The sequence below is a fragment of the Rhinoderma darwinii genome, chromosome 1 (assembly GCF_050947455.1).
Source record: "Rhinoderma darwinii isolate aRhiDar2 chromosome 1, aRhiDar2.hap1, whole genome shotgun sequence".
Taxonomy (NCBI): Eukaryota; Metazoa; Chordata; class Amphibia; order Anura; family Rhinodermatidae; genus Rhinoderma; species Rhinoderma darwinii.
Window position 1 is genome coordinate 524,679,320 of NC_134687.1, and position 72,089 is coordinate 524,751,408.

Here is a 72,089-nt window from a genome sequence, read left to right on the forward strand (position 1 = left end):
TGGTGTGGGAGCTCAGGTAGAGAATTTTTGGGTATTAGTGCAAAATGTCGTAGGAGTGTTAGTTTACGCATAAACCTATTAAGGTCCATAAAAATTTCGAAGCCATCGGCAGAGGTAGTAGGGCAAAAAGAAAGGCCCTTGGACAGTAAACTTGTTTCATCAGTATTAAGATTATATTTGGATAGATTGAACAATTTTATTGTTTCTGTCTGTGCTTTTTTGGAAGCAGGGAGGGGCTTGTGTCTGCCCCCTCTACATCCTCTTGTTCTTCCTCCAGTTTTCTTTTTATTGTAATCTTTTGTATCCTTGGAAAAAAGGCAGTGATGGTTTGGGATTTTGGACTTTTTAAAAAAGGCAGAAGAATATCTTGTGATCGGGATATCGGAGTGATCGGGGGTCGGGTGAACTGCGATGGGAGTCCTAAAAAAGACACAGTTCCCAGGGTATTATCAAAAATAGGTTCTAAACCATCCGTGGTCATGTTCAGTGGGTGTGTCCTCGTATGTCGATTGTCCAAAGGGACCGGATTTTCGTGTACAGAAATGTTCAGCAAGCATGATGGGAGGGGTGATGCTACATCAACATCAATAGAATCATTAAATACAGGGGATTCAAAAAATAAATCAGAGGTAAGACTAGGCGGAGTGTCAGGGATGAGGTTAAATAATTTAAGATGAGCATCCAAATTGGCGGACTTGAATGCATGTTGAGGTATTTGTCCCAATAGGTTATTATTTTTGGAAATATTTTTGGTATTTGTGGTAGTAAGATTCATAGGAGCTATGCAATTAGTGGGATTGGGATATTGGGACAATGCATGGCCGGTAGGAATCTGGGCTGGTACAGACTTATGAATGAGGGCCATGGGAATGGTGTGATTACATGTGCCATTATTTTTATTCAGATTGACTACAGGGGTGGGTGTATTCAAATTAATGCTAAGGTTAGTTGTAGATGTCTCGTCTCTAATTAGGCCATGTTTTGATTTAAAACGTTTGCGGGAATATGATAATTTAATACGAGGAGTATCAGGTTTATTTCTAAAATTATTATTATAACGGTCCATGAGCGGACGTATGGTGGGAGGGGGTTTAGATGTCCAGTCCCCCAACTTGTTGTCAACATAATCATCTCTATCACGTTTGAGTTTTTTCATTTTTCTGCTAATGGTTTCTTTTTCAAATATATGCAGACGTTCAATAGTAGATAATTCCAGTTTTTTGTAATCTGGAAAATCAGAAAAACAATATAACTGCTCACTCAGGTCCTCTATAGTTCTAGACAGACCAGCACAAATGTCAGATCTTTTTTTGTGCAGACATTTGATAAGCCCTGCATTGCTCAGTTCCAGAGCTTTAACCCATTCAATAAAGAAATCTTCATCATTTAGATACAGGGTATTGAAATAGACCCTGAGGCCCCAGGGGCTATTTTTTCTGACAGATACATGTCCAAAAAACGACAGTCAATGCTTAGGAAGGATTCCTCTTTCAATAGATCCTCCAATTGTAGAAACAAGTTAGTCATTTTCTTCATTTCCTCAATATTGGTGGGGTTATTTACAGGCACAGTCCCATCCCCATGGGAGTCCATGGATGTCAATTGTGTGAAAAGACAATCACGAGTGGTAGCTCTTTCTCTGATGAAATCCATCACAGAAAAAAGGTATTCGTTGTTAATCGGAGTAGTGGTTGAAGGCAAAACCGGAGTAGTAGTTGAAGGTAGAATAGAGGCTGCCAGTGTCAGAGGGTCTCCAGCACGGTTATCCTTGAATTCATATGGGGCAAGAGTGCACGGAGTACCTCATAAAACGGGATCCAAGCCACCCAGGTGGGGTATGAGCAATGGCCCGAAAATTAGTACTAGGAAAAAAAGCAAAAAGGGAGACACGGCGCCAAGTGGCGTGATCAATAGTATAAGGAGCAAAAAAAAAACGGTACATAAATGCTCACCTGTTCAGTGGCAAATTACCGGCATGTAATTTGTATCAATAGCTGCTGCCAATCCCGGACGCAATCCCCGTGGAGATGCCAAAGTAATATTGAAGTAAGAGAAAAAACGGGATAAACGGCGCTGCTTGTAAAGGTACGGTTTATTAGAAGGATGCTACGCGTTTCGGCGCCGGACCGGCGTCTTCATCAGGCATGTCGCAGGGTTAAAAACCACATGTATATATACCAAATACCATAGGGTAAATTACAAACTGATTGGACCAGTTCAGACCAGCCTCCTGGCCAAAAACCACAAATCAGAGTGAACTACCAGCTAGTTTACGATAACAGAAATAAAAAATATATATAATTATAATAACAAACATTGCTGAAGTACATACGTGATGGTAGTTTAAGAAAAGGGCAGCGGCCGTTGTATGTTGCCAGGAAACACATACACAATACAATCCGGAAGAGGTAAAGCGGTCTCAATGGAACGCATGGTGGAACGTTGTCAGGGAAACCACTGACAACAAAAATCCCGGAAGTGAAGCACAGTGATACGCATAATGAACCGCAGATACGGGCGATATGCTGGGATTATAAAAACAGGATTTACCTGATTAATACAGTAATGAATTACAATAGAAGATTTAGAAGGACATAATAAAGGACCTAACCCGGGGACATATAGACAATTAGGACGGCAATACCAGATACAATAGCCGAAGAAATTCAATATTGATTTAGACATGCACGAACTATAAATAATAATTAATAATATTATTATAGAGCGTAAAGAAATATATGTATATATAAAAAAATATATAGTATGAACAAGCCTCAGCTAATAAAATTCACATAAAATGTTAGGGTAAAATTACATAGCACAATGATAATAATACTTACAACAAAACTGCATAAATGAAGATAGAAGGGTTATTGTAAAATAGTAACATAACGCTTATGAGAAGCAAAATCTAAAAGCAAGGTTAAATTAATCGTCAAGACTTCTATATCATTAATCCAATACGGGAGTATGGTTAAAAAGCAAGGTCAACAGTTATATAAACATAAACATAAGATCATTAATCCAATGCGGACTCTGTAATATCGTTAAGACCATTGGGGTATAACGTTCCCAATTTATATATCCAGAAATTTTCCCTTTGCTTTAATCTGGTAAATCTATCGGGTATATCGATAGGTATTCTCTCTATAGGAGTTACAGTAATAGCGCCAAAGTTACAGTTATGTACAGTGGCACAATGGCGAGATACACTATGTTTAACGAAACCCTTAGAAATAGGATCAATAAGCATAGATTTAATGTCAGGACTGGTTTAGTTAAACATAGTGTATCTCGCCATTGTGCCACTGTACATAACTGTAACTTTGGCGCTATTACTGTAACTCCTATAGAGAGAATACCTATCGATATACCCGATAGATTTTCCAGATTAAAGCAAAGGGAAAATTTCTGGATATATAAATTGGGAACGTTATACCCCAATGGTCTTAACGATATTACAGAGTCCGCATTGGATTAATGATCTTATGTTTATGTTTATATAACTGTTGACCTTGCTTTTTAACCATACTCCCGTATTGGATTAATGATATAGAAGTCTTGACGATTAATTTAACCTTGCTTTTAGATTTTGCTTCTCATAAGCGTTATGTTACTATTTTACAATAACCCTTCTATCTTCATTTATGCAGTTTTGTTGTAAGTATTATTATCATTGTGCTATGTAATTTTACCCTAACATTTTATGTGAATTTTATTAGCTGAGGCTTGTTCATACTATATATTTTTTTATATATATATATATTTCTTTACGCTCTATAATAATATTATTAATTATTATTTATAGTTCGTGCATGTCTAAATCAATATTGAATTTCTTCGGCTATTGTATCTGGTATTGCCGTCCTAATTGTCTATATGTCCCCGGGTTAGGTCCTTTATTATGTCCTTCTAAATCTTCTATTGTAATTCATTACTGTATTAATCAGGTAAATCCTGTTTTTATAATCCCAGCATATCGCCCGTATCTGCGGTTCATTATGCGTATCACTGTGCTTCACTTCCGGGATTTTTGTTGTCAGTGGTTTCCCTGACAACGTTCCACCATGCGTTCCATTGAGACCGCTTTACCTCTTCCGGATTGTATTGTGTATGTGTTTCCTGGCAACATACAACGGCCGCTGCCCTTTTCTTAAACTACCATCACGTATGTACTTCAGCAATGTTTGTTATTATAATTATATATATTTTTTATTTCTGTTATCGTAAACTAGCTGGTAGTTCACTCTGATTTGTGGTTTTTGGCCAGGAGGCTGGTCTGAACTGGTCCAATCAGTTTGTAATTTACCCTATGGTATTTGGTATATATACATGTGGTTTTTAACCCTGCGACATGCCTGATGAAGACGCCGGTCCGGCGCCGAAACGCGTAGCATCCTTCTAATAAACCGTACCTTTACAAGCAGCGCCGTTTATCCCGTTTTTTCTCTTACTTCAATATTACTTTGGCATCTCCACTGGGATTTCGTCCGGGATTGGCAGCAGCTATTGATACAAATTACATGCCGGTAATTTGCCACTGAACAGGTGAGCATTTATGTACCGTTTTTTTTGCTCCTTATACTATTGATCACGCCACTTGGCGCCGTGTCTCCCTTTTTGCTTTTTTTCCTAGTACTACTGGGTTGTGGCCAGGTGGTGAGAACCAAAGTTTACTTTTGAGAGGCGGTATTATTTGCTCCAGAAACGTTTCTTATTACACTGCTATTGCGGCAGTTAAAGACTGTGTTTTTGGCATTGTTACCACTAAGTGTTGTTCCTCATCTGACAGTATAAACCATTAAGAGTTGTACCTCATCTGACATTAAAGAATTGTGTTCGTTCCACTGTAATCTGTGTTACAATATTCCTGACGGGGACCGTACAGCAACCCCTGCACCCCACATTGGTCTTCTTACGGTAACACTGATATCACCTTCTAAACGATATATGTACAGTGATGTCAGGGGCTCCCCCTGGATTAGATTCCCCAGCCAGAGAGTTGTTGATGCTCTAGCCGGGGATTCCGCTCCTGGAGAAGCGCCTGATGTCACTATCCATGTATAGACAGTGACATCGTGGGTTCCTCCTGGAACGGAATCTCCGGCCAGAGCGTTGGACATTCCACCCTAAGGGTGCTATACACCAGGAAGGGGGGGGGTGTAGCGCTATCTACAGTGAGATGTGTGTGGCACTCTCTACAAGGGTGGGGGGCGTGTGGCACTATCTAGAAGGGTGGGCTGTGTGGCAGTATCTACAAGTGGGGTGTGGCACTATCTACAGAGGGGCTATGTGGCACTATCTACAAGGGGGGTGTGTGGCACTCTACAGGGAAAGCTGTGTAGCAGTATCTACATGGGGGGTTGTGTGGCACTATCTACAAGAGGAGGCTGTTCATTATGTCACTATATAGTCTTAATATCAGTTATATAATCTGTTTTAGTCAGGAACACTGACCTATTTTAATTTATTGTTATGTTAACTACCTTATAAAACTATATTGCTTGTAAAGTTTTACATAAAAAAAAATCCAACTCATTAATTGGTAGAGAAAGCAAAAATAGCGAGGGGGAAAGAAGTTGGGGTGGGGTTGCCAAACTGAATCTTTGCCCTGGGTGCAGAAGAACCTAGCTACGTCTCTGGCTGAATATTGCCAGTTGCAGCAACAATCGAATCTCTATGTGGTTAATAAAAACATAACAGCAATACATGGTTTCTATTGAAAGGTAGAAGTAAAAAAAGTCATGGGGTATGAATTGTATGAAAGTTTTTTCATTTGACTCAAGTTGTGCAAGTCGCTGTCTAACTCTAAAAATAATAACACAATGGGAAAGCCAAGAAATAATGCAGAATTTGTAAACAGGAGCAGAAAATACAATTAATCTTTTGATTCAGCTCTCCAGCATTTTTATAGATTGTACTTTCAATAACGTGGGAGCACTAGACATTGATCTGATTACAGCCAGCACCTTTATTCAGCTGAAGGGGGAAATAATTTCATTTTTCCTTTCTAATGGCAATAATAACACTATTTAAAATGTAAATACATTATAGATTCAACACAATATACATATTAGGGTCTATGGAATATAGTATTTGATTGAATCTTAGTCAAGTATGGCATAGACTTTATGTTTTGATTTTATTGTAAAGGATAGTGTGCTGCAGGCTTTTTAGTACATTAGGAATCTACAGGAATCATCAATATTCCTGTTGATTTTTTAAATGTTCTTCTAAATTGTGTGATAAATCAAAGAAAATTGGAAGGGCCACCTCGGAATTCATTTCTGAATAAAACTTGCCAACAAGTCTCTGTACTAATAAAACATTTGAAAGCTTGCTTTCCTATAGACTCCATCCAGCTCTTCATTGTTGCCGCAGCTCACCAGAAATCAATTATAAAGATCCTCTTTCTGCTGTTTAAAATGTTCCAAATTTGAACAGTTGTTTTAAGTACTTAAAATATGTCCCCTGGGTATATTGTTAATTAAAATAGGTGGATGTGAACTACTAGCCAGTAAAACAATTGCCCGCTGCTGTATCTTTTATTAGAATTGCAAGGCCGCTTTTACAGGAACATTTGCATCATCATTAAGGTAATAGTCTAGAGAAATGCCTATAAAAATTGGTAAATAAAAGTCATAAAAAGTAGGTGGGTGTTAGATATAGGGACATTGGGACATAAAAGTCAAGGCACTATGACTCTATATAGACACATAGTGCACTTTTCAGCTATTATATCAATAAAGTAAATACAAAGATAATAGTATTAAAGATTTATTTACAGAAGCATCTGTATGACTCGACTACACTTGCACATAGCTTCAAAATATGTACTATGTTCAAAAGATTTCTTGCCTGGCCAGTAAAACAGGGAAGATTCTGTAATAAATATTCCAGGAAAGGAGAAGCAAGAATGGACTGGAGGCTTCTCTATATATGAGAGACAGTGACAACACAATTTTCAGAATTTAGCCTCTGTAAACACCAGAATAGATTTAAAACAAAGAAATCAAAATGTAATTGAAGTTTTTGACTTTCAGCTTTAATTCAAGAGGTTTCACAAAAATGTTGCATTAACCGTTTAGGAATTAGGGTATGTGCACATGAGAACGGTCTTTTACGTCTGAAAAGACAGACTGTCTTCAGGAGAAAACAGCTGCGTCGTTTCAGACGTAAAAGCTCCTCCTCGTATTATGCGAGGCGTCTTTTACGCCCGTAATCTTGAGCTGCTCTTCATTGACTTCAATGAAGAACGGCTCAAATTACGTTGCAAAGAAGTGTCCTGCACTTCTTTGCCAAGGCAGTCAATTTACGCGTCGTCGTTTGACAGGTCGTCGGCACAGTACGTCGGCAAACCCATTCAAATGAATGGGCAGATGTTTGCCGACGTATTGTAGCCCTATTTTCAGACGTAAAACGATGCATAATACACCTCGTTTACGTCTGAAAATAGGTCGTGTGAACCCAGCCTTACAGTTATTACATAGTCCCTCCATTTTCACAGGCTCAAAAGTAATTGGATAAACTTACATAATTTCTAAATATCAGGATCATCTTTAATACCGGAATGTAAATTCTTTGCAGTCAATGACTGATGTCTGAAAACCATGGACATCACAATTTCTGAGTATCCTTCCTGGAGATGCCTTGTCTTCATTTACTGCAGCCGTCTTCAATTCCTGCTCGTTTGTAGGTTTTTATGCCTTCATTAAGTGAAAGCATGCTCAAACAGGTTGAGGTCCGGAGAATGACTTGGCTTTTGAAGACTATTCAATTTCTTTGCATTAACACCTTTAGAGCGCAGCTATTTTGGGCCTTGAGGACGCAGCATTTATTTATTTATTTATTTATTTGGCCGCGCGCATTATTTCCTATGAGCCTGGGCCATGGACGGACCGTGAAAACCACGATCATGTGCATGGGCCCATAGGAATGAGTGGGGCCGCAATTCTCCCGTGGATTTTTGGGGGAATTGCGGCCGCAAAAGCACGTTCGTGTGCATGGAGCCTTATTCTTTCACTATTACGACATACAATTGTGAACACATGTAAAAGAATAAGTTTTGTATATATTGTATATATTTTAATTCTATTCCACAACAAATGTGGATTAGTAAGGATTGGTCACATACATGACCTGCTTCTAAGTGCTTCAGTAACTTTTTTTTCACTTCAGTACTATTATATATGTTCATAATATTCTAAATTATTATTATTATTATATTTGAAAACAAGAATATCACTTTACTAAACACTAGTCAACCAGGAGTGCAGCAACCCATTGTTCATAATAAGCATGGATATTTGCACCAGTGTTCAAACAACATTACATACCACAGCAAACCCTATAAAACTAGATATCTTGAAGCTCAGCAGTCACAAGTCTATCCAATACTGCCCTAAGCTATAACTGCAAAGAACAAGTGACAGTCCAGTTTTAAAGAGTTTGTCCAGTCATAAGAAATTGATGGACTATCCTCAGGATAGGCCATCAATTTCTTATGACTGTACAACCCCTTTAATGTAGATTGAATACTGGTGCAAATGTGCATATACATTATGGAAAAGAGGTCAGCATTTACATATTAAGTTTCCCATTTTAAATTTGGACTCTCCTCTGACAAAGCCTCAAATGTGAAATATTATAAAATAAACTTTTTTTTTAGCAATCCACAAGTCTTAGCGTTCATTAATATCTACAAGACACTTGTACCAATATAACACATAAATATATGGTATTGCCACGATTGTAATGACCCATATAATAAATTTAACATGTTTTAAACCCCCCTCGCAATGAGCAGCAAAAAACAAGCAACCAAAAACGTAAATGCTTTTTTTTCTGAAAAATAATTCAGAAAAGTTAATTTAGAATTTATATATACCCCAAAATGGTTCTAATATTTATTTTTTTTAGGCTGGATTCACACGAGCGTGTGCTTTTTGCGCACGCAAAAAATGTGGCGTTTTGCCTGCGCAAAAGGCACTTAACAGTGGTGCTTTTCTGTTTTCATTCATCCTTTTCACAGCTGTTGCGCGAATCACGCTGGTCGCACGGAAGTGCTTCCGTGTGGCATGCATGGTTTTCACGCACCCATTGACTTCAATGGGTGCGTGATGCGCGAAAAACGCTCAAAGAACAGACATGTCGTGACTTTTACGCAGCGGACTAATGCTGCGTAAAAATCACGCACATGTCTGCACAACCCCATAGACTAATATAGGTCCGTGCGACGCGCGTGAAAATCACGCGCGTTGCACGGACGTATATCCCGTTCGTCTGAAGAAGCCCTTAAAGTTATGGCTTTTGGGATGTGGCCATGAAATGTGCTATTATTGCACAAAAGTAGTAAAACATTAAAAAAAAGTTACATTTTTGGTATCAAAGTTAACGTACCGACCCATTAAATAATAGTAACAAGTTATTTATGTCACATGGTGAACAGCATAAATTTAAAACGCAAAAAACGTATATATATATTGGAAGTCATGGTTTACTTACATGTCATACATTGTACGCGATTAGGTCTGTTTTTCTAGAAGCAGAGCCACTCTTGTCCATTAGCTGTATCTAGGATTGTAGCTCAGCCTCATTCAAATAAATAGGGCCCGAGCTTAAATATCAGAGACAGCTCATAAAAAAGAATGGCACTATTTTTCTAAAACACTGGCCAGATTGGACAGTTTGTTTCTTATAAGCTCGAGTGGGGGTTTTGTCTAATATTTGTGTTAATTCATCTGCCAATGGCATTTACACTGCAAAGATTCTCCATGGCCGAGAGATCCGATGATATCAATGTTACTGCTTTAATTAGAAGTCACTCAATCGTGCATCTGGAAATACTCCATGTCTTCCAATGGTTTGTTTATTGTTTTGGCGCATCTTGGGCTATTTGTGTGCAACAAACGTAAATCTACACCCAAATTTGCAGCGATAATTTTAACTGTGGTGGTGCTGGAGGGGATTTACACACCTGCTGCATGGGTTATTTACAGATTACAGCTCATTGCTGGAATAACGTCGGTGCCTTTAACAGCAACAAAGCTGGACAAAAATAAATACCGAATACACACCACTCACACATAGAAATTATGACGTGTACACACCACTCACACAGAGGACACATTGTGCACACACACACACACACACCCACACATGACCCACACACACCACTCATACATAGAACACATAGTACATACAGACCACTCACACATAAAACACATGGTGCATAAAAACCACTCACATACAGGACAAATGGTGCACACACGGCAGTCATATAAAGGACAAATGGCGCATACACGCCACTCACACATAGTAAACATGCCACACGCACATCAATCACACGTAGAACACATGCAGCACACACATCAATCACACATAGGACACATGCAGCATACACCGTATTCACACATTGGACACATACCACATACAAGAACCACACACATGACACATTCTGCACTCATCAATCACACATTAGACACATACTGCATACACCCCATCACACATAGGACATATACCACACATGTCACTCACACATAAGATGCATATCGCATACACAACAATCACACAGAGGACACATGACATACACACAGAGTAACAATGACATGTCTGCTTAAACCATAAGTATAACACACAAGATCTTTGGAACGTAACTTATTAAATCTCACCACATTTTAGGGGGCTCTCCAGGCCTAACAAAAAACAAAATCTGGGTACAACAACAAAACAGCATTTCTTGCCTGTTATAGTGTATGTCCACTTCTCCAATTCTAATTTATAGGACCCGTACACAATACACTTCGGGCTTTTCAAGGTTGCTATGCCAACTATACCACCCAGCATGCAGTAGGGGTCTGACCCAATGTCAGGTCAGGAGGGAAATCATAAGTGGAAGTACACTTTAATCCCAGCACCGACGCTCATGTGGTCCCGTCCAGTCTCTAATTACATAGCAGCAGCGATGACATACCATACTGGCACATGATCACTGCAGTCAATCACTGACTGAAGTGAACACATGCTTCACTTTTAGCACTCCTGCTAAAGCTAATGATTGGCTGCAGTAATTATGTGGTGGTACGGCATGTCATTACTGCTGCCAAGGAGGATCATGGGAGCATTGGCGCTGGAGTGGCGGAGGGATTTATCAAGCGAGTATTATCGGTTTTATATTTATACAGTTATTCTGTTGCCAGATTGAATTGTTTACACCTTAACAAACCCTTTAACCCTTTACCGACATTTGACGTAACTGTACATCATAGTCAGTAGGAGGAGAGTATGGAGCCGGCTTATGGGCTGAGCCCGCTCCATGCGCCGTGGGTGTCCGATTTACAGTTAGGTCCAGAATCATTTGGACAGTGACACAAGTTTTGGCAATTTAGCTGTTTAACAAAACATATTTAATTTATGTTATAGAATCAATATGGGCTTAAAGTGCAGACTCTCAGCTTTAATTTGAGGGTATTCACATCCTAATTTGAAGAAGGGTTTAGGAATTACTGCTCTTTAATATGTAGCTGCCTCTTTTTCAAGGGACCAAAGGTAATTGGACAATTGTCTCAAAAGCTATTTAATGGGCTGCATGGGCTATTCCCTCGTTAATTCATCATCAATTAAGCAGGTAAAAGGTCTGGAGTTAATTCCAGGTGTGGCATTTGCATTTGGAAGCTGTTTCTGTGAACCCACAACATGAGGTCAAAGGAGCTCTCAATGCAAGTGAAACGTACCATCGTTAGGCTGAAAAAAATGAAGAAATCCATCATAGAGATAGCACGAATGTTAGGAGTGGCCAAATCAACAGTTTGGTCCATTCTTGAAAAATAAAGAACGCACTTGTAATCTCATGAACTCCAAAAGGCCTGGACATCCACGCTAGACAACAGTGGTGGATGATCGCAAAATCCTTTCCATGGTGAAGAAAAACCCCTTCACCACATTTACCCAAGTGAAGAACAATCTCCTGGAAGTAGGTGTATCAGTATCTAAGTCTACCATAAAGAGAAGACTTCATAAAAGCAAATACATAGGGTTCACCATAAGGTGCAAACAATTAATCAGCCTCAAAAATAGAAAGGCCAGATTATACTTTGCCAAACAACATGTAAAGAAGCCAGTCCAGTTCTGAACAGTAAACAGTAGAGGAGAAAAAACAACACAAAGCACACATAGTGCATCAAATGATAAAGTAAAAAAACCATAGATAGGTGATCAGTTCTGCTGACCTGGTTGGTTGTGCTAGGAGCACAACATCCTTGAAAGCGTGTTTTAAAATATTGCTGCAGCCTGGGTTCCGATCCGGATCCAATGGGTCCAGTGGTAAATGGTAATTTGAAAAGTTTGAGGAAAAAACTGATTTTCCCTGGCGCTGCTAACTGGTAAAACCCTTCTTGAGTAATGAGGATTTAAAACAAGCAAATGCAATATCAGATATTGTTTTAATTACTACGCGTTTCAAGGCCGGACCGGCCTCTTCATCAGGTAAAATACAAATGCAAATGTATTTGATATTACATTTGCTTGTTTTAAATCCTCATTACTCAAGAAGGGTTTTATCAGTTAGCAGCGCCAGGGAAAATCAATTTTTTCCTCAAACTTCTCAAATTACCAGTTCTGGAACAGCATTCTTTGGACAGATGAAGCTAAGAGCAACCTGTACCAGAATGATGGGAGAAAGAAATTATGGAGAAGTCTTGGAACGACTCATGATCCAAAGTACACCACATCCTCTGTAAAACATGGTGGAGGCAGTGTGATGGCATGGGCATGCATGGCTGCCAAAGACACTGGGTCACTAGTGCTTATTGATAATGTGACTGAAGACAGAAGCAGCCGGATGAATTCTGAAGTGTTCAGGGATATACTTTCTGCTCAGGTTCAACCAAATGCAGCAAGGTTGATTGGACATCGCTTCACAGTACAAATGGACAATTACCAAAAACATACTCCGAAAGCAACCCAGGAGTTTTTTAACGCAAAGAAGTGGAATATTCTGCAATGGCCAAGTCAATCACCAGATCTCAACCCGATCGAGCATGCATTTCACTTGCTTAAGACAGAACTTAAGGCAGAAAGACCCACAAACAAGCAACAACTGAAGACAGCTGCAGTAAAGCCATGGCAAAGCATCACAAAGGAGGAAACCCAGCGTTTGGTGATGTCCATGAGTTCCAGACTTCAGACAGTCATTGCCTGCAAAGGATTTTCTACAAAGTATTAGAAAAAAAATTATTTATGGTAATGTTAATTTGTACAATTATTTTTGAGCCCCTGAAATGAGGAGGCTGTGTAGAAAAATGATTGCAATTCCTAAACGTTTCACAGGATATTTTTGTTCAACCCCTTGAATTAAACCTGAAAGTCTACACTTCAATTGCATCTCAGTTGGGGCCTGAAAGTCTTCCATACTAGGTATACCGGGAGGCCAGTGTTAGGCCTCTGGTTGCCTTTGTAGCCACGGGCATCCCGGCAATTTCATTGATGGGGTGCCGATGAGCTGCAAACACCTTAAATGCAGCGATCGCTTTTGACCGCTACATTTAAGGGGTTAATGGCGGGGATCGGAGAAAACTTCGGTCCTCGCCATTACCCCAGGGTGTCAGCTATAACATGCAACCGACACCTGAGGATGGTGGCACCAACTCAGCTGCTGAGCCGGTGTCCACCATTTGTCGTATGGATACGGCAAAATGCGGGAAGCACTAGCTTTCCATGACGTATCCATAAGACAAATGTTGCGAAGGGGTTAAAGAGATTCTCCAGTGAAATATCATTTAAACCTAGAAAAAGGTTAGGTATCTCTAGTTCCATATTTTTAAGTGGAGGACTTCAAAAATGGTTACCTCTACCTTGTTTTCCGGTCTTGCTAAGTTTATAAAGCAGCTTCTCCAATACGCCAAAACCAAATTGACAGAAATATACAGGAACTATACGTGTGTATATATATATATTAAATGATATTTGCCAATGGCTTTTAAATATGTTCCCAACCCTTCCTGACTGTGTCAGGACCCATGGAGATTCTGTCAAACAGCCGGCAGAGGGTGGTGTGAAGCAACTTTGTCCCCAAGGGATTTGACGTGGGGCTAAACTGGGGAGCGGAGTCTAAGAAAACCCCCTGATATTCACCCTTTAACTTCTTCTCGACATTTGACGTATATTTACATCATAGCCGGGTAGGGGGAAGTATGGAACGGGCTGAGCCCGCTCCATACAATGCGGGTGTCGGCTGTATGTTACAGCCGACACTTCACAGTAACGAGCCCCTAGTTTAACCCATTAAATGCCACGGTCAATAGCGACCGCAGCATTTAAATTGTTAGAAAGAGTGGGGCAACCCCCTCTAACAGCTCACTGCCCCCACGAGATGCAATTGCAGGGTGGTGATGGTTGCTATGGCAGCCTGGGTGCCTAATGAAGACCCCCAGGTTTGTCATTTTTGTGCTCCTATTAATTATAGGAGTATATAGTGTTCCTGCATTAGTATTGCAATATATTGTGCAAGCGATCTAACGATTATTGGTTCAAGTTCCCTAGGGGAACTAATAAAAAAAAGCACAAATCAGTTAAGGTTTTTCTCTATGTACAAAAAAAACCATAATAAAAGTTAAAAAAAAAAAACATTTTCCCACTTTCCCCCTAAAGCATTGTATAAAAATAAAATAAACATAATTGGTATCGCCGCATTCGTAACATTCTGAACTATTACAATATATTATTATATAACCTGCATATAACCTTTTTTATATTAAAACGCCAGAATCTGGGTTTTTTTGGCACCTCATCTCCCACAAAAAATAGAATAAAAAGTGATCAAAACCTTGCATGTACCCTAAAATGGTAGCATTAAAAACTACAGCTTATTCTGCAAAAAATAAGCCCACATGCCGCTTAATCGATGGAAAAATAAAAAAGTTATGGCTCTCAGAATTTGGCAACACAAAATACATTTTATTTTTCACAGTTTTTTCCTTGTAAAAGTAGTAAAATATAGAAAAAAGCTATATAAATTTGGTATCGCCATAATCGTATTGTCCCACAGAATAAAATTAACGTGTTGTTTTAATTGCATTGTGAATTCCGTAAACACGAAGCACAAAAAACAATGGAGGAATCGCTGTTTTTTTTTATTTTCTACCCCACAAATATTTTTTTTCCTGTTTCCTAGTACATTATATGGTCCAATAAACGGTGCTACGAAAAAATACAACCCGCAAAAATCAAGCCCTCATAGGACTATATCGACAGAAAAATTAAAAAGTTATGGGTCTTGGAAGATGGGGAGGAAAACAATTTATTGAAAATCTGAAAAATGTCTGCAGCGGAAGGTGTTAATCCCTATACAGGGATCTGGTTTTCGCTGCAGGGGAACTACCTGTGTAGTCTCCCTTGGTGATGGCCAACGTAACAGGTGTAGTGCTAGCAAGTGTGGTCTGGTATAGCAAAAGTTCAGGTAAGTGGCAGGCAATAACGTTAAAGGTACAGGCTGATATCAATACATGGAAATCCAATAAACGAGATAGCTGTGGAACAATAGCATGAACCAAATTGCTCTGACAAGGAAGGAAGAGGAGGAACCTTTATAGTCCAGGAAAGCTGAGAATTGGACCCAGAAGCAAGCGGTAGCAGGGTGGGAGGCCGCTAGAATAGCAGCGGTGTCGACGAGGACGCCGGGAGCAGATAAGTATAAAGCGGTGATCAGGGCCATTACACTGACTCTGTAGTACTTCATATATCTGATTATATTAGGCAATAAATTCACCATTATTTTTTGTGGAATTCCAGATTAGTTGATGTTTTTCAGTTTGGATTAACACATTTTAATTGTAAAATGATTGATGATGTCATTAGGGATCTTTAGGGATCTTTTGGTTGGAGCAAGTAGTACAGTTAGGTCCAGAATTATTTGGACAGTGACACAATCTTCATGATTTGGGCTCTGCTGCTACCACATTGGATTTGAAATGAAAGAACTGAGATGCATGGGATTCAACAAAAATATCCTGTGAAACGTTTAGGAATTGCAACCAGTTTTCTACACAGCCTCCTCATTTCAGGGGCTCAAAAGTAATTGTACAAATTAACATTACCATAAATAAAATGTGTTTTTTTTAATACTTTGTAGAGAATCCTTTGCAGGCAATGCCTGCCTGAAGTCTGGAACCCATGGACATCACCAAACGCTGGGTTTCCTCCTTTGTGATGCTTTGCCAGGCCTTTACTGCAGCTGTCTTCAGTTGTTGCTTGTTTGTCGGTCTTTCAGCCTGAAGTTTTGTCTTAACTGCTTCCCGACCGCCCACAGTAAATTCACGTCGGCGCTTGCTGGGCTCTGTGCAGCGCCGACGTGAATTCACGGTGGGTGTTAAAAGTGCGATCCGGGTGTCTCAGAGTAGCGCTGACACCCGGATCGCGCTGTTAACCCCTGCCTCTGGTCCCGGAGACATGACCGGGACCTAATTGGTTCAGGTCCCAGTTATGTGATCACAGGGAAAGTTTGTATTGTACCAGCGACCTAATGATCGCTCGTTCCAGTCCCCTAAAGGGACTTTTGGGAGGTTTTCACTGTTTTGGTACCTCAGGGGCTTTGCAAATGCGACATGACACCCGAAAACCATTCCAGCTAAATTTGAGCTCCAAAAGCCAAATATTGTTCCTTCCCTTCTGAGTCTTGCCGTGGGTCCAAACAGCAGTTTATTACCACATATGGCATATTGCTGTAATCAGGACAAACTGCTTTATAAATTTTGGGGTGATTTTTTTTCCTTTACTCATTGTAAAAATTAAACATTTCTATGTTTTTTCAGAAAAAAGTAGATTTTCATTTTCACGGCCTAATTCCACTAAATTCAGCAAAAAAACTGTGGGGTCAAAATGCTAACTATACCCCTAGAAAAATTCCTTGAGGGGTGTAGTCTACAAAATGGGGTCACTTTTGGGGGGTTTCCACCGTTTTGCTACCTTCAATGGCGCTCCTTCCCTTCTGAGCTCTGCCGTGGGTCCAAACAGCAGTTTAGTACCACATATGGGGTATTGCTGTAATCGGGAGAAGTAGCTTTACAAGTTTTGGGGTGCTTTTTATTCTTTATTCCTTGCAAATATCTTTTTTTTAAATATTTTTTCAGAAAAAAAGTAGATTTTCACTTTCACAGGCAAACTCCAATAAATATAGCAGAAGACCTATGGGGTCAAGATGCTAACTATAGCCCTAGATAAATTCCTTGAGGGGTGCTGTTTCCAAAACCATGTCACTTTTGAGGGATTTCCACTGTTTTGGCACTACAAGACCTCTTCAAACCCGACATGGTGCCTAAAATATATTCTAAAAAAAGGAGGCCACAAAATGCACTAGGTGCTGCTTTGCTTCTGAGGCCGGTATTTCAGTCCATTATCACACTAGGGCCACATGTGGGATATTTCTAAAAACTGCAGAATCTGGGCAATAAATAATGTGTTGCGTTTCTCTGGTAAAACCTTCTGTGTTACAGAAAAAAATGTACTACAAATGAATTGCAGCAAAAAAAAAAAATTTGTCAATTTCCCCTCTACATTGCTTTAATTCCTGTGAAACTCCTAAAGGGTTAAGAAATTTTCTGAATGCTTTTTTGAATACTTTGAGGAGTGCAGTTTTTAATATGGGGTGATTTATGGGGTCTATCTAGTACATAAGGCCCTCAAAGCCGCTTTTGACCTAAACTGGTCCCTGTAAAAATAGCCTTTTGAAATTTTCTTGAAAATGTGAGAAATTGCTGGTAAAGTACTAAGCCTTGTAACGTCCTAGAAAAATAAAATAATGTTCAAAAAATGATGCAAATATAAAGTAGACATATGGTATATGTGAAATAGTAACTATTTTGTGTGGTATTACTATCTGTTTTACAAGCAGATACATTTAAAATTAGAAAAATCTTAATTTTTGCACATTTTCTCTAAATTTTGGTGTTTTTCACAAATAAGCAATGAATTTATTGACCAAATTTTTCCACTATTATAAAGTACAATATGTCACGAGAAAACAATCTCAGAATTGCTTGGATAGGCAAAAGCATTCCGGAGTTATTACCACATAAATTAACACATGTCAGATTTGAAAAAATGGGTCTGGTCCTCAAGGCCAAAATGAGCTCGGTCTTGAAAGGGTTAAGCAAGTGAAATACATGCTCGATCGGGTTGAGATCTGGAGATTGACTTGACTTGGTCAATGTACATCTGTACCGTGAAGCAACGTCCAATCACCCTTGCTGCATTTGGTTGAATATGAGCAGAAAGTATATCCCTGAACACTTCAGAATTCATCCGGCTGCTTCTGTCTTCAGTCAGGTTATCAATAAACATTAGTGACACCTTGCCCTCTGGCAGCCATGCATGCCCATGCCATCACACTGCCTCCACCATGTTTTACAGAGGATGTGGTGTACTTTGGATCATGAGTCGTTCCAAGACTTCTCCATAATTTCTTCCTCCCATCATTCTGGTACAGGCTGATCTTAGTTTCTTCTGTCCATAGAATGTTGTTCCAGAACTGGGCTGGCTTCTTTAGATGTTGTTTGGCAAAGTCCAATCTGGCCTTTCTATTTTTGAGGCTGATTAATGGTTTGCACCTTGTGATGAACCCCCTGTATTTGCTCTCATGAAGTATTCTCTTTAGATACTGATACACCTACTTCCAGGAGAGTGCTCTTCACTTAGGTAGATGTTGTGAAGGGGTTTTTCTTCACCATAGAACGAATAGCCCATGCAGCCCATTAAATAGCTTTTGAGATAATTGTCCAATTACCTTTGCTCCATTGAAAAAGAGGCAGCTACATATTAAAGAGCTGTAATTCATAAACCCTTCCTCAAATTAGGAGGTGAATAGCCTCAAATTAAAGCTGAGAGTCTGCACTTTAAGCCCATATTGAATATATACTTTATATTCAATATGTTTTGGTAAACAGCTAAAATGCCAAAACTTGTGTCACTGTCCAAATCATTCTGGACCTAACTGTGTATAGAAGAAGGCAGCTCACTGTTAGGTTCATGCCATCACACCCTATCATCTAAGTAGAGGACTGGTCAGCTCTTATTGCAATTTCTCAATCTCATCTCATTCCTTGTATGACAGTTCAGAACCTTTTCTCAATATTATCGATACTCCTGGGTCCCATAACAACTGCATGGTCTGCCTCTATGGTATGTACTCCCTTGCTCCCTGTAAACACAGATATACACTGTATTGTTGTGTGTCCATGTACTTAGTGTGTTCCTCCATGTTGTGTCCTCTTTCCACTACTTCCAAACAAATTAAAAAGCCATTAGATGACCGTTTGAAGACCCAAAAAAACTCTGATACAAAGAAGCAGAATACATTTATTTTATTGTTTTTCTATACAACAGAAAAACGCTTCAATAACCTTTTTGAAGACTCTAAAAAACAAACTTCTTTAATGATAGGGTTTATGAAGGAGGAATACGCACCAAGGTCAGAGAATAGCTGAAGCATAAACTGCCAACAAAATGAGATAAGTTCCATATTAAACAAAATGCCTCAGAAATGTTTTGACTCAGTAGCTGACTGTTATTATACTATAAAAACTAAGACAGTCAGAAAATATATTTTATATTTCTGAAAAAGAAGTGTTATGTGACACATTTTTGTCTTCTTTTGTATCTATTGAACAGCAGGTACCAGAGTAGAATTCCTAAACAACTTTTTTCACAACTTTTGTATTACCATTATTGCTATAAATATTATTAGGATTATTACACATGTACATATACTATAATGTACTGTAAACTTAGCTACTTGAAATAAATGAAGTACGTACATCTTTGATAAAATGTAGAGTAGCATCATTTATTAAATTCTATCCAGCATCAAAGATATGGTCGTTGGCATGCTATCTTCCTTATGGCGCTGAAACGTGCAAAATGTGCTTGCATTATAATGACTGGAATCTCTAAATAGTAATACAGACACTAGTGCTGAAATAGAATTGTAACAACTAAACATTTTACTAATGGAGATATCCTGCTTTTGCTGTTAAAAGGGTTTTCCTAGAATATACATTGATGAACTATCATAGAATAGGCCATCAACGTGTCATCAATGTGATTCTGACAGTCGATCCCCCACTGATCAGAAGAACGGGCCTTTTTTTTATACTGATCAGCGGGGTTACGGGATGTCGTATTGCCACTGATATCACATTGATAGCATATCCTATGAAAAAAACCTTGAGTGCACTAAAATATGAGATTTTATCTGCTGAGCACATGATGATTCTCTAGATGAAGTTTAGTACAGTTATTTCTGATACCGTCCAATCAGTGATGACAATGTCTGAGTTTGTACAGACATGGTAACATCCAATTGTTAATTTATTCATACATGTCCAGGAGGAATACCGGAGGAACGGCACAAAGCAGAGTTCTAAGAAAAGATCAAGAGTTGTTAGTTTATGAGGAATGCAAGGATTTAATAAAATAGACATGTCTGAAGTGTTGACTGGTCTTTCTTAAATCTGTATTGGAGAGAAAGAAAACTTTTGGGTCTGATGTATGCAAATTTGTTGCTTGTATACCTAGCACTAGATAAGGGAATTTGTTAATGTCGTAAGCTGTAATTGTCAAGTGAAGGGAGAAGATATTCCAATATTATATAAACTAGTTCTCCTGTATACAGTATATGTACTTATAAGGAATGTCCAGTGACATTCCTTGTAAGTATATATACTGTGTCAATTACTATGGATTCATGTTGGACCCCAAAGGAACAGTAGGGAGGTGTCCAGCATACTGATATTATTGGGAGGACAGAAATGGGTAGCCATCTCTCCTCAGTACATTCTGTTCTATTAAACTGCAAACACCAAATTAAAGCAGATCTGTCATCGGTCAACTCTACTATTAGCCCAAACGGCACAAAATATATTTTGTAGCGTTTGGCTAATAGAGCCTAAAAAAGAATACAGAAAACATAGTTATGAGTCCACTGTATTCATGAGGGGAGCGCTCCCGGTTTTTTTCACCCTCCCCTCTCACTGCCATGTATCTACATGCATAAATGGCAGCCGTCAATTGCTGGTGAGAGGAAGGGAAGAGTGCTACCCTCATGAATTTAGCAGACTTCTAACTATCCACAACAGTCCACTGTGTTCTTTATTAGGCTCTATTAGCCAAACAGCAAATATTTTTTTGTACCATTTTGACTAATAGTAGAGCTGACCTCTCCCCATAGCATGTTCTCCTGTTTAAGGGCGACATACTGTAGCATGACAGATCCGCATTAAAGACACTGCTAAGTTCTTATTGAATTTGACACTTAAGACTACAGCTTCTAAAAGCTAACAAAGTCTATCATTTATCTCTAGCACCAGATATTATTGAATGTATTAAATTCCAGGCATCGGTAGCAAAAGTGAAGGATACATATGTCATACAAAAAGGAGTATGATGAATATTATGTAGACTCTCTACAAATGTGGTCTGATTTGATAGCCATTTATATTACATGTACTTTTAATAGATGAATGTTTTTATTTTTTGGAAAAAAAGATTTATTCATAAAGTTTTTCTAGAATTAATTTAACTTGTCATGAAATGTATAAAATAGAAATGACTTTATATCTGACAAACGTCATTGCATTTTAGACAGGAGGGCTTTTCTGATAGAAGTTAAATCTGGTTACACTGGATGTCCCAGCTGCCTTATGCTTGAGTTAAGATAATATAATGTTGTTTCAATTTGAGGCTGTGCAATGCTACAGGGAAATAGAAAGCTTCTAGCGACATATTACATTGCTGCTGTAGAATACACTTTTGTCATCACTCATCACCCTTCAAATTTTGAATGTATTTATATGTCATGAACGTGTAAAATGACTTTATAACTCTTATGCAAAGGACCCAAATTTAGGTACATCATAACAATTTCGAATTTTCCTAAAATTGCTAGGATATCTTGCTTATTATTAAATTTAGTAACTGGGAGATCCGTTTATTAATTGGGACAGCTTCATTTGGCAGCTACACCTCTGTTATTGGCATTATAGAAAAATATATATTGTACTTGTATTTTTGTGCTAGTTGCTCAAAAACTATACTAACTCCCCTGTCATCAAAACCTTCCAATCCTTTGTTTCATACATTCATAGGGGGGTTTAACTATTATATGGGGGCTAATTACTCTATAGGGGCTACTAACTACTATATAGGGGCAACTAACCACTATATGGGGGCCTAATTACTATATTTGGGCTGCTAACTACTATATGGGGGCTCTTAACCACTCTTTGGGACCTAACTACTTTAAAAGGGTTATCCCATGAGAGACATCTATGACATATCCACGGAATATGTCAGAAATATCAGATAGATGCGGGTCCCACCTCTGGGACCCGCACCTATCTCCAGAACGGGGCCCCCTAAACCCTGTTTAGCCGCTCTGTGTTGCGGCTGAATAGGGTGAATTCCGACCATGAAAAAGGTTATATGGTCATGAGTTGCGTAAACAGCATAGCTTGCTGAGCTACACTGTTTCCGTAAGTCCCATAGAACTGATTGGTAGTTACGGAAACAGCGTAGCTCGCATGCTACACTGCTTCCGTAACTGCCATTCACTACTATGGGAGTTACGGAAACAGCGTAGCTCAACAAGCTATGCTGTTTACGTAACTCACGACCATATAACCTTTTTCATGGTCGAATTCACCTGGAGATAGGTGTGGGTCCCAGCGGTGGGACCCGCTTCTATCTGACATTTATGTCATATCCTCTGGATTTGTCACAAATGTCTCTCATGGGAGAACCCCTTTAAGAGGGTACAAAAGAGGGAAAGAACTACTGTGTATGGGAACTATTACTTTTGAGCCACTATGGATAGAGAGTTTATGTAGAGGTGGGGAATAGGTGGGGAGTTTGCTGGAAAATCGAGGAGCCAAAGATGTCAGAGTGTTAAATTCTGTAGAGATGAGTCATGGCTGGAAGAAAACATCATCGACGTCTGGGCAGGATGAAAAACGGAAAGTAAATGACTACAACCAGAGAAGATGTCAATTGTGAGTCACTAGATTGACTTTACAGTATTCAGTTATATGGTCTGCAGAGTGTCTGCCTAGTACTGGTATCTACCACTATATGGTCACTGTATGGTACTGATATTGGTCTTAGTATAGTGGCTAAATTCAGTAACAGTATGGTGGTATTATGCAGTCACTATGTGGTAGGAATACGTGGACATGGTGTGTAGGTCTTATTCCGTAAGAGTATGGTGGTATTATTCAGTCACTATGTGGTGGTAATATGTAGTAATCGTGTAGCTCTATTATTCAGTAACAGTATGGTGGTATTATTCAGTCACTATGTTGTAGTAATAATACGTGGTCATGGTGTGTAGGTATTATTCCGTAACAGTATGGTGGTATTATTCGGTCACTATGTGTTGGCAATATATGGTCAAGTTATGTTAGTATTATTCAGTAACAGTATGTTGGTTTTATTCAGTCACTATGTGTTGGTAATATGTGGAAGAAAAGAAGAAATGATCCAGCGCTGAGTCGTACTTTGGATTTAAAAAGGAAGCAGTATTCCCACCTTTATTGGGGTATTGAAATAAAATTGAAGGGAGACGCAGTCCCAAGACGTGTGTGGATAGTAGGCGGTTTGCCCTGGCCTACGCGTTTCAAGCACGAGCTGTGCTCTTACTCATGGCAAAAAGAATGTCAATATGGTAATATGTGGTTATGGTGTGGTGGTATTATTCAGTAACAGTATGGTGGTATTATTCAGTCACTATGTGGTGGTAATATGTGGTAAATGTGTGGAGGTATTATTCGGTAATTGTATGCTGGTATAATTTGGTCACTGTGTTTGTAATATGTGGTCATGGTGTGGCGATATTATTTGTCTCTTGTTTAGTGGCATCATTGGTAATATTGACCTTGGTATACTGGGTTTTGTTCAGTAACAGTATTGTGAGAGAAATTAACTAACTCCAGCATTTTGTCTTATATTCTATACTTCCATTTTAAATTCAATATAAAATTGATGCTTAGAGAATGTATTAATGTGTTTTTGCTGTGTGTAAGAGAATCTTTGCTGGATTACAAAATAATTGACTCGACAAGAATTTAAAAAAACTTTTACAATGGCTAAGGGGGAAAGCAAAGGATTCAAGAACACACCCTCTACACCAGGGGTCTCAAACACCCGGTCCTTGAGGCTGTCAGCTGCAGCCCGCGGGGCACCGTAACTCCCTCAGGAGAGGAGAAAGCAGGCCAAAGGGGGAGTGCGCCGGCAAATGACAAGGCCCCTGACATCACTGTCCATATATGGACAGTGATGTCAGCGGCTTCCCCCAAGTCGGAGTCCCACTTATACTAGCTCCAGGACTCCTGCTCTGAGAAAGCCCCAGACATCACTGTCCACATATGGACAGTGATGTCAGGAGCAGAGATGGAGTCCCAGGCAGAACGCTAGTAGCGTTCTGCCCGGGACTATGGCTCTGGGGTTGCCCATGAGACCACTGTTAAAACCAAGCACACCATTGTTTTTCTTGTGAAATTCTCGATAACTTTGATATGTCACATGACCCTCTTCCCATTGAAAAAACTAAAGTTGGATACAAAATGGCCGACTTCAAAATGGCCGCCACGGTCAACACCCAGCTTGAAAAGTTTCCCCCCTCCCATATACTAATGTGCCACAAACAGGAAGTTAATATCACCAACCATTCCCATTTTATTTAGGTGTATCCATATAAATGGCCCACCCTGTAGTATTATTATAGTAATGTAGTATTGTTATAGTAATGTATTATTATAGTCATGTAGTATTGTTATAGTAGTTCAAATAACTAATTGATTAACAATAATTTTGTATTGTATCAAATTTGAAAGTAATTTGGCCCGTCAACTTCACATTTTTTCTATGTGCAGCCCATTTACCCGGCTGAGTTTGAGTACCCTGCTCTACACCCTTTTATTACAGAAGACAGAAAATGATAAGGAGGGTTGACTACGTAACATAAAATTAATCCTAGATAATGAATTGCTAGAAAATATTGCAATGCCAAGAAAATATTCTGAATATAATGTATGTTGTTTTGTGCAAACTCAAGAGAAAATATTGTAGCTGATCTAGTAAATGTCCAGCCTAAGATTACTATATAAACTCCCTCATATTGTATGGAGGGGAACATTTGCCATCATATGCCAAGTGACACCCATACGTCACTTCTTTGTAAACCCTTTTCTTAAGAAAATAAATATACATGAATCTGGAGCAACTGTTTGACGTTGAATTATCCACAACAGTATGGTGACATTTGTTCCTTGTATAGTGAATAGTGGTATAATGTGGTAGCTTTCAGACTGTATCATTTTGAGGTATATTATCATACATAGGAAACTGTCTTATACCTTTTGAATATACCATGGGGGCCCATGCATCCATGTTACAAGCGGGGTTGGGGAGGGGAAACCCAGGTGCAGAATTTGCCATGGGGCCAATAGGACTCTAGCTACGCCCCTGCTTCCCACGTGCATCAATGAGCCTTGGGCACTGATTACCCTGTTGCTGGTTCATCGGTTATCCTTCCATGAACTCATTATTGGTAGGTACTAACCACTGCATAGCAGGAGCACCCCACAAAAACTGTTGTTTTGGAGAAGCTCTGACCCAGTGGTCTTGCCATCACAATTTGGAACTTGTCAAAGTCGATGAAATCATTACGCTTGCCCATTTTTCCTGATTCAAACACATCAACTTCAATAACTCACTGATCACTTGCTGCTTAATATATCCCACCCCTGGACATGTTCTATTGTAATGAGATAATCAATGTTATTCACTTCAGCTGTCAGTGGTTTTAATGTCATGGCTGAATGGCATAAATTGTGACATTCACTTTTGAACCACATCACTCGGTGATGTCAGTGTTTTGGGGGTATTTATGCCAGCAGACATGATGTATTTGACAGCCTTTTTCTGTAAAATTATTCTTTTAGGATTAAGCATTTTCAGTTACCATAATTCTTTAATTGCTCGAACTATAGTGAAGGTGCATGTGGACCAAGTGTCATTTCCACTTTTAGATAATGTGAAAATTAAAACTTTTTAAAACGGAGCAGAGCAGTTAGGCTCCAGACAACAGGCTGTGGTAAAAATGTTAAATCGGCAGACATTAGGAATGCAAATTCTAAACAGATCTTTTGTCTTAACAACATCTCGGCAGTTAACAGACAGCAAGTAATGTTAATTATTCTAAGTGGCTAATATGGAGTGCACAGCTGGTAGTCATTGATATTTTTTTACTACTACCTGAAGATCATAGTGTGGTTTCCAGTTAGTAATTGATTGCACTTTTACTATTTTTTCTCCTCTCTCATTCTTATGCATTCTTTAAACTAAGGACTTTATTATTTGTGCATATTCAGTAATGTGATTAGACTAATTGAGAATTATGAAAACCAATATTATATTGAACTTACTTAGTTTCCTATTATTTAAGTATTGACATGTCTAGTGCTACTGGTTCTGCATCCTGGAATATGTCACCTATTTGATCAAAAGTTCAATCTGCTCTTAGAATACTCATGTTAAAATAAATGTCAGCCTAATGAATATTGCAGTCAGAGATTTGGTTTTGAGCTGAAGATCTGAAAATTCTTAGTTAGACTGGTCACGAGGTAGGTGAACTAGCTGAAAATCCCATATGAGGTTGAATTTGCATGGGTTACTAATGGTGTGATGTTACATGCGGTTTTATTGTGACCATGGCAGAAACCACAAGTAATTGGCTTTCAGCTGCGCCATTACTGACCATGGGACTGCACCATAAAGGTCTCTAGCTACAAGAGCATATTTACGTGTGAATGTCAGCGGAGAGTCGCACCAGAAACTCACAGTCGCAAGTAAATACATGTTTTTTTGCTCTTGTTTTAGCATAACTGCGCTTTCTTCAGGTAATGCATAAACATGTCAGGTCCTTCAGATTGAGACATGCTTCATGTTGCTGTTTTCCACTCCAACTAATAGATGAGCATCCTGAGATCGCTGGTTGAAGTCCCCTAGGGGGACTAATAGAAAAACTAAAAATGAGTTAAATAAAGGTTTTTTTATGTAGAAAAAAAAATGAAAAATGAAAAGTTAAAAAAGCGCATAGAGCATATAAAAAAACTAAAAAAAATAAACGTAATTGGTATCACCGCATGCGTAAAAGTCTCAACTATTACAATATATCATTATTTTAACCCACACGGTGAACGCCGTAAAAAAAAAATTGTGAACGCCAGAATCTCTATTTTTTGGTCACCTAATCTCCCACAAAAAATAAAATAAAAAGTGATCAAAACATCGCATGTACAGTTATGGCTTTTGGAAGGTGGGGAGGAAAAAACGAAAATGAAAATCTGAAAAAGGGCTGCGGAGGGAAGGGGTTAAACGTAACATTACAAAAAAGGAAAGAGAATAAAGAGTGTATCTGTTTGTGAAATGAATACTGAATTTGATCATGTTTAGCCAAAGTTTTATTGGTGAAGATTCAATTACCCATTCATGCAGTAACTTTTGAATTATAATTCATATATAAATGAGGACACTTATTCTATTTCAAGCATTCTGCTCTTAGTTTTATATCTGTTTACTTTCTATTCACATATAAAAGCCGTTTTATTTGCATATAATGAGGTTATAGAACTGCATGTGCACCTGAGACTATATCGTGAAGTATCTTTTGGAACATCTTTCGCATACCTTTAAAATCTTCTTTGCCAATTAGATGGAGTGATCAAAATGGTTGCGAAGTGCAGTTGAATCACCCATACATTCTTACGTAGAATAAAAGTGCCTTTAAATTGACTTTCAGGACTCAATAGAAAATGAAACCCTACTAATGTATAAAATCATGAAATCAAGGGAAATCTAATGAATGTGCATGAGGAAGCTCTAAAGTAAAAGCTCATTTTTCCAACTTATTTTCTTTGCAAAAATATATCTGAGTTGTTTTCTTTAAAAACGCACTTGCTTTTAATGTCAGAACAATTCAACATCTGTCCTATTAATTCCACATCTGTCTTATTTATAAAGGTAAGAAATTGTCATTGTGGAGCTATTTGTGTTGTCTCCAATACCATCTTGGAGGCAAGTTTCTTAACTGTTGTAGGCAAGTACTTTTTAAAACAATTTATGTGCCATTAACTCTTTCCTGCCACAGCCACTTTTCAGATTTTCACCTTTGTTTTTTCCTCCCCACGTTCCAAAAGCCATAACTTTTTTAATTTTCCATCAATATTGCCGTAAAAGGGCTTGTTTTTTGCAGGAAGAGTTGTAGATTTTCAAAGTATTATTTATTGTACCATATAATGTAGTGGGAAACTAGAAAAAAAAATGTGTGGAATAGCAAAAAATAAACAGCGATTCCTCAATCTTTTGGGGGTGTTGTTTCTACGGCGTTCAATGTGCGGTAAAAATGACATGTTAACTGTATTCTGCGGGTCAATACGTTTACAGCAATACAAAATTTGTATGTTTTTTTTAAATGTTTTACTACTTTTACAAGGAAAAAACTGATTGTTAAATATAAAATTTGAGCTTTGTCGCCATATTCTGAGAGCCTTAACTTTTTTATTTTTCTGTCAATTGAATGGTATTTTTTTTGTGGGGTGAGGTGTAGTTTCTATTGGTACTATTCTGGGGTACATGAGACTTTTCGATCACTTTTTATTCGATTATTTGTGGAAGATGAAGTGAACGAAAAACAGCGATTCTGACGCTAATTTCTTGTTTTAATTTTGACTTAAATAAACAGTTTTGTATTTTTTCACATTATATCGTGTGCTGGACCTCTTACTTTTTTTCCTTAGAGCAAAATGTTGCTGGAACGTTTAAAGGGCAAATATGATCTCAAATGTTCAGTTAAAAGTAAAAAAAATAATCCTGTTGAAGCACACACAAACACACCTACACAATAATATTACGTGTGCAATGGATTTTCCCATAACTTATTTCAATTACATCAATCAGACATATCATAAAGGTCTGACTGGTAGAGGTCCAGTAGCTGGGAGCCCAACCAGCACAGCTCTGGAGATATCAAAGAAGAGGTGGCCATTCATATGCAGTCACTCTTCACTGAAAATAATTTGGTTAATGAAAAAAATCATTGGTTTTCAAAAATGCCAATTATTTTGCTGGAGAAGAACTGTTACTGCATGGGCACCTCCTTTTACTGATACTGGGTAACAGGACCAGCTCAGACATAAAGGGATTGTTTAATTACAAACAACCCCATTAAGAATGAGTCCTGAATCCCAAGAACCCTGTCAAACAGCTGATTTTGGGGAGGGAAGATCCCATTTGCCGAGCATTTTTCATGTTCATTTAATACATGGGTGGACCAAGTCTGCCAGTGCAATAGATGATGCTTGTTTGCAGCTCTTCGCTCTTGCTCATACTGTAGAGAGTATCCTGAGTGGGGTAATTTTAACAGGCATTGTTCTGGTGGGACAATACCTTTAATACTATAGTATACCTTTAATGGCATGACCACTTGGCAGATAGGTGGAATTACTTATAGTGTAATCTGAATTTATTGTAAATTATTGTAAGATAATGAGCAGCACCCTTTCCTTTTTGCTCCCTGTGTTGAGGTAAAATGAATGGTTAATTCTGAATGCTAATATCTTCTTAGCAATATAAAATAGTCAGGCTTGCCCAACAATGAAAGAAGAAGGCCAAAGAGAATAATTAAATATTTAGTTTAATTACATTTCCATGTCAGCTTCAACCAATATAACAACGCTGGTTCCAATAGAAGGAGCAAATTTCACAGTTCTCAATTATAACCAGATGTAATGCAGCGGATTGTACACAAGTAGAAAGATCAGCCATGGTCAGATGTAATGAAGGTTTGATACACAAGCAGAGTGATCAGTCGTGGTCGGGCATAATGCAAGTTTCAGTTCACAAGTAAGGAGATCAGCCGTGGTATAATGAATGGTTCGATATACAAAGAGGGTTATTGTAGAGAAGCACAGGAAAACTGTATCACTGACAAGCTAAAATAATTAGGCACAGGAAATACTAGGCTGTGAGTTAATATAGGGCAGCAATTACTGTGGTTGGCTACATGGCAAGTGAAATCCATTAGGTTCCAGACCAAGAAGTGATTCCCTACACACCTCATAAACTTACTGACACTGGCACTGTCAGAATGTTGTATTCAGCGGTATGTTATGTCCTGAGGCTGGCAGATGGCAGGACATTCATCTAGGGCAGAGCAGAGCGCAGCTCTAAGGAGGGGCACTGTATAGTGTCTGGTATAGGGGCACTGTGGCTGTTACTGTATGGAGTTACAGAAGCTGTTGTGGGGACTTTGTGGCTGTAAAAAGAAACAGTGACTTTTATGGCTGTTTATACATTTTTTAAAACTGAATCTCATTTTTGAGACCAGCCACATGGTGTTGAGGAGTTGAACTTACCCCAAGCTCACTGACCGATATCTGGGAATTTACAAAAAGCAGCAAGCCCAGGTGTCACACTAAAAACGTAAGCTTCTTTTTTTTCCATTTTTAAAGCAAAATCAGGTGCTTATAGCAAACAGTGATTTATAAGTATTGCATGAAGCCTGATTTTAGTCTTTTTTTCTCTTTTGAAAAAAAATAAGAGGTAGGGGTTCCCCAATGCCAAAAAGGTTGTCAAACACTGCTTTAACTAATCACTAGGTGAGAAACACATGACTGGGTCAATGTAGAACAAACAACGACTCTTTCTAGCATAGTGGTTAAGGCTGCAAAGTATGACTGGGGAGTTCAAGTTCGTACGTTGAAGTTCTAATAGAATTAATAAGTAAATAAAATGTACTAAATGCTCATTATAGGAGGGGTTGTTTTAAAGTGGACAGCTCCTTTAAATAATAAGCTTGTAACACTAGCATATGTCTTTGTAATAGTACTACACTTGACAAAATCTCCAACTAACTCAACCCTCAAGTTCAAGTTTTAAATTCCGGTGTTCCTAAAAAACATTGTCATTTCCCAACTGGTACATATTCAGGTCACTGTATATACACTACCGTTCAAAAGTTTAGGGTCACTTAGAAATTTCCATATTTTTGAAAGAAAAGCACAGTTTTTTTCAATGAAGATGACATTAAATTAATCAGAAATACACTCTATACATTGTTAATGTGGTAAATGACTATTCTAGCTGCAAACGTCTGGTTTTTAATGCAATATCTACATAGGTGTATAGAGGCCCATTTCCAGCAACCATCACTCCAGTGTTCTAATGGTACATTGTGTTTGCTAACTGTGTTAGAAGGCTAATGGATGATTAGTAAACACTTGAAACCCCTTGTGCAATAATGTTAGCACCGCTGTAAACAGTTTTGCTGTTTAAAGGAGCTATAAAACTGACCTTCCTTTGAGCTAGTTGAGAATCTGGAGCATTACATTTGTGGGTTTGATTAAACTCTCAAAATGGCTAGAAAAAGAGAGCTTTCATGTGAAACTCGACAGTCTATTCTTGTTCTTAGAAATGAAGGCTATTCCATGCGAGAAATTGCCAAGAAACTGAAGATTTCCTACAACGGTGTGTACTACTCCCTTCAGAGGACAGCACAAACAGGCTCTAACCAGAGTTGAAAGAGAAGTGGGAGGCCCCGCTGCACAACTGAGCAACAAGACAAGTACATTAGAGTCTCTAGTTTGAGAAATAGAAGCCTCACAGGTCCTCAACTGGCAGCTTCATTAAAAAGTACCCGCAAAACGCCAGTGTCAACGTCTACAGTGAAGAGGGGACTCCGGGATGCTGGCCTTCAGGGCAGAGTGGCAAAGAAACAGCCATATCTGAGACTGGCTAATAAAAGGAAAAGATTAATATGGGCAAAAGCACACAGACATTGGCCAGAGGAAGATTGGAAAAAAGTGTTATGGACAGACGAATCGAAGTTTAAGGTGTTTGGATCACACAGAAGAGCATTTGTGAGACGCAGAACAACTGAAAAGATGCTGGAAGAGTGCCTGACACCATCTGTCAAGCATGGTGCAGGTAATGTGATGGTCTGGGGTTGCTTTGGTGCTGGTAAAGTGGGAGATTTGTACAAGGTAAAAGGGATTTTGAGTAAGGAAGGCTATCGCTCCATTTTGCAATGCCATGCCATACCCTGTGGACAGCGCTTCATTGGAGCCAATTTCATCGTACAACAGGACAATGACCCAAAGCACATCTCCAAATTATGCAAGAACTATTTAGGGAAGAAGCAGGCAGCTGGTATTCTATCTGTAATGGAGTGGCCAGCGCAGTCACCAGATCTCAACCCCATAGAGCTGTTGTGGGAGCAGCTTGACCGTATGGTACGCAAGAAGTGCCCATCAAGCCAATCCAACTTGTGGGAGGGGCTTCTGGAAGCATGGGGTGAAATTAATCCCGATTACCTCAGCAAATTAACAGCTAGAATGCCAAAGGTCTGCAATGCTGTAATTGCTGCAAATGGAGCATTCTTTGACGAAAGCAAAGTTTCAAGGAGAAAATTATTATTTCAAATAAAAATCATTATTTCTAACCTTGTCAATGTCTTGACTATATTTTCTAGTCATTTTGCAACTCATTTGATAAATATAAGTGTGAGTTTTCATGGAAAACACAAAATTGTTTGGGTGACCCTAAACTTTTGAACGGTAGTGTACTTTCAGTGTTATAAATTATAAAGGCCTTGCATTAGTAGTGAGATGTATATTTTCACAAATCCCCTTAAAGGGGTTGTACAGTTAGCATCATTGCCATGTTTGACATAATGGGGTGGTACCCCCAGAATAGAGGTGCTGCAAAAAGTGGGGACCATGTAATACCACATTTCTACTGCCATGGCCACAGCAGTCAAAATGTGTTTTTGCTTGCAGCTTCCACCAGCAATCAGCTACCAGGCTCACTACAATAAACTTATTGCACGCGGGTCCTCATTTAGAGGAGAGGTTCTCCATATGGGCAATAGGGTGGTATGATAAGTAAAAAAATACTCTTAAAGTTGGTAAAGCTTGATAAGCAAGTCTTGTAGCCATAGCTGAAACCACAACAGTGTATGTCAAGTGAGTTACTATTGAAAAGATCTTTCACAGATTTCACAAATTTTCTGAAAGTCTTGGCAGAAGAACCCTATTGAACTGGCAAAGCACTCAAGGTCAAATAAATACCTTAACAGGCCTGAAAAATTATTTCCCCAAAAGTTTATGAGAAGGCAAAGGTCACAAAGATAATGGCTAATAGATGATATGGAGAAAATTAATTTGACAGTGTAATTTGCGGGTAGGTTGGGTGAAACAATGACTTTCCAGTATATTCGGTTCAGATGGCACTTATAAGAACAGATGGAAGCAATACTGGAAACATTACCACATTTAAACTAATAGATCTCCAAAAGGTAAAAAATATCTATCATTTTAGAATGATGACAAGTGCCCAAGTAAACTAATGCCAGCTGCAAGACATTTCATAGAGCAACATGAGTTTCCTACAAATACAGTATGACTTTTATTTAAATCCTTTTCTGCTTCCTTCATATGTTCTGTTACATTTATAATTAAATACAATCCATCCTTCAAAGAAAAAAATCTCTTTAATTAACATGGTTTTTATTATTTATTTAGAAAGACAAAACATACAGTTCATATCAGCACAGTGGTCATGAAAAAAATATACAAGAAGCTATCATTTGCATTCTTTTGCCTGAAGTTTAATGTTCTTTTCAGAGTTAAGACGTCTGGAGTAGGAGAATGTCAAGGACGCTTGTAAGCCGGGAAGAAACGTTTCATTTCTAATGGAAGGTTCTGACTCTGATACACCACACCTTGTTATTGACACCTTGTTAAGACGTTAAAATATTATTTGTTTTCGTAAAAACCACATTGTGGATTAAAGGACTAAATTGATCTTGATTTTAATTAACTTTATACATCCTGCAACAAAGTTTTAATGTTATATGCAGAGACCACACTATTTCTCTTCATTTTACATGCATCTATGAACCTAATATAGTGTATGTTGATTTACAAACTGTTTTTTATTTCTATTAAGGCACTTTAGGGTCTTGTATAAATATGAGAATATTAATGCTATAATTTAATCTTTAAAATGGTGCATATACTTGTACCATATGCTTACAAAGTATATAAAAGTGTCAGAAATGTATGAGGGCGAGGGCAGTAGCAGACAAATGTGAAGGAAATAAGTATTTGATCCCTTGCTGATTTTGTAAGTTTGCCCACTGTCAAAGACATGAACAGTCTAGAATTTTTAGGCTAGGTTAATTTTACCAGTGAGAGATAGATTATATTTAAAAAAAAAAACAGAAAATCACATAGTCAAAATTATATATATTTATTTGCATTGTGCACAGAGAAATAAGTATTTGATCCCTTTGGCAAACAAGACTTAATACTTAGTGGCAAAACCCTTGTTGGCAAGCACAGCAGTCAGACGGTTTTTGTAGTTGATGATGAGGTTTGCACACATGTTAGATGGCATTTTGGCCCACTCCTCTTTGCAGATCATCTGTAAATCATTAAGATTTTGAGGCTGTCGCTTGGCAACTCGGATCTTCAGCTCCCTCCATAAGTTTTCGATGGGATTAAGGTCTGGAGACTGGCTAGGCCACTCCATGACCTTAATGTGCTTCTTTTTGTGCCACTCCTTTGTTGCCTTGGCTGTATGTTTTGGGTCATTGTCGTGCTGGAAGACCCAGCCACGAGCCATTTTTAATGTCCTGGTGGAGGGAAGGAGGTTGTCACTCAGGATTTGACGGTACATGGCTCCATCCATTCTCCCATTGATGCGGTGAATTAGTCCTGTGCCCTCAGCAGAGAAACACCGCCAAAACATAATGTTTCCACCTCCATGCTTGACAGTGGGGACGGTGTTCTTTGGGTCATAGGCAGCATTTCTCTTCCTCCAAACACGGCGAGTTGAGTTAATGCCAAAGAGCTAAATTTTAGTCTCATCTGACCACAGCACCTTCTCCCAATCACTCTCAGAATCATCCAGATGTTCATTTGCAAACTTCAGACAGGCCTGTACATGTGCCTTCTTGAGCAGGGAGACCTTGCGGGCACTGCAGGATTTTAATCCATTACGGCGTAATGTGTTACCAATGTTTTTCTTGGTGACTGTGGTCCCAGCTGCCTTGAGATCATTAACAAGTTCCCCCCGTGTAGTTTTCGGCTGAGCTCTCCCCTTCCTCAGGATCAAGGATACCCCACAAGGTGAGATTTTGCATGGAGCCCCAGTTCGATGTCGATTGATAGTCATTTTGTATGTCTTCCATTTTCTTACTATTGCACCAACAGTTGTCTCCTTCTCACCCAGCGTCTTACTTATGGTTTTGTAGCCCATTCCAGCCTTGTGCAGGTCTATGATCTTGTCCCTGACATCCTTAGAAAGCTCTTTGGTCTTGCCCATGTTGTAGAGGTTAGAGTCAGACTGATTAATTGAGTCTGTGGACAGGAGTCTTTTATACAGGTGACCATTTAAGACAGCTGTCTTTAATGCAGGCACCAAGTTGATTTGGAGCGTGTAACTGGTCTGGAGGAGGCTGAACTCTTAATGGTTGGTAGGGGATCAAATACTTATTTCTCTGTGCACAATGCAAATAAATATATATAATTTTTACTATGTAATTTTCAGGTTTTTTTTAAATATAATCTATCTCTCACTGGTAAAATTAACCTAGCCTAAAAATTCTAGACTGTTCATGTCTTTGACAGTGGGCAAACTTACAAAATCAGCAAGGGATCAAATACTTATTTCCTTCACTGTATATAACCCATTTAAAGAAACCCTCTGGGTAAAACATATACACCATGTAAGAGAGGATACTTGTGTCATGCACCACCCTCTCAGGCTTAGCACTGGGAATAACACAGTGCATCAGTTCCTCAAATTGAAACTAACTTTTCAAACAACTTACGCTAATATTATAGTATACCTGACATAGATCAATTTTGTAACTTACTTACACTGATATGCTGTCCATCACCTGTTGTCAAGCAAAATTGAGTCCTAGTTACAGAGCAGAATTGATAGACTGCAGGAGTGTGTCTCTTCACTACCCGCCTATACAAGTCTATGGAGAGGGGAGGGCAGTGGCGTAACTAGGAAAGACTGGGCCCCATAGCACACTCTTGACTGGGCCCCACACCCAGGTGCCACACGCAGCCCCCCTTATAGATAGTTCCCCCTGTAGACAGTGCTATGCCGTGCCACCTGTAGACAGTGTCACACCCCACTTGTGGATAACACCCCCCACCTCCCCCTTGTAGATAGTGCCATACAGCCCCCCTGTAGATATCACCATAAAGCCCCACACCTGTATATAGCACCATACAGCTCCCCTTAGTAGATAGTGCCGCACAGCCCCCCTTAGTAGATAGTGCCACACACAGACCCCTGTAGAATGCGACACACACAGCCCCCTGTAGATAGAGTCCCAGCACTCTGTAAATAGTGCCATAAAGATCCCCTAGTATATAGTGCCACACAGACCCCCTCAGTAGTGCCACACAGCCCCTTGTTTATAGTGCCACACAGCTCCCCCATGTGTATAGTGCCACACAGCTCCCCCTTGTGTATGGTGCCACACAGCCCCCCTTGTATATAGTGCCACACAGCCCCCAAAGCAGTACAAGGCAATGGCGCATCCGAAAAAGTTGTATCAGCCAGGGGGATGTCAATCAAACATGGAAAGGTGGGTTTGGTGGCAGGACTATGTGACTCTTCAGTATAGCGGCACCGCCTCATGACCCTTTAATGAGTAATTAGCATATAGTGTGCGCCGTTTTAAAAGATGATTTTATTAATTATGCTGCATCTGAAAAAAACATACATTTGGAAATATTGTCAGGTCATGTATTACTGGCAGTTCAAGGGGTTAAAACTACCAGACAGCTTCTCATTAAATATACAATGAATTAAAAACAATTCCATCTGCCCTGCAATTTTGTTATTATAAATATATCCTATTTAATATAATTACAGCTCCAGAACCAAGCTCTGACATATACGGCTCCAGAACCAAGCTCATACATATATACAGCACCAAAACCAAGCTTAGTACATAAATACAACACCAGAAACAAGCTCAGTACATAAATACAGCATCAGAACCAAGCTCATACATATATACGGCACAAAAGCCAAGCTCAATACATATATACAGTACCACAACAAAGCTCAGTACATAAATACAGTACTAGAACCAAGCTCATATATACATATATGGCACGAGAGACAAGCTCAATACATATATACAGCACCAGAACAAACCTCAGTACATAAATACAGCACCAGAACTAACTTTAGTACATAAGTACAGCACTAGAGCCAAGCTCAGTACATATAAACAATACCAGAACAAAGATCAGTACCTAAATACAGCACCAGAACAAAGCTCAATACATAAATACAGCCCCAGAACCAAGCTCAGTACATATATTCAGTACCAAAACCAAGCTCATACATATATACAGCACCAGAACAAAGCTCAGTACATATGTACAACACCAGAACAAATACAGCTCAATTTAGTGCAACCCCTGCCGTATAGGTTTGTACGTTGTAAAACTACAGCTCCCAGCATGACCTGAACAATGGTAAAAATATGCTGGGAGATGCTGTTTCACCCAAAAAAATCATACCACCCATCATCTCGCTGCAGATCATACAATGACTACACAGATTAGTGACCAGTGACTAGATTACAATGACTAGATTACACTGATTACAGTGACTAGTACTGATTAGAGGCAGAATAAACATTTACATTAAGTGACTCACTGGTGACGTCTCAGATTCTAGTTCTTTTTCTATTTTCTTCTCCCTCCGGTCCAGACCGCTATGATGGATTTCTCCTGGCCACGACCCATTTCTGCTGTTTTCCGCACAGATGTCTTTAGCATCTCACTTTTAAAACATTTCTGCACCTATAAACAAAGATAAAATTCTCAACATCTCTAAATATAATAGCGCCATACACTGTGTCCCTGATTATAATAGTACCATGCACTGTGTCCCACACACACACACACACACACACACACACCGTGCTCCCATAGCCCCCCTCTATATAGTGACCCCCATAGAGCCTCTGTAAATAGTGCAACTACATAGAAGCCCCTGTAGATAGTGCCCCACATACAGCCCTTAGTAGATAGTGCCCACATATGGACTCCAGAGCTGCAAGGCAAGTGTGCTAACCACTGAGCTACTGTGCATCCCTACATATAGCTTCCCCTATAGATAGTGCTCCACATATAGCCCAACTCTGTAGATAGTACCTCACATATAGCCCCCCTGTAGGTAGTGCCCCCAATAACCCACCCCTGTATATAGTGTCCCACATATAGCCCACCCTTGTAGACAGTACCCTACATATAGCTCCCTGTGTATATAGTGCTCCACATCCCCACATACAGACCCGCCCATAGCTCCAACTATAGATAGTGCTCCAGATATAGCCCACCCCTGTATATAGTGTCCCACATATAGCCCACCCCTGTAGATAGGGCCCTACATATAGCTCCCTGTGTATATAGTGCTCCACATCCCCACATACAGACCCCCCCTGTAGATCGAGCCCCCACTGTAGAGAAAAAAAACCTTTACATACTCACCCTGATCCCATTCCTGTGCCATCCGGTGGCAACGCAGTTCTGCTCTCTTCTGAGCAGGTCTGCTGGAGTTGACCAAAGCAAGTGGCGCATCGTTGAAAGGCGCTGATTGGCAGGACAGAATGGCTTCCCCGCCAATCAGCGCCTTTCAATGACGCTAGCAGCACGATGACGTCATCGCGTCGCTATCATCATTAAAAGGCGCTGATTGGCGGGGCAAGTAATTTTTCCCCGCCAATCAGCGTCATTGTAAGGCGCAGAATGGTCAGGCATGGAACGTGCCCGGCAATTCAGCGCTAATGCATGTACAATTACTGCAAAAGGGGGTGGCTGTCGCTAGCACCAGGGCCCCCTCCGGTGCTAGTGACGCCACCAGGCATGAGAGGGCCCTTGCCGCCTAGCCCATAAATGTTAGAGGCTCGGCGGTGCGGGACCCATAGTAGCGTCGCTACCGCTGTAGCAGCCATGACGGCTGCTAGCGGCGCCACCGGGCATATGGGGGCATGTCGGTGGGCGGCATGGGCCTCCTCATACCGCAGGCCCCGTAGCAGCCTCTACGGCTGCTACAGCGGTAGTTACGCCAATGGGCGAGAGGGAGCAGGAGGAGGAAGCAGGGAAAGAAAGATACACAGATACGCTGCTTATACAAGTCTATGGGAAGGGGTGAGCAGGAGGAGGGAGCAGGACCAGAGTGAAAAAGACACAAACAGATGCTGCAGCTTCCTGGTATGGCCCCAAAATATAGAACATGTATTATTCTTGTTCGCAATTGCAACCCTGTAAGACTTGGTAAGACGTAGAATGAAACACATGTTGCAGCTCAGTTTCTGTGCTATATTTCTACACACTGTTCTGACATTTTGGTTGTCACACAAATTCATTGTCATCTTGTGTCATCCCAAGCCTAAATAAAATAATATTTAACATAATCATTTTTAGACTTATTTAGCATTGCTTTGCAGGAGACAATGTGAGTTTTTAGTTTTTGTTTTTGAGTGACCCAACTATGCTAGGGTATGATAGAATACAACCACAGAAAACCAGTCCCTATATGGTTCCAAAAGAAACCTATATCTCATTAGACTAAAAATGGCAAAGTTGCTGCAGCCAGAGGGTGACTACACTGGATGACTATTTTTCTGGGGAAATATGTGTAGTCATGTGTCACTCTGTTGGAGCTTTGGTAGAGCACAGAATGGATTTCCCACTGACACTTCCACATCCTTCATGGCTCCTAAAAATAAGTCACCTTGATGCCAGTACATAACAGAGTAATAGAAACTTTTTTTTGTTTTGTTTAATACCGGTTACAATGGGCTCTGTAGGAGTTTTTCCTAATTGTTATGTATATTTTTAGTGTATTGGACTTTTTTACGAAAGTCATCCTTATTCCAGAAATATGACAACATGCATATTCTAAAAACTCTGCAGATCATTCTGACAATCTTAAGCATTGAATATCTTTACAAAAAATCTCCAGCTTTGACAACCCAGCTGAGTTGCTTTAGACCATAATTCTAGTGAAAACACATCTGCAATGTCTACTCCAAGTGTTATTATAAACTGTAAAGAATGAGGATATGAATACAGTATGATAGTTTGAAAGATTAAAAAAAAACCTGCGTTATCATTACAATAGTATAATTTAAAACTATAGGTGAAACATTTCTCTCTTCAAATTGTATTTCAAAAGGCTTCTCTTTAGCAATCTTCTCTGTGTTTCAACATATTCACAGTCCTGTAATTCCAATATATTTTTCTATCTATCCGCGTATCAGTGTTAACAAAATAGGATTTTGCAGACTGTAATGGAAAATATTAACTAGCTGTTACTGAACTGAATACAAGTGATGCAAGTGAAACAAAAAACTTTTTGAACTTTTTATTAAACTGCCTAAAGAAAAAAGCATACTATTCGAATTCAGACAATCTTTTCTTTTTGAGAATTGGAGTTATTTTGATAAACACAGTGCTGTCATAGCTGAAAATCTGGATACAATGATCGTTCCATGATCACATACAGTATAGGCTTTGCAAGATTATTTCTACAAATGTTTCATTACTAAACTATGCTAAGCTATGTATCCATCTATTTTTCTATTCAACACTAGCCCTTAAAGAGGTTGCCCAGTTTAAAAAATTAATTTTCTTGTACCCTATTAGGAAATTCTGACTTAATAGGAGGGGGGTCCTATGTTTAGTATACTCATCTCTTGCCCAGAGTGGGGCACGGTTACAAATTACATCTCTCGCTGTGGAGGACCTGTTCTTTCCTGCATTATACAGACAACCCATCAATATGAATATAAACTGTGTGATGCTTAATTTCCCCTGTGGTGGCACTGCAGGGAACTTGAACATTTACTGCTAGGTTTACCAACAGATTACAGATAATCACTTGGGGTCTCAGCAGGGGGATACTTTGTGATCTGCTTATTGCCAAGGGTCCCATGTGACATAAAGGGATTGTCCAAAGTGAAAAACGCCTTTAATCTTCATAATGTAATTAGCACAAGGGAAAATTCCACAGGCATAGTTTGAACGACCCTTGTCCTGCTGCAGTTTTTTTTTTTTTTTTACAATCATCCACACCATAACCTTCTAGAGCCATTTTATGAAATGATTTTATACTATTTAGGATATTTATACGTAAAAGATGTGAAGGATTTGTATAGTGAGATAGTCCTATCTCTAGTTAAATTATTGTACTGTACTGAAACACCATCACACCTCAGCATTACCCCTTTATAATACTGCTATAATTTTTATGTAGGAAAGGACCCCCTTCTTTATCAGGGCAAAGAGCAACTGCTTCCCTCATAGATACTGCACTAGAAAATGATCCGGAGGATAGGTCATCAGTTGTCTGGTAGTGGACAACTGCTTTAATGGGTCAGGAGCTCTACACAGCACTGCAGCCCTTATTTTACAATATGTGTGATTCCTAACATACAGAGCCATACGAAAGTTTTTCTATAAAAAATGTCAAAAGATAAATGTACATAGAGTTCCACTGTAATCATTCCATCATGGCAGCAATATTAGGTATGATTACGGATCCTGCAATTGCTACAATGTTTAACCACGCAGTTTAAAATGTGACATAAAATTGTGCTAAATTTTAGATTTTGCTTGCCCATGGCGCCGTGAAGCAGCTTGTCTCTCTGCTCCCGGACCATCGGCCGCTTACAGGCTGGTTTTCAAGCAGCATCTGCTCTCCTGTCTGCTGCTCAGAGATGGGTCGTAGGGGGGAAGAAACTGGACACATCTGTCCCTGGGTCTGAACCGCCGCTTATCTGAGATTTTCAAACTCCGGCGGGTCCCGAGGCTGGATCCAACATGGCGCACGCAGCTCTGCATGCACAAGCAGAGGAGCCTGCGCAACTAACTACAGCTGCTGCGGACACTTTGTTATACATCGCTGAACCTCCTCTGGTGGCATATACTCAGATACACACAGCCCAGCCTGTTATGGACTCAGCATCTGCGAATTTGGCTACCATCTACTCTCCACATGGCCAAATATTAGTGGTTTTACTGGGATCCTCAGATTTTCCATCCACTCCTCATATCCTCAGGGCAGTGTTTCCTGCACTATCACTGGACTCAATGGGCTCTTCCACCTCCACATTCCAGCCTCCATTGACCTTGGCCCTCATCCCGCCTTGGTCTGTCATTCACATCAGAAAAACCTGGCAATGCTAAGCCTTTTGCCTACTAGGCAAGATATGGATTTGTTGATGCAATGCTCTGAAGCCAAACATGAACACGCACTAACTGAAATCAAGACTGAGCAGTCTTTTGCTGCAATACTTTTGAGCACACGAATAATGACTTTTCAGCCCGACTGTCCAGGGTAGAGGACACGATCTACCACCAACAACTCTTCAATGGATCGCTATTGCTGCATGTAGATGACCAAGAGAACGGTGGTTGACGCAACCCGCTGGGTTCTACGTGCTGTCATCACCTACATCTTCAACCAGGTACTGGAGCGTCCTTTGAACGCTGACATACACATTTACAGAGAACATCAGTTATTAGGAGCCAGACGCACTGATGATCCTAGACCTTGTGATGTCCTCTGCCGAGTGCACTTCAGGGAGAGAGAAGATATCCTTCTCAAAGCCTGGCGTCATGGCCCGATGGAATTTAATGGCTCCTTTATTACCCTCCTACCAGATGTCTCCATGCGTATATTGGCAATGCGGAGGATGATGAAACTGTTACTGCCTGTCGTACAAGTGGCTCGAGCCGCTTACAGATGGGGCCACCTTTTCCATCTTATTGTGTGGAGGAATGGCTCTTTCTTTTCCCTTCTCTTCACCAAGCTGCGGACCTTTGCCGCTTTCTGGATGTACCACCTATCTTTCTTCCGGATTGGCCCCAGTTTGCACTACCCCAACAAACCGCTCAACCTCCACTCCCCGCAAGACTCAGACCCTGGATCTGATTCTCCCTAAAGTTTCCGAGGTGATGCTCCGCTTATTGCGCTGGAGGCCTGATCTTTTTCGTCAGTATTTTGGACTCCTCTGTAGAGGATGACTTTCTAAATGTTGGCAGTGGGACTGCCTCATCTCACACTTTACAAATTGCCTTTTGATCCTTAATTGCCACTGTCGCTAGATGGAGGCTGGTACTCCATACACGGCCTCCTCATAAAGTTTGTCGTCTTTTCTGTTGTATTGACATATTCTATTTTACAGGTTGTAGTTCCTGATCATCGCATGTTTCTCCCCAACGATGCCACCTATATCTCTCAGGCATCACTATTAATATGCCTGCTGTTTCATTTTTCTTTCTTCTTTCTGCTGTTTATTTGGCCAGGTCCGGGTAAGATCCCAGTGTCAGCTTTTCCACCTACCCCACCTAGGTTCAGCTCTAAGGTGTGCTTCGGCCACGTCGGATCTGTCATAGAGAGTTTTCTCTCCAGTTTTCTATTACTGTGGTTTGACTAGCAACCCGCAGTAAATACCTGTTTTGTGTGTGTCCCCTCCTTCTTCGTTGGTACCCCCCTTTTTTTCTCTCCCTTCTCTCTCCCTCTTAGATCTATCCGATGAGTGACGTCTCCTTTTCATCCTTAAATGCTCCGGGACCCAAAACTCAGAAGAAACACTCCTCAATACTACGCCTCCTCTGGAGCAAGAAAATTCAGGTTGCCTTTCTACAAGAGACCCTCTTCCGCAGTGATGCAGTGCCCTCCCTCAAGTCCAACAGATATCCTGATGTTTACCATGGTTGTTATTCAGGCTCCAAGTCTCGGGGAGTGAGTATCCTCATCTCCAACCAGGCATCTTGGGAACTAGACTCGGTCCGTGCTGACCCAGAAGGCAGGTATGTTTTTGTGAAGGGTAAACTTGCCTCACACACGTACACCTTTGCTAACATTTATCTCCCCAACTCCAATCAGTTGAGCTGCCTTGATAATGTCCTATGTCAGCTTGAGGACTTTACTGAGGGCACCCTTTTGATCAGTGGGGACTTTAATTTGGCTCTAGATCCCCTATTAGATGTCTCAAGAGGGTCTTCACATTTGGCCTAGTCCTACCTATGATGCGCTAAGCGTCTTCTTCACTCATACCACCTCATTGATAGTTGCCGTTCCGTTCACCCGGACACTAGGGACTACTCTTTTTATTCCACTGTCCACGACACTTATTCCTGTTTGGACTACCTCTTCTTTCATCACGCTGACCTTCCCCTCCTTCGTTCAGCAGAGTTTGACGCTATCACCTTCTGAGATCACGCGATGCTTGGTGTTTCACTGGCATTCCCTACTACTCAACCACGTTCCTGGCATTGGTGCCTCAATGATTCCCTCTTAAGGGATCAGGGAGTGTGCAGTGATATCAGGATGGAACTACCTACATACTTTGAGGAGAACACGTGTTCGGAAATGCCTCCTTTGATAGTTTGGGCTGCGCATAAATGTGCCATCCGGGGCCTACTGGTGAAACACGGCGCTCGTTTAAAAAAAGAACGGGTTGCTAAAACAGCCGCCCCGATTCAAAAGGTGTCCAAGTTGGGATCAGTTCATAAACGCTAACACGCGACCAAGGTTCTCGCACAACTTACGCTAGGAACTAGATATTTACACTAAATGCTTATTGTATCGCGCCCGTCATCATTATTACGAATACGGAAAAAAGAGTAGCCATACGTTAGCTAAATCTCTCCGAAACTTTGTCCCTTCCATCTCCCGCCCTACGGGAACCCCCACTCAGGACCCCTGTACTATAGCGGATACATTTAGTTCTTTCTATGCTAACCTATATAACCTTCCTCCAGCGAGTGGCTGTGATGCCTCTTCCCCACGCCTAGCCCACCTTCAGCAATATATATGAGATTCCGATGTCCCCTCCCTACCCAGTGAAGTGGTAGCATTTCTTGATTCTCCGATCTCGGACGAGGAGATCGGTGACGCACTTAAGGACATGTAGCCTAACAAGTTCCCTGGCCCAGATGATTTTACAGTCTCTTATTACAAGACATACTTCCCTCAGCTTTCTGGTCCCTTGGCCCAAGCGCTTAATCTCATCTCATCTCATCTGGTGCTGAGCTGCCCCATGATATGCTGCATGCCCAAATATCAGTGATTCACAGGGAAGGCAAGGAACCATCTCAATGCTCTAGATATAGGCCCATATCCCTTTTAAATGTTGATTTAAAATTTTTTGCAAAGATTCTGGGCCTTCGACCTGCCCCACACATCTCTGGCCTTATTCATCCGGATCAAGTCGGTTTTGTAACCTCTAGGGAAGCACGCGATAACACTACCAAAGTGCTTAATGCTGTACACGGGGCTCAGTCCTCCGATTTTAAGATGTGTCTACTGTCCACTGATGCAGAAAAGACCTTTGACAGGGTGTCCTGGCCCCTAATCACAGTGGTCCTCTAACATATAGGCCTAGGTTCCAACATATTATCCTGGATCACTTCCCTTTACTCGCACCTATCGGCAGCGGTATTGGTGAACGGCACCCTCTCCTCCCCCTTCAATATTTTGAATGGGACCAGACAGGGCTGTCTCCTCTTGTCCCTAATTTTTGTGCTTACCTTGGAACCTTTACTCCGTAACATCCATGCTAACCCAAATGTACATGGCCTTCGAATCGATAGGACCGAGCTCAAGGTGGCAGCATTTGTGAATGACCTCTTGTTTATGGTCACTCAACCTTTACTTACGTTCCCTAATCTGCTATTGGAGTTGAATGAGTTCAGTGAGGTGTCTAATTTTAATATTATTTTCCAAAATCTGAGGCCCTTAACATCTCCCCTCCTGAAGACCAACGGGCTGCCTTGGCCTCCTCCTTCCCATTTCGCTGGACTGACTCAGCTTTGAAATACCTAGGAGTCTGGATCCCTGGAAACCTTTCCTCCACTTTCAAACGTAGCCATCTAACCCTTCTGTCTCGCATCAGAGAAGTTATGTGTGGATGGTCTAAGGGCCTTTACTCATGGCTCGGTAGGTGTGCCAATTATAATATGAATGTCCTTCCCAGGTTTTTGTATGTCCTGCAGACCCTCCCCATACACGTTCCAGTCTATTATTTCAATCTAGTCTTTAAGGACCTCATTAAATTCATCTGGGCTGGCACACCTGCTCGCATTGCCCGTTGTGCACTTTCTTACCCAAAATTCAGTGGTGGGATTGGTCTGCCAGACATTAGAAAATACTATGAGGCCTCACATCTCCAAAGAGTAATTGACTGGTGTTGACACGGCCCCTATAAAAGCTGGGTTTATCTGGAACAGGCCCTTTCCTCAACTCCATTAGACTCCCATGGCTGACTCTTTCCCAGTGCCACCACCTTTTCTCACATCCCACAATAGGGGTCACCCTTCGTGTCTGTCGCCGTATTTTTGCATATGCCCACATTTACCCCTTGGGTTGTTTCTGCAGCAAACACATGTATTTGTGCAAGTTCTATTCAGATGAATGGAGCTGATTTTCTGCAACAAAAGCTACTGCATGTGAATCCACCCTTAGACAAAAAGTTTTAAAGGAGCTTCACGCCAGACGGTGACTTCATTGTAATGGCAGGAAGGAGGTGAAGGGAAAGTGAGCCCTAATCTACCCACCGCCCTGTCCCTGCCTACTTGCAACGACCCGCACTAGGCGACGGGGTACAACTGGGCGGCAGTCCCTACGCTGTCTAAGTGCACGGGAGAACAAACAGGGAACACGCAAGGGAAGGGGCAGTAGCCCACGGAACGCCGCGAGGAAACGGAGCGGTGAACGAATAGTCAGGACCAGGATGAAGTGGAGTATACCAACGTGAGCACGGAGAAGGAAGCAAGCCAGGGGCAAGCGAAGCAGGTAAAGCGGAACTGCAGCAAGGCAGAAGCACGGCAGAAGCAGGCTGGAGCAAGCAGCAGTGGGGCCAGGAATCCAGAAGAATTACAAGCACTGAGGAAGAGAACACGGCAGGTAATAAAGGACAGGGGGCGGAGCTAACTCCGACTGACCAGGCCGCGATAGGCTCTCCCACTCCTGAGCCTGCCACCCTGGTTGGTGGGAGACGGTGTCAGTCTAACAGGTCTGGCCTCAGGTGTGGATTGATTAATCCCAGGAGTATACCTAGACGTAGTACCTGGCAGATCCCTAACATTCATGCTGCAAAAACAGATTTATGTTATGTCTTCCTATGAAGTTTTTTCTAGAATGTATTTCAAGAGTACCATAGGCTGTATACACATCTGGCGTTTCTTGTTGTTGTTTTTTGTCACGTCATGTGAACACAGTCCAAGAGCTTATATCAACAACTGAAGAACCCCAAACCCATTATAAATGCAAGTATATTACAGTTAATGGTTATGTATACATTCACAGATCTCCATGTCACTATGGTAACAGACTACAAACAAACCCTGTGTAGTCTGATTTTGCCATTATACTCTCTTCCGTCTGTCTACGTCTTTCTATCCTACCAAATGTATGTTATAAACAAGATGTAGGAAACGAAGGTGACAAGTGATTAGTGGTTAAAACACAGCATTAAAAAAGAAAGGTCAAAATTGTGAAAGAAGCAAATATAAGTCAATGTATGGCATGAGAAGAGGTAAAAAGAACAGGGATCAGGATACAAATATAAAGATCAAGGACCAGGATAAGAAACCCCAAGTCTTAGAATTCTACAAGACGTCCATCAAATCTTTGCACTTACGGGATTTATCATAGTCCGACCAGGACTACCAAGTCCATGTGAAGGAAGAGTTGGATCCAGCCAATAAGGAGACAATATCTTCCAGAAGCATTGTTTCATTTACACTACCGTTCAAAAGTTTAGGGTCACTTAGAAATTTCCTTATTTTTGCAAGAAAAGCACAGTTTTTTTCAATGAAGATAACATTAAATTAATCAGAAATACACTCTATACATTGTTAATGTGCTAAATGACTATTCTAGCTGCAAACGTCTGGTTTTTAATGCAATATCTACATATGTGTATAGAGGCCCATTTCCAGCAACCATCACTCCAGTGTTCTAATGGTACATTGTGTTTGCTAACTGTGTTAGAAGGCTAATGGATGAATAGAAAACACTTGAAAACCCTTGTGCAATTACGTTAGCACCGCTGTAAACAGTTTTGCTGTTTAGAGGAGCTATAAAACTGACCTTCCTTTGAGCTAGTTGAGAATCTGGAGCATTACATTTGTGGGTTCGATTAAACTCTCAAAATGGCTAGAAAAAGAGAGCTTTCATGTGAAACTCGACAGTCTATTCTTGTTCTTAGAAATGAATGCTATTCCATGCGAGAAATTGCCAAGAAACTGAAGATTTCCTACAACGGTGTGTACTACTCCCTTCAGAGGACAGCACAAACAGGCTCTAACCAGAGTAGAAAGAGAAGTGGGAGGCCCCGCTGCACAACTGAGCAACAAGACAAGTACATTAGAGTCTCTAGTTTGAGAAATAAACGCCTCACAGGTCCTCAACTGGCAGCTTCATTAAATAGTACCCGCAAAACGCCAGTGTCAACGTCTACAGTGAAGATGCGACTCTGGGATGCTGGCCTTCAGGGCAGAGTGGCAAAGAAAAAGCCATATCTGAGACTGGCTAATAAAAGGAAAAGATTAATATGGGAAAAAGCACACAAACATTGGACAGAGGAAGATTGGAAAAAAGTGTCATGGACAGACGAATAGAAGTTTGAGGTGTTTGGATCACACAGAAGAACATTTGTGAGACGCAGAACAACTGAAAGGATGCTGGAAGAGTGCCTGACGCCTTGTGTCAAGCATGGTGGAGGTAATGTGATGGTCTGGGGTTGCTTTGGTGCTGGTAAAGTGGGAGATTTGTACAAGGTAAAAGGGATTTTGAATAAGGAAGGCTATCACTCCATTTTGCAACGCCATGCCATACCCTGTGGACAGCGCTTGATTGGAGCCAATTTCATCCTACAACAGGACAATGACCCAAAGCACACCTCCAAATTATGCAAGAACTATTTAGGGAAGAAGCAAGCAGCTGGTATTCTATCTGTAATGGAGTGGCCAGCGCAGTCACCAGATCTCAACCCCATAGAGCTATTGTGGGAGCAGCTTGACCGTATGGTACGCAAGAAGTGCCCATCAAGCCAATCCAACTTGTGGGAGGAGCTTCTGGAAGCATGGGGTGAAATTTCTCATGATTAATAGCTAGAATACCAAAGGTCTGCAATGCTGTAATTGCTGTAAATGGAGCATTCTTTGACGAAAGCAAAGTTTGAAGGAGAAAATTATTATTTGAAATAAAAATCATTATTTCTAACCTTGTCAATGTCTTGACTATTTTTTCTAGTCATTTTGCAACTCATTTGATAAATATAAGTGTGAGTTTTCATGGAAAACACAAAATTGTCTGGGTGACACCAAACTTTTGAACGGTAGTGTACATTGGAGTGTGCCGGTCGCCTAACCTTTAAATATGCATGCTGGAAAGCATGCACAAGATGTGCTACACTTTAATTGTAGATACCTAGCTAGACTGGAAATTGAATTATCTGATATTGTGTTACAGTATGCATTTCTTTACAGGAGCCTTTTGCTTATTGTTGGATTAATATGTTCAGCTTTAATCAGCCTGAACCCAAAGGCTTGCCTTTTCTAGGTTAGAAAGTGTCTACATGACTAACACTGTGCGCGTTAAATTATTTTTTGTTTATACACTGCCTAGTGAGATGTATTTTGCTTCTTCTGTCTACTTTACAAGCACAACAGGATGTACATTAAGTTTAGTTGCCTTACTTTACAGACGTTGTAGCTACAAACACACCTGGGGCGAACAATGATTTAATTTAACGCACAGCTAGTCATGTGTAAAATGGTACTTCCTAAAGGAGCTCCTTTGATAACATCTTGACCACCTATAACAGCTATTTCTGTATTTAGTGCGACTTTATGTAGTGAAAAATAAAAATATAACATTAAACACAAAGTAGATTCTTCCTGACGTTGATAGTTAAACATATATCCTCTTTTTGCTCAATCTAACTCAACATAAATAAGAATTATAACTTTGAGTCAAAAGGGTTAGTGGTTCACAACGGATTACTTTAAATGTAGGCGTAAGTGTTATATCAAGGGAGAGAAGTTTTTTCAGGCTGCTTGAAGTTAATGCGTTCTACTTTGTGTACTTTTTTTTTTACTGTAAACCAAATTCACGTTGATGTTCACTTTTGTTACACTTAAATTACTATTAACAAAATGAAAGGCTTTTGGCAGAAGCCTTAGGGTCTATTAGCATCTCAGCACTTGCACATTAAGTAAAAAGCATGGTAAAAATAGAACTGTAAATTTCAGTGGTATAGCTTTACCATCCTCCATTATACTCTGAGGTCACATTAAATGGATATAGACTTTAGAAAATTACGTTTAGAGTTAAGAAAAGTGACGTCAACTATGCAAACCAATCAGAAGCTGCTGTTGGCACCTTTGAAGGTATTGTCACTTGCAGTACAACAAAGAAAAAAGTTTCAAGAGGAGAATAATAAAAGTGTGAGAGTAGGGAAAGCAACAACATTTGTATGCTCAGCCTTAGGAAATTTTCTTTTTGTGGGGCCTTAGGCTGTGCAACACAAGCTTAATAGGTTGATGATAGAAGTCATTATTCAATTTGTTATTCTGCAAAACAAACAGCTGAGCATTACGACAGTCTGAACAACAGGCCTTTCGTGCATTGTTTTTCCTGAGCTAGGGTACGCCACCATGTTGTACTTTGTATGACAAGGATACCACACCAACTTTTTCCAACACATTTAGCACTGAAGCATAGCAATAATTATACACAAAGAGACACCTAATGCATTGCATATTGCAAGTATTAAGTGCATATTGGGCCACACTCACAATATAAATGATCAGACCAAAGAACAAGAACACATGAGTGCTAGAAGGCCAATGCTTAGTCAAAATAAGAGCAATATTTTATTTGAAATACATTAAAAATTAGTCCTACAAAAACAAAAAGGGACGCCAATATGAGGTATACTGAAGGATTGACAAGGATACTGGTTACTCTAAATGACCAAGATGATGGAACAAAGTATAACAATATACTCCCTGATCGCTAATGTACACTCTAGCCAGAGCAGGGCAGAGAGTAGGAATTGTATAGTCTTGTATGAAGTAGACATGGCTGTGGAGCAAGTGCAAAACTAAGACTGGATTCACATGTGATGGAAATGTTGCGGATTTTCAGTGCAGAATTTGCGTGCGGAAAATCCACATCGGATTACAGTCCCAGCCACGTGGATGAGACTTGAACTAATCTCATCCACATGCCGCTGAGCATTTTCCGGACAGAAATCAGAACATGATGCAGATTTTCAAATCCACAACATTCTGCACTGGTGTTCATTGCGGATTTCCACCTTTTCAATGTAGAAGGGTTTAAATCTGAAGCAAAATCTGCAGTAAAATCCGCATTGCTGCAGAAACGCTGCAGATACACTGGGGAAGATCTGCAACATTTCCACCCTGTGTGAATCCAGCCTTATTGTGGTTATTATTACCATTAAGGGGGTACTGTGACATCTGAATATTTTTTTTTATAACAGAATCTTCTGTGTATCCCATGTGGTTATCCCTGGTACCCCAGTAGTTTGCTACACTCAGACCCCACATAAATGTAGATCCCAAAAAGTTTAGCCACTCCTGGGATAAAATATCATAGACATGAAATATTGAGTGCATGGAAAGTGGAAATAATCAGTATCCTCAGTAAACATTTTCTACATTCTATGTCCACATGAGATTTCCTTTTAAATTTGTAGCAAAATTGGAGGTGTAACCCATAGCAACCTTATTCTAGTGGTTATTCTAGTGGTCTTTTTAGTGGTCCTTTACCTAGCACAGGTTAAAGTATCACAAATTTTTATATCTATTAAAAATAGATTTTATTGAGCATTAACGAAAGCTTCTCACCATCACAATCCAAAGTTTAATATTCTGACTTTGATTTCCACATTGCGTTTGTTTTTTCGATATTTGAGGATAGATTTTTTTATTATTATTTATGTGTGCATATAAAAACAAGCATCTGCACATTCACTCATCCAAATTATGCCTTTCAATTCAGGAGAACATATGCTTATGTCCTTCACCATCCTTCCTATAGACCTGTAAGGTGAATGGAACTTGAACAGTACTCGTTCTGCCGCTTCATCTAGAGAAAGGTCTTGCTTGTAACATGCCAGAATTCGATAATGGGGTTGCAGAAAGTTCAGTGCATTACAGACATGTAATTTTTAACTTCCGTTGGTTATGGACAATTTAATGCAGGGGACATAGCTGAGAGGTTTTTGGATTTGTTAATGTTTCACATTAGTTCAGAAGCATGTAAAAGGTACTTGAATTAGAGAAATATATAACCACATGTTTGTATATCCAGACAGTAGATAAACAATGTTTCTCCACAGATGGCATTTCAAGTTATTAGGCCCAAGGGAAGGAAATTCTTACAAAACATTCAAGGGACTAAGTGGAGCAAACGTGAGGTGAGATTGACCTTACTATTAAACATCATAGGACAATGAGGGATTCAAATTTACAAGCAATAACTGTAAAACATATATAGAATTTTACAATGAAAGCATTTATGACCATCTGTTAACTTGGCATTTTGTAGCAAATTTATAAACGAATTTCTAAATAAAAGACTTAAAGAGGCTCTGTCACCAGATTTTGCAACCCCTATCTGCTATTGCAGCAGATAGGCGCTGCAATGTAGATTACAGTAACGTTTTTATTTTTAAAAAACGAGCATTTTTAGCCAAGTTATGACCATTTTTGTAGTTATGCAAATGAGGCTTGCAAAAGTCCAAGTGGGTGTGTTTAAAAGTAAAAGTCCAAGTGGGCGTGTATTATGTGCGTACATCGGGCGTTTTTAATACTTTTACTAGCTGGCCGTTATGATGAGAAGTATCATCCACTTCTCTTCAGAACGCCCAGCTTCTGGCAGTGCAGACACAGCGTGTTCTCGAGAGATCACGCTGTGTCGTCACTCACAGGTCCTGCATCGTGTCAGACGAGCGGGGACACATCGGCACCAGAGGCTACAGATGATTCTGCAGCAGCATCAGAGTTTGCAGGTAAGTAGCTACATCGACTTACCTGCTAACGCCGATGCTGCTGCAGAATCAACTGAAGCCTCTGGTGCCGATGTGTCCGACACGATGCAGGACCTGTGAGTGACGTCACAGATCTGCACTGCCAGAAGCTGGGCGTTCTGAAGAGAAGTGGATGATACTTCTCATCAGAACGCCCAGCTAGTAAAAGTAGTAAAAACGCCCCGATGTACGCACATAATACACGCCCACTTGGTCTTTTACTTTTAAACACACCCACTTGGACTTTTGCAAGCCTCATTTGCATAACTACAAAAATGGTCATAACTTGGCCAAAAATGCTCGTTTTTTAAAAATAAAAACGTTACTGTAATCTACATTGCAGCGCCTATCTGCTGCAATAGCAGATAGGGGTTGCAAAATCTGGTGACAGAGCCTCTTTAATGTAATGTCCGGTGTCTTTTCAGCAGAACATGAATTAATTTAGTATTTTTAGATGTTACCTAAGTCAATAAAGCCAAAGAGTACATTTACATATAGCCATAATGGTGCAGTAAAAAGGCTCACCAATACTGCACTGTAAAAAACATGTGTGTTTACATGCAGCGTACATGTAATTTTCCCACAATTGCAGTCAATGAATACAAATATATAATTTCAATATGAACTGTAAAGTCTGCAAATTAGCTCGTATCAGTCAGACTAGAGACTCCTCTAAAAGGCAGAGAGATCCATCTCTAGACAGCACTGTTGCTAGGTTCTTGCCCCTCATCAGTACAGCGCAAGATACTTGTTGGCTGAATGAGATGCCTTAGAGACAGATGAGGGGGGGGGGGGGGGGTTATGGTAGTTTATAGACTTTTTTTGTTCTACAAAAAATGATACATCTGATATTGCTAAACATATAATATCAGTTGAATGTTTAAATTGTCATAAAATGCTTGCACATATCTGTCATCAGCGGGACCTAGTTCTTGCACGATGCTCTACATATGCGTCATATGGTCATGCTGCACTCCCACAGTAATGACCGTAATCAGAGTATACTCCGATCCCAGCTATTTAGCCCCTGATTCACTGAAAACTGTATTGATCACACTGCAGACAAAAGGGGTATGACTGACTGTAAGGGTATGTTCACACAGCAAACAAAAAACTTCCGTAAAATACCTCTGATTTTCAGCCGTTTTTTAAGCATCAAGCATTTTTTGATGCGTCTTTTACGATCGTTTTTTTAACTGATTTTCTATTGACCCAATGAAAAATGGCTTACAAAAATGGCTCAAGAAGTGACATGCACTTCTTTTTTACAGGGCGTTTTTTTACGCTCCAATTTTAAAAACGGCCACGTAAATAATGCTCCATGGGAACGGAATGCCCTTTTTCTCATTGAAATCAATGGGCAGATGTTTGGAGGCGTATTTTATACCCTAAGAAACTAAGTGCCCTGGGCTCAATAAAGACCATAGGCTGTCTAATATTATGGATTGTAGATATGCCCTAACAGAATGCACAGGCAGTAGTGTAATGACCTATAGATATAGTAAATTATGGTTAAAAAAAAGTTACCAAAAGTAAAAGCCTCCTGATGGGACAAAAATTATGGTAAAAATAATTAAATAAAACCCAATTTTCCTTTTAAATAAATGAATTTTATTTAGTAAAAGTTAATTATTATTTTTTTTTTTTAAACAGACATGTTAGGAATTCCCACCTGTACAATAAAGTCATGCCACCTATTAATTTTAATGGTCAAAAAATAAAAGAAATGAAAAAAAAAACAATGGCGGAACTGCTTTTTTTGCATTCCACCATTTAAAAAATATTATTAAAATTAAAGGTTATGTACACCTTCGAAAGTGATTTTTTTTTTTTATAAAAATGGCAGTCAGTGTGTTTGGTAGAACTTTCAAATTAGCTTTTATTAGAAATAATTTTGTCTTTTTGAGATACAGCTGCTCTGTATTCTGTATACAGAGCAGCGGTATCGTTCGCTAAGATCTGAATTAGTCAGGTCCGCAGGACTGATGGGTTCAGTGTCAGCGGGTCCTGAGTGTAAGATCCACCTGTAGTCTATTACAGCTAAGACGGGTTCAGTGTCCGCACATCCCGCATGTCTCTGACATGCAGGATCCACCTGTTATCTATCACATCTAAATTATGAACTTGGATGTGATGGATAACAGGTGGATCCTGCATGTCAGAGACACGCAGGACCCGCTGACACTGAACCCGTCATACAGAATACAGAGAAACTGTATCTCAAAAAGTATTTAAAAACTAATTTGAAAGTTGCACCAAACACACTGACACATTTTTATTTAAAAAAAAATAAATAAATCACTTTCAAAGGTCTACCATAAAATGAAACCTTATAAATAAACGACTAGTCTGGTTGCCTTAAAAATAGAAGAACGTTATGGCTGACAGAATGCAAAGAGACAAAAACAAGGAAGATTTCTTGGTCCTTAAAGGGAATGTGTTGCCAGAAAAACATGTTGTTTTTTTTTTAATTAAACATTTAGTGTGTAGGTGATTAAACATTGTTCAAATTTTTTTTGTTTTTTTCACGAGTCAGGAAATATTATAAATTAATTCTAATTTATAATATTTCCCATTGCTGGTCACTAGATGGAGCTATTCCCAAAATTGCAGCATTGCATGTGGTAAAGCAACCACATTGCTTTATGCTGCAAAATTGGGTAAAAAGCCCTCGCTCTAGTGAGCTCTCAGCATCCCCCCCCTCCTTTATCCTGGCTAGTGCCGGGATAAACGAGGGGTTTGAACGGTCTAACCTCCTACACTGTGTGTCGCCATTTTTTGAGCTAACACACAGTGTAGTAGGTTTACATACAGTAGTAAACGTACACAAACACGAACATACATAGAAATCTCTTACGTGCTCCTGCCGCCGCGGCTCCCTCCGGCCCGTCCGCTCCGTCTGCTGCCGCTGGTCCAAGTGCACAAGTCCGGAAGCCGCGACCGGAAGTAGTAATCTTACTGTCCGGCCGCGACTTCCGGTCCACAGGAAAATGGCGCCGGACGGCGCGCATTTCAAATTGGACTGTGTGGGAGCGGCGCATGCGCAGTTCCCACACAGACGGCGTACATGTTAGTGGATGTAACGGGCCCCGTTCGCAGTCCCTATGGGACTGTGGCTGCCGTATTCCATGTCTGTATGTGTCGTTAATCGACACATACAGAAATGGAAAAAAAAATGGCAGCCCCCATAGGGAAGAAAAAGTGTAAAAATAAGAAAAAGTAAAACACAAACACACAAATAAATATAAACGTTTTTAATAAAGCACTAACATCTTTAACATATTTAAAAAAATATTGTGATGACACTGTTCCTTTAAGGTCAAAATTGTCTCGGCCTTTTAAGAAGTTAAAAGGGATTTCCCACTATTAGAAGTTATGGCATATGACTAAGGTATGCCCTCCTGATCGGTGGGATCAGACTGCTTGGATCCCCAACATCCTCAGAATAAAAGAACCCCCAGCGCTTTTAAGCTTCCACCCAACTGCTACACAGCCCCACAGAGCCGCTCCCTTTGTTCTCGGAAACAGAAGTCCCCCACTAATCAAAAATTATCACATTTTAAATATGTGTTATAGTATCCCACATGAAACATTAATAATCATTACAGTAGGGTGCCTAGTAGTCATGCTATTCTCCTGAATATGAGGGCATGCGGCCATATTGCATGAGAATGACTTGTTCCTGCTATCATACATTCCATAGACAATACATAAGTGTCACTCATCTTGAAAGACGAAAAACGAAAACTCATCTTGAAAGACAAAATTAAATAACAGGGTAGCTGCCATAATCCAGGCTTTGTATATTGACATTTTCTTTTTCTTCCAGCTGCTCAGTTTGTTGCCTAATAACTCTGGATTTTAGGAGTACAAAACAATTATGTATGTCTTCTTTTTTATTTCTCTTATTCAAAACTGAATGCTGTGAATCAAATTGAATACTCAGAGACTGTCTGCTGGAGATTATTAATCTTCACTCATTACAGGATCTCACTTGTGAATTTTCCCCATGAGCAAATTTCAATTTTTAGTCTTCCTGACAATTTCTTTTGTTTTTACATGACTAGTACATGCTCTCCGTTATATAATACTATATGTAATAATAAAAAAAAGATACCTTATCCTGCGACTAATTTGATGGTTGGCTTCATGGAGGATTTTCGAAGCAACATATCCAAGTCATATAGAAAAATAAGACTTCTAATTACAGACCTCACTATTTAATTATTTAGTGCCTTTGCCTGTTTTTTGTTTTCTAGATTTTTTCACTATTATGGTTTATTAGTATCATTGCTCTTTTTTTTTGCCACACCTTTTGTCTTTGTTAATCAAACTTTTATAGAAGACTTTCATATTATAGTGGATTTTTTTTTATTCCATCTATGCCTTATTAAATCAATACAGTCAAATCCTCACATGGCATGCTCAGGAATGCTGTACTGCAGAACTTGCTTGTTTTCTAGGCTACTGACACTTTAAAATAATGCACATAGTGTCACAAGTGAATAGGGCCACACATGCACAGGTCTCAACATTGTAGTATTATTATTACGTTTGTGATGCAACTCCAAATATTCACTATTCGGAATAACTTCAGAAGAAATCTTGCCACTATCTAAAAAATTCCAATTGCAAATTTAGAGATTTAGTCGACTACGCTATTGTTTCCACAAAAAATCTGAAAAGTTATGGAACGGAAAAAGACGATAACCATTTGCAATGGAAGCATTACCATTGAAATCAATGGTAATGCAAACGGAAGCTATGGTTTCCGTTTGATTTCCGTTCCTGGGTTCCTCCCACGGAAAGGTCTAATGGAACCCATGAAAGGAAGGGTGACTATGATGTGAACACGGCAGATATTTCAGTGTTTCCAGGGAGGACTATGGTCTGATTTACAGCACCCAGTTCAATATTGCACTCCATATGGTGGCCCTAATGCACATTTTCAGAAAACAACAAACAAGAGAGGGGAACGTCTCCCAAGCTTTTTCTTGGTATTGGTCTCCCAGCTTTGTTCTGATCTCACCCATTCCAGTTCTTGGTATAAATGTATGGCTCCTGTAAGATAACATACCGAAGTGAACTCAAGTCAGTCCCATCCTGCCTTGATACAGCATACATGTAAGGCATCAGATCTCATGTGAAATCGTAAAGCAGCTTTCCCAAATTTTTTTGGGAAGGATTTCCTCATTTCATATGACATATACTGTGCTAACGTATTAGGCAGTTGTGGGGAAAATGCTGCAAAGTAAGAATGCTTTAAAAAATGGAAGTGTTCAGATTTTTTTTTTTTATTAATTAAGAAAATGCAAAGTAAGTGAACAGAAGAGAAATCTACATCAAATCAATGTTTGTTTTGAAAACTGTGTGTAAGTGTACTTAGAAGCATTTATATGCAGCGCTGGTGGCCACTGACCGCCGGAATCTCTCGGCTCCTGTCGGCCACAGCGGTCAGTTTATTCATACTCGTCGGCATCTCACTCTCCCTTCTCAGGGACTCTGCTCCCTGCCTCCTCTCCTGCTCTGTGCCTGTAGGGTGCGCACAATCTTGCTTTTTACTTAAAGGGCCAGCTCGCACCAGTAAAATTATCCCTTACCTGTTGGTATCCTGAGTCCGTTACCTGTTCGTACCCTATATCCTGTGTCCATTACCTGATGGTATCCTGTACCATGTGTCTGCTTCCAGTAATCCGGCATCAGCGTGTCTCCAGTAATCCGGCATCAACGTGTCTCCTTTAATCCGGCAGCGTGCTACCAGTTATCCGGCACCAGCGTGCTTCCAGTAATCAGGCACTAGCCTGCTTCCTGTATTCCGGCACGAGCCTGCTTCCAGTATCCGGCACTAGCCTGTATCCTGCTACCACCAAGGTACCATCTGCCTGTGCCTACCTAGCATCTGTTTGGCCAGAAGCTACTCCACGTCAAGAGGTAGCGACCTAGCAGTCTCCCGCAGCAAAGAACAGATCCATATATAGGTGTTAAAGGGTAAAGACCGGGGAGGCTGCTTAGACAACGCCCTTTGAGTTGGCCCTACGCCAATCCGGCATAGTAGCCCAGTGGGTCCACAAACCTGGTGCTTATAATTTGCTCAGGCCATGGACCCCGCTGGAAAACCCTAGACTGCTAGATTATACTAGGATCAGCTAATGCAAGCTGTTAACATCATAGACAATCGCCTGGACATTGCTCCTGTTCCTACTCTGACAGCTCCACAGGCTGTAGCTCCATCTAATCCTCAAATAACCGTAGCTTCAGTCAGCTCTAGAGCCGGAATTCAATTTCCACTTCTACCCCGCTATGATGGAGATTCCAAATCCTGTTGAGATTTTCTCAAACAGTGCAAGATCTACTTTAAATTGCATGCCCATCTGTTCCCTTCAGACCAGATGAAGAAATCATTCATCGTCTCCCTGTTGTCTGGCAAGGCCTTGGCATGAGCGTATCCCCTCTGTCTACTAATTTGCAGCTTTTCTTGGACACTTTCCGTACCGTCTTTGAAGAACCAGGCCATATGTTATTTTTCATTGTTGCTAGAGAACTTCTCTTCCAAAAAAAACTCTAAAGGAAAAGCTGTTTACGGGGGCTGTTTCTCAAAACTCTTTTCTGCAGCAGAAAGGAACTATTCCATTGGAGGTTATGAGCCCCTGGTCTTTAAATTGGCCCTAGAAGAGTGGAGACATCTGTTGGAAGGTTCTGCACATCCAGTTGTTATTTACACTGATCACCTACTTACAGTCGGCACAAATCTGTCTGAATCCACATCAAGCCAGGTGGTCACTTTTCTTTGCCATATTTAATTTTCTATTCCATTTCTGTCCAGCTGACAAAAATGTCAAAGCAGACGCTCTATCCTGTTTGTTTGAGATAACCAACCAAGAAGAGGATCGTCAGCATATCATTGTCCCCTCACGCATAATTGCTGTTACTCCTCTGCAAATCAAAGACATTCCTCCAGAGAAAGCCTATGTCCCTCCTGCAGACAGGAAGAAGGTTCTCTCCTGGGGTCACAACTCCAAGTTTGCAGGTCATTCTGGCATTCGAAAAACTCGGGACTTCATGACTCGCCACTATCGGTAGGCGTACTCCAAGCACTGCCGGTTCCTGATAATCCCTGGCAGCATATTGTCATGGATTTTATTACAGATCTTCCTCCCTCTGATTTCTCCAAAATAGCACATTTTATTTCTCAGTCCGGTCTTCCCTCAGCTCTTCGCCTGGCATGTGTTTTTATTCAGCATGTCTTTCACTGCACGGTTTACCTCTCCACATTGTCTCTGACTGTGGCATCCAGTTCACATCCAAATTCTGGAGAGCTCTGTGTAAACTTCTGAACATGTTACTGGACTTCTCTTCGGCGTACCATCAGCAATCCAACTGCCAACATCCTCGTGTGCTTCTCCCTGTGCCTGCTACCTGCGAAGTTCCCACAGCTTATGTTTCCTACAGAAGCTTTCTCCAGATCTGACAGTAAACCAAGTCAGCGATATTGTAGGCGGTGGCGCGGATGAAGAAATACGATAGGAAAAGAAGGCCGTCTCCTCAATTCTCCCCCCGGAGCTAAAGTCTGGTTGTCCTCTAAGAATATTCGCTTAAAAATGCCTTCCTACAAATTTGCATCTAGGTTTCTCGGTCCCTTTGAAGTCTTACGACAAATGAATCCTGTGTCCTACAAACTTCATCTGCCTCCTACCCTCAAAATTCCCAACTACTGCAATGTGTCTCTCCTAAAACCAGTGGTCCTCAACCGGTACACCAAGTCCTCTAACTCCGCAGCTGCTCCGAGCGGTTCTTCAGATGTCCTCGAAGTCAAGGAGATTCTGGATTACAAGAAAGTAGGAGGGAAGAGCTTTTATCTTGTGGACTTGAAAGGTTTTTGTCCTGAGGAGAAATATTGGGTACCTGAAGAGAACATTAATGCCACAGCTCTCATCAATAAGTTCCTCCTATGCTCTGGACCTATGAGGAGGAGGCATAAGGGGGATACTGTAGCGCCACCAGCCGATAACCACCGGAATCTCTCTCCTCCTGGCCGCTGCGGCCAACGGTCTGTTCATGCTCGCCGGTGTCTTCCTTTCCCAACTCAGGGACGCCGGTACGCTCAGCTCCCTGCCTCCTCTCCTGCTCTGTGCCCATAGGGTGTGCATGCATGCTCTTGCTGTTTCTTAACCCCTTAAGGACAAAGCCTGTTTTGGCCTTAAAGACACAGACAATTTTTTCAAATCTGACATGTCAATTTATGTGGTAATAACTCTGGAGTGCTTTTATGTATCCAAGCGATTCTGAGATTGTTTTCTCGTGACACATTAGACTTTATGTTACTGGCAAAATTTGCGCAATACATTCAGTATTTAATTGTGAAAAACACCAAGATTTAGCAAAAAATTGCAAAAATTTGAATTTTTCTAATTTAAATGTATCTGCTTGTAAGACAGATAGTAATACCACACAAAATTGATACTAATTAACATCCCCCATATGTCTACTTTAGATTGACATAATTTTTTGAACATTCTTTTTTTTTCTAGGACGTTACAAGGCTTAGAACTTTAGCAGCATTTTCTCACATTTTCAAGAAAATTTCAAAAGGCTATTTTTACAGGGGCCAGTTCAGTTGTGAAGTGACTTTTAGGGCCTTATATGTTAGAAATCCCCGATAGGTCACCCCATTTTAAAAACTTCACCCCCTCAAAGTATTCAAAACAGCATTTAGAAAGTTTCTTAACCCTTTAGACGTTTCACATGAATTAAAGCAGAGTAGAGGTGAAATTTACAAATTTCATATTTTTTTTTGCAGAAATTCATTTTTAATCTATTTTTTTTTTGTAACACAGAAGATTTTACCAGAGAAATGCAACTCAATATCGATTGACCAGATTCTGCAGTTTTTAGAAATATCTCACATGTGGCCCTAGCGTGCTTATGGACTGAAGCACCGGCCTCAGGAGCACCTAGAGGATTTTGGGTCCTCCTTTTTATTAGTAAATGTTTTAGGTTTTAGGTTAGGTGTCAGGTCTGAAAGGCTCTTGCGGTGCCAAAACAGTGGAGATCCCTCAAAAGTGATTTGGAAATTATCTAGGGGTATAGTGAGCATTTTGACCCCACAGGATTTTTGCAGAAATGATTGGAAGTAGGCCGTGAAAATGAAAATCTACATTCTTTCAAAGATAATGTAGGTTTAGCTAATTTTTTCTAGTTTTCACAAGGACTAAAGGAGAAAAAGCACCACAACATTTGTAAAGCAATTTCTCCCGAGTAAAACAATAGCCCACGTGTGGTTATAAACGACTGTTTGTTCACACAGCAGGGCTCAGAATGGAAAGAGAGCCATTTGGCTTTTGGAGATCAAATTTAGCAGGAATGGTTTGCGGAGGCCATGTCGCATTTGCAAAGCCCCTGAGGGACCAAAACAGTGAAAACGCCAAAAAAGTGACTCCATTTAAGAAACTACACCCCTTGAAGAATCCATGTAGGGGTGAAGTGAGCATTTTGACACCACAGGTGTTTCATAGATTGTATTAGAATTGGGCAGTGAAGATAAAAAAAATCCTTTTTTTCCTATAAGACGTAGCTTTAGCTCAAAATTTTTCATTTTCTCAACAAATAAAGGAAAAAAAGAACCTCAACATTTGTAAAGCAACTTCTCTGGAGTACATAAATACCCCATATGTGGTCATAAACTGCTGTTTGGGCACATGCAAGGATCAGAAGGGAAGGAGCGGCATTTGGATTTTGGAGCACAGATTTTGCTGAATTGGTTTCTTGACACCATGTCGCTTTTGCAAACCCCCTATGGTACCAGTACAGTGGAAACGTCCAAAAAGTGACTCCATTCACAAAACTACACTCCTTGAAGAATTAATCTATGGGTGTAGTGATCATTTTGACCCCACAGGTGTTTCATAGATTTTATTACAATTGGGCAGTGAAAATAAAAATCAATCCTTTTTCTTCAATAAGATGTAGTGTTAGCTCAAACTTTTTCATTTTCTCAACAAATAAAGGAAAAAAAGAACCCTAACACTTGTAAAGCAATTTTTCCCGAGTTCGGCAATACCCCATATGTGGTCATAAACTGCTATTTGGGCACAGAGTAGGGCTGAGAAGCGACGTAGCGCCATTTGACTTTTGGAGCGTGGATTTTGCTTGGTAATAGTTTTGTTTGAGTATTGCTTGTGTTTCCGTTTATAATGTGGGGGTACATGTGAGCTGGGCAGAGTACATCAGTGGCAAAGTCAGGTGGCATAATAATGGGGTAAAAAAAAGAATAAAATAATCCATACATGTGTGTTACGCTGTGAAGCAATCCTTTCTGCACAGGCCAGTGTTGCATTGATAAATGTCATTCCTTATGCCCCTTTTGGTCCACACGCTGCAGCATTGCAGTTTGCAGAATTTTGCTGGGAAGTGTTGTCCTGGTATAATACGGGCACCCTCTCTTCCACAAGATATGTTTGGGCCCTCCCCTTCCTGGCTCCCTAATTTTAGGGGCCTTGAAAATTCGCCACTTGAAACAGAAGAAATGTTCCCCTCGGACCTGCACAACTGCATATTTTTTCTTTCCCCACTTATTGGAGCCTTAACTAATTTTATTTTTTCATAGACGTAGTGACATGAGGACTGTATTTTTGTGAGACGAGCTATAATTTTTATTGGTACCATATTGGGGTACATGCGACTTTTTGATCACTTGTTATCCTCTTTTTTTTGGGAGGCCAGGTGACAAAAAAAACAGCAATTCTGGCATATTTTTGAAGTTCTTTTTATATAGCGTTCACCACGCATCATAAATTACATGTTAACTTTATTCTGCGGGTCAGTACAATTCCGGGGATACCTAATTTATAGCACTTTTGTATTTTTACAGCTTTTTGCACAATAAATTTACTTTTGTAAAGAGAATGTATTTTTTATGTCGCCAATTTGTGAGAGCAATAACTTTTTAATTTTGTCGTCGACGGAGCTGTATGAGGGCTTGTTTCTTGTGAGACGAGTTATAGTTTTTATAGATACCATTTTTGGATACATGAGAATTTTTGATCACTTTTTATTTCAATTTTTGGAAGACAAAGTGACCAAAAAAGCAGCAATTATGGCAGTATTTTTTTATTTTATTTTTTTATGGCGTTCACTGTGCGGGATAAATAACATAATATTTTTATAGTTCAGGTCGCAGCGATATGAAATATGTATGGCTTTATTATTTTTTTCAATAATAAATGACTTGATAAGGGAAAAAGGGCGATTGTGTTTTATGTTATTACTTAAAACTTTTATTGTATTTTTTTAAATTTTTATTTTGATGTTTGTTTGATGTTGTAATACATTGCACTACCTATGTAGTGCAATGTATTAGAACTGTCAGTTGTTCACTGACAGCAAGCCGACGTGGCCTAATCAGCTTCCGTAATGGCAGACAGGAAGCCATTGTTAGGCCTCCTGTTGCCATAGTAGCAGTCGCCAGCCTTGCCATCGCATGGCAGGCTGCCGATTTGCTACATACCGCTAAGATGCAGCGATCGCATTGGATCGCTGCATTGAAGGGGTTGCTGACGATACATCGGGGTGTCCGTTGTAACATGTAGCGGACACCCACTGCTGATAACGTGGCTCAGCTTCTGAACCGGAAGCTGAGCTGGCGCCATCTTGCCGATGGTACCGGAAGCCTTTTAGGCCCAGCCACCGAGTGGGGCATAGGAGGCTTTAGTTGCTGGCAGACCGGGAGGTAAGTATTAGGCCTCTGATCGTGGCTACAACTGTCTTGTACTGAAAACATGATTACAGTACGGGACAGTTGTCCGGCTGCGAGGCAGGGACTCCTAGCGTCGTACATAACTATGATGCTAGTAGCCCGGCTCCCTGCACTGTGTTCGGTCCGGTACTTGCGGCCGAAATACGTCCGTCAATTACGGACGTAATGACCTCGTGTGAACATACCCTTACTTTTGCGGTCACTTGAAAGGGGCCATGAATGTTACTATATGTCCCTCTTATGAGAAATGGCGCATGTAGTGATGAGGTCTGTGGTTTTTATACGGGTCCAGTGGACACTGTATTTGGAGTTATAATTGCTTTCCCACAAATGCAAATTCATGTGCTCATACAGTATGTTGACAACTCCACAACCTCACAGATGCACTGGCCCACAGCTCTATCAACACACGGATGCACAACTTTCCAGATTCACTGGTGCACAGGTCAGAGATTATTTTATTTGATATAAAAATAATCTTAGACAGTGTACAGTACTAAATGTGCAGCCTAGAGATCAGCGAATTTCCCAAAATTCGTTCCTGATCCGATTCGGTCAAATTGGCTGTCCGTTTCAATTTGGTCTGAATAAAATTGTCACAAATTGAAAGTCCCCCGAAAGATTTTTTTTTAAAAAAGCATGAGTACATAGTTTCTTTCACCCAAGTGCAAAAAAAGGGCCCCCACAAACCTTCCCTAACCTTATGAGCCAGAAGGCCCTGTAAGGGTCGGCGATCAAACTCATGTCTGACTCTCATGTCTTCTAGGACTGAATCTGAGTTAAATCCAACCCCTTTCAAGCTCTTTAACGGAGCTACGTGGGTTGATGTCTCCCATCATTCCACCTTGTCTATAACAGGTAATTTATCCATGTAATACTTTATTTGGTTAACTATATCAGGGCTCAATGCTAGTTGTGGATCCGGGTTTAAATACAACTAACATTGTGATGACACTTGTATATAGTCACTGACTAGTTATTGTGGTTTGAATGGTAGAATTCCCCCCCAGGGTAATTTTATGGTTTTATTTTGTCTGTTTCTAAGGGCAACCCAATATTGTATCATTGTAATTATTAATAAAGATAAACATGTTTAAGTGAGAGGCATTTGTACTTTTTGTCTAATTTTGGAAGCTTGGATATTATTGGATTATGACCTGGCTAGAAGCCCTTCTTAAATGGTAATAACCCTTTAATTCTAGGTAGACACTTTCCTGGAGTGATCATCAACTGAAATGGGCACCATAGGAACAATTTTTTTTTTATTTACTTTGAATTCCGTTAGGATCCATAATGTACAGAATACAAAATAATTAAAATTAAATTGGGGCCCGATGATGGGTTTAAGGAAGTCATAACTTTTATTTATCTTTTTATGAACCTAGTAGTTATTTTAGTAAATTATTATTATGTTAAAGAAGCATTCCAGCAATTTCTTTTTCTGCCTATATAGTGCAACATAGGATATTATTAAAGACTAATGTAGAGGCTCTTGTGCATGACTTGTGTATACCTGTTTTAGTTGATGGGCTAATAATGGGTTGTCTGTTATCTTGGTTCCTTCTTCCCCTCTGATATGGTTCCCCTAATGCTGCCTACTTTTATGGAATTACTGGTTGCGCAATTCCAAAAGGCTGCTGGAGACTGTCGGGAGTAAGCGTGCAAATAAAATCTCAACTCCAAATCCGTCACAACTCTAATCGACAAAATCTAAGGCTACTCTGAGGTATTCGAGCCCACCACAATGCAGGATGGTTTTTGCTGCACAAAACCCAGGTTGTTCTAACAGAGTTCAGTGTTGGATAAGAGGTGCAATGCAGGCTATACCTGAACAGGTAACCAGTTAGCCAGAGGATAGACAGAAAGTCCCAAATCAGCAAGCAAGTGGATAACAGGAATAGTCAGATCAACCAGGAGCAGAAATTCCAAATCAGAGAGTAAGGGGATAATCCAGAGACAAGAAACAGACGCTTCCTACATTTTTGTAGAGTGGACAGAGTCTTGTTCTGCTCTGAGCACTATCTAAGTGCAGCAAGTGAGCTAGAACTTCTGTCCTCACACTGCAAGTCTCAGTATATTGAGGCATCTCAGCCTGTTTGTGTCAGTTTTTACACAGGAGGCAGTGAGGAGCAGCATCTCAGAGAAATACATTAGGCTCTCTGCACACAGCACTCACAGATAGTATAGACAGTTAGTGCGAGTCATTGTAAGAACTTACCTATTATATCACTGCACTCCTACTCCCTGATCTCTTCAGCAGCACTATATGCATGGGGACATACAGAGGAACAAGGAGGGTATAGCTGGGTGGCGAGAGAAGGGGTCTCAGAGCTGCCAAGAGGGATTTAATTGGTGATGATGTAATCCTGTAGTTCACATGAAGCAATCTACACAGGGGAGGGTGATCTTCTGTTTGCACATGAGAGCATGGGCTATTTTGGTGGTCAGACATCGATCACATGACACAGCTGCCCATAATGAAAGGGTTCAAAATGAATGGATGCCACTGAGCTGGGAGGAAACAAATGACACTGCTAGAATATTGCTAGTAAATTGGCGTGATATGTGCAAAAAAAACAATAATTGTGCTTCTTGTGAATAAATTCCCCTAATGGTTTACTAATATTTTATCCAGGTGCCTCTGAAACTTAATATTAGCCATGTAATATCCCAAAGTTGATTCCACATATGTAGAAGTTTTTTTTTACTGTAATAAGTGTGAATTTGGGATTAACTGCAGAGACATGAATATATCATGATATGTTGGCTTGCTATAAAAATGCTAATAATAACTAGTTTTCTTATAAATATGTTCAGTTCAGTACAAAGCTAAAAAAGGCTAAACATATTTAATGTATTTTGTCTGTTTAACTTTTCTTTTGTCAGGCATTTATTGAATTGCCAATGGCTTAATAAAAATGATTTGTGCTTTGCATTAAACGCTGAATGTATGTCATCGACTTCTGTATTTCAAAAGATTTCCATTTGTTATGTACCAATTACAAAGGCTCCTAGTGACTGAACACTGACAGGACATAAAGCAGTGGGACATTATCTACATGTTTCTACCAAGCGAGTGCTAGCTTGGTATCACACTGGTAAAGGAAAAACATTTACTGAAACTTTAGCAACAATTCTAATAATTGAAAATATTAAAGGGTTATTCTCAGAGATGAACAAATGCCCCAAAATTTACTGTTCGATTCGATCTGAATAAATTCACCACAAATCGCCAGTTCCCCGATTGCCCTGAAAACTGATGTCTGACTATCTGATGTCTTCTAGGATTGTATCGAACCCTTTTCAAGCCAGTATGTAAAGTCAGTGAAAGAAACATATATGGGTAGATGGAGGGATAACCGTAGAGCATTCTGGGAAGCCTGACTGAGTTCATCTGATCCTTTATCTAATCTGTAAACTGGCCATCGCCATTTTCCTTCGATTTGTGTGTCCCAAACCGCCAAAGATTTGTAATTAATTGAATCCTACATTTTTGGGAAATTCATACAGAATTCGATTTGTGTAGAATCGACACAATAATCGTAAGCTATTTTGGTTTTTATTTTTTATTTATTTGCTTATAGAATAGGATTTTCTATTTTAATTTTCTAATATACATGTATTTAAACTTTGGCTCACAAAATTTAGTGCATTAGCCTCTGTTACTAAAAACAGTATAGCTAATGAATTACTCCTGTTTAGTGCCTCCATGGAATATTTGAGTAGGACTAAACATGGCATCAGTCATGTGACCCTCCATCCCTACATCATGTGTACCCTGGGTACATTTCATAACACTGTGTGTGTTATAAAAATAATAATAATAATAATAATAATAATAATAATAATAATTAATTACTCCTATTCAGTTTCTGGATGTGTCTGAGCTTATTAATGTTTAGAACTGTGTTTTTTATAGCACACAGGGCTATATTTGCCACTAGGCACTGGGGGTGCAGTGCCTAGGGCGTCCAGCAGGGGGGTGCGGCTGCAGGATCCTCTTTTTTTAATTTTTTTATTAAAAACTTATCTTGCGACCTGACCGGCTAGCGGTCAGTTCACTCACAGGCGGCGGGGGGTGCGTGCGCTTCTTAGGCTTAAGACGCGACCTGTGTTAATGGATTGGCCAGAACTGCTGACGGGAGCAGCTATGGCCAATCTACGAATAGCGGGCGTGTCTTAGATTCGGACGGCAGAGCAAAGCAGGACAGGACGGAACAGCCACAGGTCAGGTAAGTAAATGTTTAACAATGTAGGGTTGAATAGCGTTACTTCATGTATTTCAATAGTCGCACACCTTAGTATCGAAATACATGAATGTACTGAGCGGAGCTGCGGCTGTGTAATACAGCCATTGCCCCGCTCGTGACAAGTGTGCACGCGTGGTGATGCAGCCGGCGCTGCAGTAATGAGCGCCGGCACTGAAGACTGAGAACATGGTGGGTGCACTGCAAAACACCCCCATGTTCTGTCTTGAGTACTGGTGTTGCTGCTCATTAGTGCAGCGCAGGACGCATCACCTTATGCTGACCACGCGCACACACACACACTTGTTGGTCAGGAGCGGAGCAATAGCTGTATTTCACAGCCGCAGCCCTGCTCTAATGGCGGAGATCAAAAAAATCTCTGATCTCTGCCATTATTCCCCTGAATTCTGCGATCAAAGCTGACCGCAGCATTGAAGGGGAAAATGCAAAGGGAGATGCCCCTTGGATCGCATCACAGGCATTCCTTGTGATGCGATTGAGGGACATACCATATATGGGCAGACAATCCAGGGTCCATTGAAGGACCCCAGGGCTGTCTGACTATATTTCCTGTTGTTAGGGCATACTGAGGTATGTCCTAACAACTGCCTGTGTACTATCAGTACACAGGCTTATGTACTGGCAAATAAATATATGCCAATACATTAAAGTTTAAAAATAAAAAAGTAAAAATAAAGTAATGTTAAATAAAAAAATAAACCAATTTTTTACAATAAACATTAAAAAAAAGTCTCAATACATAAAATATACACACATTCGGTATCGTCGTGACCGTAAACACAAATTTATAGTGTCATTTATAATGTGAACACGAAATGAAGTATAAAAACTGCTTTCTTTCACTTATTAATGTGAGCCACGAGGTGTTATGAATTTTGAACCTCCATGTTAATAGTAATTAACCCCATCATGTGCCTCGCACATTAACCCAATGTTGACCATTATGACTAAGAAACACGATGGGGTTAATTACTATTAATGTGAGGCACACGGAAGTTCAAAATTCTTCACACCACATGCCTCACATCAGAAGACGGAAGAACTTTATTTTTTTTATTATTATTGTTGGCAAGTATCGTTTTGGTATTGAGAATCGCAATACTACACAAAGTATCTGTATCAAAGTCCAAATTCTGGTATCGTGACAACCCTAATGTAAAGTACTGTCTTCAATTGTATCCGCGTCCTTAGGAAGCGGATACAATTGAAAGCGCCGGTGAAGCAAGGGAACCATTAGTTCCTTTCCTCATTATTTAGCACTTTCTTGTGGCGCATTGGCGCGATGGCATCATTGTGCCGCCTGCTGTCATTCCGCTGGAGCAGGCACCTGATCAGAAAAGACCAGGCCTGCATCAACAGAAACTTTATTGCTGAGCCCCGCCAATGATAGTAACTCCTAGTGCGGGGACTCCTTTGTATCTGAAGGAGTCCCCGCACTGGGTTTATAGTGGCATACGTACCTGAGATGCGCCAAAATTCTGTGTCATCTTGGGTGATCCTGCACCACTTATAAGGCTCAGTAACTAAGCAGTGACAGCTCTAAGCTGTCATTGGTTAGTTTACATCACGTGTAAACATTTGTGTGTTTTTTACAGGTTCGGTCGTTGGACTATGTCGGATTCGAGGACTACTTCGATGACGGCGTTTTTTTACCCAATAAATTGGTTAACAAGGGTTGTGTGAGGGGTTTTATTTCAATAAAATATTTTTTCTATGGGTCTATGTTTTGTTTTTAACTTTATTACTACTGCCTTAGTAATGGTGCCTGTCTGATAGACAGCATCCATTACTAAGGCGGGGCTTAGTTTTAGCCGGTGAAGAGGCTAATACTAACCCCTCCATTATTACCCCGGTACCCACCGCCACCGGGGGTGCATGGAAGAGCCGGGTAAGATCCAGGACCCGACCATCTGAAGTGATGGCCGGGCACTGGGGCGGGCGCAGGTTGGTATTATTAGGCTGGGAAAGCCCAAAAACAATGAGCCTTCCCACCCTGGTAAGTATTGGGACATCCCATTCCAAATCCATAGGCATTAATATGGAGTTAGTCGTTCCAGCTAAAACAGCTTCCATTCTTCTGGGAAGGTTTTCTACAAGATTTTGGAGTATATCTGTGGAAATTTTCACCCATTCATCTAGAACATCATTTTTGAGGTCAGACACTGATGTTGGACGAGAGGGCCTGGTTCGCAATCTCCATTATATTTAATTCCAAAGATGTTTGATAGGGTTAAGAACAGGGCCAGTCAAATTCTCCCACACCAAACTCACCCAACCATGACTTTATGGGTCTTTCTTTGTGCACTGGGGCACAGTCATGCTGGAACAGAAAAGGGCCTTCCCCAAACTGCTCCCCAGGTGGGAAGCATACAATTGTCCAAAATGTCTTGGTATCCTGAAGTATTAACATTTCCCTTCACTGGAACTAAAGGGCCTAGGGTGACGGCTGAAAAACAGCATTGCTCCTCCTCCACCAAACTTTAGAAGTGTGATTTGTCACTCCACAGAACACATTTCCACTGCACCGGAGTCCAGTGTTGGTGTGCTCCACACCACTCCATCTGACGCTTGCATTGTGCTTAGTGATGTAAAGCTTGTGTCACGCCTGTGGGGTATGTGGACCAACGAGTCCGCTCCGCTGTAGCGTAGTAGCAGCTGGCCAAACTATAGTCAATGAAAGTCTATGGAACTAGAGTACCTGTATAGAAGTTCTGACAGACACGTGGCATAGCAGACACTTTGCAGTAGCACACTCCTTGGCATAGATGACACTTGTCGTGGCAGATGACAGTTGGTGTGGCAGATGACACGTGGCACAGAGGATAAACTCGACTCCAACACT